At 49.2% G+C, this 72,089-nt stretch overlaps 1 pseudogene; it reads left to right on the plus strand.

The window, feature by feature from the left end:
* The first annotated feature begins 9,544 nt into the window (after positions 1–9,544).
* On the plus strand, positions 9,545–36,864 carry LOC149357220 (uncharacterized; annotated as a pseudogene).
* Positions 36,865–72,089: the final 35,225 nt, after the last annotated feature.

A 72,089-nucleotide genomic window follows, 5' to 3' on the forward strand; every position in this document is an offset into this window, starting at 1 on the left:
CGGAAAGACTGATCACGGACAATGCGTCCTATTTCACCGCTCGGGTGTTCGGTAACACGTGCCGTTCCCTCGGAATCGAGCACTACACCACTTCACCCTACCACCCCCAGTCCAATTTGACCGAGCGAATCAACCGAACGCTCAAGCCAATGCTGGCGGCCTTTGCCGAGTGTCAAAAGGATTGGGCAGACCATTTGAGCGAGTTTGCGTTCGCCATCCGAACAGCTGAGAATCGCTCAACTGGTTTCTCTCCCGCCTTCCTCAATTTCGGGAGGGAGCTGGCGAATCCGATGTCAAACGTCGTGCAGAGCCAGCTCGGGGATGAGCAGACGCGGGCAGACTGCTCTGCTTATGCGTCGACGCTTCGGGACCGGCTTGGTCGGGCTCTCAACAGAGCAAGGCAGAGTTTGGCGGCAGCCAGAGCCCAACAGAAGGCTCAATATGACCGCAAGCACCGCCGCCTGACTTTTCAGGTGGGTGATCTTGTCCTGAAGCGCAACCACGTTCTTAGCGATGCCAGCAAGGGGTTCTCAGCCTCGCTCGCTCCTAAGTGGCTTGGTCCGTACCGAGTGGTCAGAGTCTGGTCGCCACTCGCGTACCTGCTGGAGGATCCCCTTACGGGGAAAACCAGCCGTGCCCACATCGCAGACCTGAAGGCCTACGCGTCACGGTCTGACGAGCTTGCGCCGATACCCATTGGTATCAAAGGCAAGCGCAAAGGCACAACTGGTGCTGCGGAACGCAAGCGTACGGAGCACCGGTACAATCTGAGGCGACGGTCACCGGTGTGATTAATGCCGGACGGCGGACTTTTTCCGCAACCGAAGGCACGCAGCCTCAGCTAGCTGGCGAGCTTTCTCGTCAGGCCCTACCTAGGCGAAGCACGGTGTGTTATTTTTTTTTGTTTTTGCAGCATGCTCAGTTCCAGCCTTGTGTGTTTATCTATTTATTTATTTGTTTTGTTTGAGTCAGCTTCTAGCCACTTTCGTTTCCCCGCTTGTACATCTGTTTTCGTTCTAACGTACCGAGATATAGGCAAACTTCAGCCCGCTCGTGCTTGCTCTTATCTTCTAGAAGGAATAGATTGGATTAGGTGTCGTTTGTACAGCGCGCCTTTTCTCATTTCTGGCCCGACTGTGGGTGGTTGGCTCGTTAAGGAGCCGTGTGTCGCGGTGCGAGTTTTGTGCAGCCCGTATGGAGGGGAAGTTGGCGGGGCGTTTGGGGCGATGGGGGGGGGGCGGAAAGTGCACCCTTTGACCCTCGCCGCGGCGCCTCTGGACGCTTCTGATGGGGGGGTCGTTGTCGCCGACCAGCGTCCGCGCACGTGCCGGTGTATGCGTGTTTGTGGCTGTGGCTGTGTGCGCGCGTAACCATGAGCCAAGGCGACGCCTGTGAGTTGTGCCGTTGTGTCCTTCTGCGTGAGCGCGAGGATGAGAAGGACCCCTCGCTGTGGACAAGGTTACACATCTGGACGCCGCCGAACGTCCTCGCCCGTTTCAGCCGGCGTGAAAGGGGTGCACCAACTTTCTTGTGCCCGAACGTGATGTCGTGTCCAAGGGCGCGAGGTCAGTGCTCTGCCGCGGCCCCGTCGTCATCAACGCACCCTACATCAACGGGAAGAAGACCGCCATCAGTCGTCGGCCCTCCCAACCCGTTCAACTTCAAGTCTGCGAGCGGTGAGTCGCCGACAGGCCCACTGGGCCGCGCCACCGAACTTTGAGGCTGGCATCCACCTGTAACATAGCTGTACAGTTTTATTCACATCTTCTTGTGTACCGTGTATATAATCTGCAAGCTGTTTTGATTTACTGAAGCGTATGCAAGTGTTGTTTGCCTTGTTTTTCCTTTGTTTTCTTACGTTGTTCTGGCTGGAACTGAAGGGTAGCTAGTTTTGTTTTGTGTATTCATTTCTTTATTTTGGAACTGAAGTGTAGCTAGTTTTTTTTGTGTGTATTCATTTCTTTATTTTTGGAACTGAAGTGTATCTAGTTTTTTTGTGTATTCATTTCTTTATTTTGGAACTGAAGTGTAGTTTTTTTTTGTGTGTATTGATTTCTTTATTTTGGCCGCGTGCTTTGCCGATGGGTAGGAGGGCATTTAAGGAGAGGGGGATGTGGGAATCTGGCTTTCCGCCGTCGCCTTTGCGCGGCTGTGCCGGCCTACCGCGTCGTTTGTCCTCTTTCCCTTGCTCCCGCCTCAGGCGGTGGAGAGGCGGCTAGGTGACTAATCACTGTCATTTGGCCTCAGCTCCGCCCCGGCTCCCCAATGGCCTTTGCCATTGGCGCCTTTTGGCGGGAATTTGGGACCGGCTTTGGGCGGCCGCGCGCTGCGCGACCGTCCGAGCGGGGCCCAGAGAGAGAGATCCCTCCGAGACAGCGTAAGGTGCGTACGTTACTGTTTGTCCTGCCGGCCTTTGCCGCTCGGACCAGTGCATATACTCGAGCTCGCCCGCACGTGTCCTCTGACCTGCAGCGGCTCGAGCCTGTCCAGCGGGGTCCAGCGACCTCCGACAGGCGTACATTGCGTTTATTGCCCACTCTCTCTCGCAACCGGCCCAACGGTCGACACGAGAGAGAGATCACAGCACTGCCGCGGGGACATTCTCCTGCAGCGGCGTGCTAGCGGCGCTCATTGCTCGAGTCGCTTCGTGCGCGCAGCGGAGCCTTGCTCCTCGCGCGCCCCCGGGACGGGGTGACGATTGAGTGTGTGTGTACTGCTGAAGGACGACGTGAATAAACGTCTCCTTTGTGAACTTGGAGGCCTATTTCTTTGCGGCGAATCGCTCTCCTCCCAGCGGAGGTTGAGTGCACCGCATCGGTGTCCCAGTGTGTGTGTGGTGACGGCTGATCGGGGCCCTTGGCTCGCGCGAAGCTCGAACCCGCGGTGGGTGGTGGCCTGTGTCCACTTAGAAACCCACAAAGTCTAGGTGGCTTCGGCAACATCTGCTGATAATGCGAGTTGTCGCATACTTTTCATTGCTTGTCGGAAATGAGCGTCGAAATCATCGTTGGAATCAGCAAATGCGGAATAGGACTACTCCGTTTCAAGTAGCGGTTCAGGCTGCATTCCTCACTTCAATGTGACTAGAGAAAAGTGATTTCCCAAGCGCTTTGGCCGGCATCGTTCGCACTCAGCAGGAATCGGGGTGCGGAAGTATCATTTGCACACCCATGAAGATCGTCCGGTAGAGCCAGCCAGGAAAAGAAAGTTAATGAAGAACTGAGAGGATACAGACAAATTTACGAGAGAAATTTTGCCACCGCCCATTTGTGACGTCACCTGTTGAACGTCACCTGGTGAAGGCGCTTCAGGGAATGGGGTCATAGAGTTTCTTACTATTACCTAGACGGAAAGCTGGCGGCGCTGCACTTCAGCCACCATGGACGCTCAAAGCATCATGGGGCGGTTGCGAGACAGTCGTAGTTTTTCGGGAACACGAAGTGGCACTACTGAGATGTTTCATTCCGAAAACGCTGTTCGTGTGTGGGCAGACGACTTTCGCGCGAATACAGAGTGTAAAAACCATAGTAGTGAAACCGCCACGACACACAACGCGAATGAAAGGTTTCACTTTTCCAAAATGTTATTAAAAAACCTTTTGAAGTATATAAGCAACTAAATTTTTTTTAAAACATATTTCCTTTGAAAAGCGCAGCTGTTGAGCACGAAATATTAGTTTTTATAATGTTCAATACCTGGCCAATAGGAGAGCTAGCCATCCCTTATTTTGGGCGAACTTTGCACTTAAAGGCTTTTCTGCTCGTTTATTGCAATTTACAGACAGGATATTTAATGTTAGGACATTCGTATTTATCGAACAGCTTTATTTTTCCATTATTTTTTGGCCAAAAGTTGTAGTTCTGCAGTCAGTAGCTCACCGCCCCATGATGCTTTGAGCGCCCATGGTGGCTGAAGTGGTCACGAGGGGCCTCTATGCAAACTCCCATAGACGGCTCGCCAGCTTTCCCTCTAGGTATAAGAAACTCTATGAATGCGGTAGTGGTGGAGGAACTTCATCTCGCCTCTACTGTTATGAGGGCTATGAGCGCATGCGCACTGTTGTTGTAGCAGCCGATGCGCGGCTGGGGGCGTTGTCTGCTTTCCACGGCGCCATGAAATGAAAATTGCTCTTTGAAAATTGGTTTTTGGGGAAAGGGAATGACGCAGTAATTGTCTGAAATCTCGGTGGAAACCCGAACCGTGCCGAAAGGGAAGAGAGCAAAGTTGGAGTGAAAGAATAAAGAGAGAAAGAGGTGCCGTAGAGGAAGTCTCCGGAATAAATTCCGCCACCTGGGGATCTTGTGTACTGACATTGTACAGCTCACAGGAACCTTTGCGTTTCGTCTCCATCGAAGCGCAGCCGCCGCGGCCGGGTTCGAACGATTACTCTGGCTGAGTAGCCGAGCGCCGCAAAGCAGTTCGCGCTGCTAGCGAGCGCTGTAAGTCCGTCACGTTGCTGCGCATTTGCGCCAAATTTGCAGGCGGCTGTACAGAAGCGTCCGTTTTACCACCACTGCGACACGCGCCTTGCCATGGCGGGTGTCGTGTCAACGGCATCTGAAGAAGAAATGTTTAGATTACATTTGTTGCATTTAAAGAAGCAAAAATGCGCGGAGATCTCGCAACGCGTTTGTGGACCTTGGGCCTCGCCTCTGCATAACTTTCTAGACTGAGCACCCTTGAAGGAATTTGTGAGTGCGAATTATTAAAGCTGCATGCATGCCTCTTGACATTGAGCTTGCGCCGTCGAGTCAGCTTACAAGATGTACCCTGAAAGGATATGCGGCGTGCACCCCGAACGTCTTTGGCGGTATTACGAAGCAATTAAAGGACACTATCGCGATGAAAAGAAATGCCAACACGGAACGCGTAGCTTACGGCACAATCAGCGCAGCCTCGAACTGCTAGTCCGAGATTGCGCCCCACGCGGAGCACGAATGCATGCAGTATTCGTGCGCAGTGAATGCCCAGTCTGATGTATCGGCGGCAACGATGAGGTCGACGATCTCATCATCGCCGCACTTCAGCTCCCTATATAGCGACATCCCTCTTGCCCAGGAGGACGTCCGTGAGGTGTTCCAGGGTCACCTCTGTCAGCAACACCCGGATACACGCTTCGTGCAATGACAGCGCATCCCTGTCATTGGCGCGAGTTCCAAAGGATGATCATTCGAATGCGCGTCGGCTGCTCGTATCCCGGGGAAAGACGGGTAAACCATGGACTTTTGCCCAGCGACGGGGGCAATGGTCGAGGTGCAATATAGATATTAAGGCGAAAGCTTTTATGGGCTCACGGGTCGGCAAATTTGAGCTGGTTTTGTTCGTCCTCAGAAAGTATCCGCGCATTCTGTCAATGACACTAGAGTTACGATTTAATTAGCAATTCATGAAGAGATAAGTTTTGTTTATAACGAAATTCCAGATATAGAGAAGACGTAGTAGGTCGTAACGCGAAATTACCACGTGATCAGCACATGCGCATGTGACGTCACAAAAGACGTCGCAGGTGGGGTGACTGATGACGTCACGGGTGGCTCCACTGCTCCTTAGCTGCGCGCGCGCTCGTCACTCCCAGAGAGCAGATGTACTCAGTCGCTCCACTCGCGAAGTATTCGCGCCTGCAGACGTTACCGTCGAGCTCAAGCCTTCGCCGCGCCCGGCCGCACCTCCTGCCTGCCCTTTGGACGAACTCGAGGAACCCCGCGCGCGGCCACCCCATCGGCCGTCGGCCGCTTCGGCGGCCGTGTAGTCTACGCCTACCGGGACAGCTTCTCCGGGTCGTCGTGGTCAGCTGCAGCGGCGGCGGCCCCTTCTTCCTGCATACTCCCAGAAGCTGGCACAGCGGACACCGATGGGGGCGGCCTGCCCACCACATCAAAGACTGCTGTGTTGATCATGCATACGAGAGCGGCCTTCCTGCTGCCCTCTACCCATCCCACGCGCACTGGTGGACCTCATCGCGCCGCTATTCAAGGCGGTTTCCAGCGAGTTCATTCTGCTGCCCCCCTGGTGCAGCCTCCAGCGGACTACCCGTATTCTGTTCTCCTGCTACAGCCCGCTGGCCCTCGTTGTGCTAGCTTCCTAGCGCCACTGCTGTGTCCACAACCCCCTACGAGCCGGCAAAAACGCCGGTACTCAGCGCCCCCCGCCCCGCTACTACATTGGAGCAGTTTTCTGCGGTCTTCACCTGCTGTCGCGCGGACCAACCAACGTGACAGCTACATGTTGACAGCCCTGGCTGCCCTGCAATCCTTGTTGCGCCTCTGGCTAGCCTGGCGGCTGGTTGAAGGCCATGCTGCTTGCTTCCAGCAAGCCCCCGACGCGCGCGCGCCCCTCCCAGCGCGCTGCCGTTCATCTCCCCCCCCCCCCCCCTGGTGCTGATCCTACTGTGGCTGCGGTTGGCCTGGTGGCTGCGGAGAGCCAGCTGTTCGAGGAGCCCTGGATTTCAGCAAGCTCAGCGACGATGGAGACACCAATCCCCCTAACCACACCCACCTCCCAATTCCCTTCCCCCTGGTGCCAAGAGTGATGCCATTAACTGGCCAACATACGTCGGGACCAGTATCCCCCCCCCCCCCCCCCCCAGAATATCCAAAGTATCCACCATCACCGTATATTGGCTCTGGTCTCTCCTCGGTCGGCCCCCGGACTGAACGAACGCTCGATGGCGCCGAAGGAGTTCCAGTGTCTCCTGCGACCAAGCGCGCTCGTGATGCAGAACGGGAACGACTGAAACGCCAAGAACAACGTGCTTCTGGTAAGTAAACGACTACCTCAAACATTAAAGGCGGCACGAAGGTACGTGTCAGAAAGGTTTTCGCCTAAACGCACGTAAGGTTACTGAAGTGCTCCCCTGAGTTTTTTGGAGCACCTGCTCCTGTGCAGATTATCATCCTGTCTATAGTCTCAAGGCGGTCTTGACTTTCCACTTGCTCATTGCCAGGAAGTGCCCGCGTGACGTGAACACTCCGTGTGTGCTACCTGGATGATATGCGGCAGGACGCCTCAACCAGCGCAGCTTATGCAGTGTGCCGCTCGCGCGATTTAGAGACAGGACGCTACTTCCGCGCGGCTTTATATATACGCGCAACGTTTTTTCGCGTTGTGTAAATATGGGCTGTGATCGCTCGTGCACGGTTATACTTTGGACAGTACCTGGACTCTCACGCGCGGGCTGTGCGAACTTGCTCAGCTTTTGCACTTTGTAAATACTGCACATTGCTCTCCCACTTCTCCTCGCTGTCCCCTACCAGCCACTTTCATTTTCGACGGCGGCAGTTCCAGTGCACAAGATACAGAAAGCAACTGCCGCGGCCGGCAGCGCTGTTTCCTTTCCTTTTGTATTTTTCTTTCAGTAAACCCCTAGAGCGCGGTGCTGGAGGGGAGCGGTGGAGTGCTCGCGCTTCGCGAATAAATGCAAATTAGAACAAAATTCATACGAATGAAAAAAAAAGAACTGTGCGCTCTGAGGCTCCGAGAAGCGTGGAGAACTCCGCGTATAAGTCACTGCTTTTGTGATTGCAAAGCCATCCATGCGATCCGGTAACGCTCACTACCTACGTGCGTATCAGGTAACGCCGCCACAGAAGCAGACGACTCCACTCTCTCAGCCTTCTCTCCTGGCGCTGCTCAAGTAGAATGCTCAAGCACACGGCTTTAACTTGCGCAGGGCATGCTACAAGCCCCATGAACGGCTATGGGGACTCGGGAGGCAGACGACGCGCCTGGCCGTGCATCCGTTGCTATAGCAACGCGGCGCATGCGCAGAGAACAGTGGAGGAAGTGATGAAAACCTCTCCCGCACCAGGGACTCGTCTTCTGCCATGGAGGAATGTCTTCTGCGTTCTTCCGCTTGACGGGATTGCTTTTCGGGAGCAAAATCTTCAAGAGGAACTTTTTGCAGGACAGCATATCGAGCGCGATTTGAAGGTGATCACTTCATGCTTAAACTCCTTATATTATACCGCTCTAAAGTGGTTTATTTTCTCTTTAAAGCTGTGGATAATATATGAGCGTTGCTAGGCGAATGATCCTTCGATCATGCGCACCCATATTTGTTGCGGACTAAATGACCGTCAAGGCAGGAAAAAATTGTTTCATCCCGAACAGCAGCGTCGTTTTGGATCCTTGAAGATACACGACCTGTTTAGCATCGAACTCGGAAGCCTTGATCAGCCTTGGTTATGTACCAGAAGGACAAAAACCGTGCGATATTGGGAACCTAAGTATAAAATGCTGCACAGCGAATAACTGAGGTGCATCAAGTCATGCTATAACCGAAGACATTGATGAAGCGGCTTGAAGACACGCTCTTTCTCGGGGGCTTTCTTTGAGGTATTTACGTTTTATTTGAAGTCATCTGTGCTTGCCCATGGGAACCTCTTTTTGGTGCAGCGATCAAGTCTATGCATAAGGTCCAGAGTAGCAGGTGCTCTTGGCAACATTTTTAAAGCTTTGTTGACAGAACCATAGCTAAGTGCTCAAGGGACTTGTTTCTAAGGGCATTCCGATACGCGGATATTGTCGACGACTGTGAGAACTTTGTTCGTATTGTGATCGACATATTGTGAAATTATAGCGCTGTTTTTTCTCTCGGTGCTAATTTCGTGCAGCCGTTTTTTTTTGCGATAGTTTTGTTTATTTTGACCGCGTTTTTTGTTTCGTTAGTTGGTTTGGTTTATTGGGGTTTAACGTCCCAAAGCGACTGAGGCTATGAGAGACGCCGTAGTGAAGGGCTCCGGAAATTTCAACCACCTGGGGTTCTTTAACGTTTGGTTTTGCAGTTTTGAGACTTATAAATGTCTTGCATGAAATTTTCTTCTCAGTCTAAACATGTGTACGGCAACTACATCGCAAAAATTCGTACCTGAATATTTCCGCTTTCCAGGAAAAAAATGTACGCAAGTCTTGACCTGTAGCATGCCAGTAAAAACGCAAATAATGCTGAACCGACCTTCTGCCACTCGCTGACTCTGCTGACTTTTCACAAAAATCAAGGGAAAAGGTGTATCGTATAAAAAAAGTTGAGATATAACAATGGCATTTTTCAAAATAGCAATATTAATATTTCTATCAGCTGAAAAGTTATCGCACAAAATCATCAAGAAATAAAAAAAAATATGTTGAAGCAGCTGCAAAAACGCAAGTTAAACGAATAAGCTAGGCCACGGACGATCGACGACGGTCGTTGTGAAAGTGGTCTTAACCACAATGCATCCTAATTCCTCACGCCCTTGGGTATAGGAAACTCTAGTTTATTTTTCGTTTGCGTATTGCATGTTGGAGGGTGGTGCCGCAGGCTATGACACTGTGTGTGCTGCCGCATTTTTTTTAGTCTTCATCTTTTTTTGCGTTCTTCGATGTGGAAAATGGTTCGACCGATCTTCGTCGTCGTCGCCAGTGCGCCCTACGAATGGACGTTCGCCACGTCTCAGTCACCTCGAGGGCGCGCGTTCCGCTGCCTCGCGCCCACGCATTCGGGTTCTGATTTCTGATTCGTGAGCCAGCGCAGCTCGTCCGGCGTGCAGCCGTGCTCGCAGTCCTAATGCATTTCGAGAAAGCCGACGTGGAAGGTGGCCCGGGACCGTCGCGTGTTGGCGTAAGCCGCGATTCTTCTAGATTCGCCGCTAACCGTCGCCGACGCTCCTTCTGTTTTCCCCCTCTTTTTTTCCTGCAGTCTTCGCACCGCGTGGGGGACGAGGTCTGCCGCACTACGGACGAGGTCTCCCGCACTACGGACTCCGAGAACGACGAACGGGATTCAGCAGCGGGTGAGTGAAACTTAACGGCGCGCTCAAGCCAGCACTGAGTGCGGTGACCGGGCTCGCGCGTCGGGCGCAGTCAGCTGTTCGGACACTCGAACGCGGGCTCTCTGGCATCGGCGAGCTCAAACAGCCCGGAAGACCGCCGACCATACCTCAGGGACTCTCTGCAGCCAATAGGTCGCTTTGGTGGAATTTCGCGAAGCATGCCTCCGTCGTGGTATTGGCGAGCTGGTGTGTACGAGAGCGCGCGTCGACCCGACTTGGGGCGCCGCTGTGTTCTGCGTAGCCGCGCGCGCTGTGCGACGCAGCGGTGCTACAGGGGAGGCTCGGCAGAAGTGCCGATGAGAGAGGACGTTTGCGGATATTCTAACAAGCCGACGGCACGCTCCCTGGTCGTGGACCGGCGCGTGTAGACCTTGGCGCTCGCGCCTTCTCGGCCACGGCGCCGCGTCCTTACACGAGACGGGAAAGGCACGCGGCTTCACCAAAGGGCGTTCTAGAGCCGTGGGTTCCACAGTTATGAATTTGAACGGGCTGGTGCTGCGGCAAGCCAATGCGCGTTCACGCTTTGAAGCCACGATTAGGTCTGTCGCGGCGCATGTAGCGAAACCGACGCGCCCGCTCTCCTTTACAGCTAATCTTATCCACAGGCGTGACGTGTGATTACGTACGTGTAATTCGAGCCGCTCCTTGCTGCCGGACTGACTCGACTCAGCTACTCGACTCCCGGACACGACTCGATGGCGTTTACATGAACCCGGTAATTGGTTTCCTACTCGGAAGACTTAACTCGACCCTGTCGATTTCGTGTAAACGCCGCTAGCGGTCGGGGCGTATGGGGCACATTCCCTGGTACTACTGCTGGAAGTTTGTTAACAGCAACGATTAGAGGCGCCCAGTCGGAGGTTTCAGACACTCGTCTGGTGGTCGAGGTCTGGAACACTCAGACGCAGTACGACATCACAGAGAAGCTTTCCGTTAGCAGCGATTCCCCCGACGATTCCCTTCCCTTATCTGCTCCCTCTTTATAGATTGCGATTGACTTGTTCGGTACCGGCTCATCGTTCCACAGGTGTAGCCAAGCCTGAGGGCTCCCCTTTTGAAATATCGTGAGCTGTACGCGCAGGTTTTTGCGTATCCCTAATTGCCTATATTTGCGACCATTTCTAGCCAAGGCCCCGATGGAACGCCGGAGAGGAAGTGTCATCGCCGTTGTTAAGTGCTGGCGAACTTTTTCTTGCCTTTCAAAAGCGCTCTCATATTTTTAGGAATAGCTAGCGGCGCCTTTGTTTCCGCTGCTCACTGCCGCCTCATACGATCACATACCCTGTGCGCGGAACACAGGTTCCGTTTCTAGCAACGCATTGGGTAAGCGTATACGCACAAAAGGGAGACGCACAAGCGTTGCTTCCAACTAAAGTCTGGTTCGCAGTAGCACATCTTTGTCGTCTTAGTTCGTCTCGATGCCTGATGGGATTTGGCTTGCGCGAACTGCGGGGATATGTGATCCCGCCAGATTTCATTGCTCTTTGTCGCGGATCACTGAGGCCAGTGTATAACACCACTGTCCACTTCCATGCGGGGATCACGGAGTCCCTTTCGGGTTCAATCTCACGAGTTTGAATTGAATGGCGAGAAAAGACTGTTCCATTTTTAAGTCCAATTTTCTCAGCCGAATAAACATCGACATAACAAAATAAAAACCACAGAATCAATTTTTACTGAGAACACATTGGACGAGTTCTCCTGAGCATCTCCTCAAAGTTATCGTTTTCTTTGGCCTCCGAGTGTTTTTGCTTCCTCACTAGTGCTCGGAGAAAAGCACGTGCTGCCGATATTTTTATGAATTCTCGGCAGGTAGCATTTGCAGTAACAATCCCGTCCTTGCATTTATTTTCTTTTGTGATCAATTGGACTCTGGTCCTAGTCAGCGCGAGACCACGGTCTGAACTACGACAGACACTCAAGAGAGAAGCGGCCAGTGCGCCTCACAGGACTCCCCACTTAATGGCATCTACCTATTGTAATGATCATCAACCGGCTTGCACCTGACAAAGGCAACTGCCGGATGGTTGACTGCGACGTCATTGACAACAAGCAGCGCGGCCATTTGTTGGAGGGTGTATTTTGAGGACCACTTTAAGATTGAAGTTCAGAATGGCGCAAAAGACACACACACACAGGAAAAAAGGGAATGACAGAAAGAGCGCCAACTACCAACTGAGTTTATTGCGGAAACACCCTCTTTTATAAGGCAAGCCATATCAACCACGAACCGGAAGCAGAAAAAACACATATTCATGGTTTGAATTCACATTTGAAACACCATCGGCAGAAAAAAGCCACAAGAACAAAAAAGCAGAATCTAGAACTACACGTGGCCGTCTAAGAAACCCAGCTCCTGGCGGCAGAGTTTAATCGATGAAGTGCTAATGCAATTGGACCCAGCTTTCTGCATATGATATGCTTCTATAATCTCTCTTTCAAACCTTTCCCTGCCTCTGCCGATAAACGTTGCCTGTTCCAGCATCGGTCCGCAATCTCTGCATTCCCTACAGTGATCCGGCAGGTTGCCCCTGTCATTGTTTTTAATTGTTCTTCTGCGCTCGCTAGCTCTCTCGTTGAAACACCGGCCAGTCTGGCCACTGTAGGCGGATCCACATCTGAGCGGTATGCGATATACGACTTCGGACTTGCATTCAGTGAAGCGTATCTGATGTTTGATAGCGCATCTTCGGGGTCGTCTGTTCATCATGGAGCAAATGTTTGCAAGCTTGCATGGTGCTGAAAACAACACATTTACACCATATCGACCCCCTACCTTCTTGATATTGTGCGCTATCTTTTGCATCTACCGTATTACCACCATAGGCCTCTTGTCTTCCTGCTTACTTTGCGTATCACCGCTAGAAGTGACCTTGATTCTTTGTAGCAGAGATTCACATATCGCTGTTATCATCAGATACGGGTAGCCAGCGCTACCCAGTCTCACTAGCTGCTTGTCAAAGCCGGCCTGCACACAATGATCGCAGGATTTCGAGAGAGCTGCGTGTAGGCACGTGATGGCTATGCTGCGTTTAACCAGTTTGGAGTGGGCACTCCTGAACGGCATGAGGTTTTTCTTAGATCGGGGGTTGTACACCCAACGCACATGGTCTTTTTTTTGAGAAATCAAACAGAATGTTCAGGAACTGGATTTTACCCTCTTGAGGCAGTTCCCAAGTAAAGGTAAGGCCTTGAGAACTGTCTCTAAAAATGTTAAGAACATCAGCAACAGCGTCGTCAAAGATAAAAGGAGAGGTCCCGTGAAAAAGAATAAAATAATCATCAACAAAGCGGAAAACCCGTCTAACAGGTGTTCCGTTCAACTGCGCACTAATGCGCTTGTCAATAAATGATAAAAAGATGTCGGTTAAAATAGGGGCAATAGACGAGCCAATGCATATTCCATCTCTTTGCAAATAAAACTTCTGGTTAAAAACAATGACAGTAGAGTGAAGATAAAATTCTAGCAACGATATAAAGTGGTCACTGGTTATGCCACAGGCGTTTTGAAAATCTACTTCATCAGACTCGTTTAACTTCTCACGAATAGCTGTAAAGAGGCCATCGTGAGGAACAGAGTAATAAAGGTTTTCTACGATGGCCTCTTTACAGCAGAGATTGCGGACCGATGCTGGGACAGGCAACGTTTATCGGCAGAGGCAGGGAAAGGTTTGAAAGAGAGATTATAGAAGCATATCATATACAGAAAGCTGGGTCCAATTGCATTAGCACCTCATCGATTAAACTCTGCCGCCAGGAGCTGGGTTTCTTAGACGGCCACGTGTAGTTCTAGATTCTGCTTTTTTGTTCTTGTGGCTTTTTTCTGCCGATGGTGTTTCAAATGTGAATTCAAACCATGAATATGTGTTTTTTCTGCTTCCGGTTCGTGGTTGATATGGCTTGCCTTATAAAAGAGGGTGTTTCCGCAATAAACTCAGTTGGTAGTTGGCGCTCTTTCTGTCATTCCCTTTTTTTCCTGTGTGTGTGTCTTTTGCGCCATTCTGAACTTCAATCATGAACCAACTAGCCCCAAGGCAAGTTCTTTAGCACTATAAGGTGCACTAATGAGGAATCTTAATTCGTCTTTTTACCGCGGGAACTCGATCTAAACGTTCCGAGCATTATCAGAAACTTGGAATTAATGTCCTGTGCGGCCGATTTCTCTAATCCAAATCGGGTTAATCGTCCCGGCTCCCGCCTTTTTTTCAACGCACCGCTGACGGTAGGAGGAGTCAACCAACGCGTGGAGTGACTTCAGGCAGTCGCGTAGCGGCTTCGCTTTCACTTTTATTTTTTTTTAGGTTTCTGTCTGCGAACGAATGCATGAACGAGTCTGCGAACGAATGCATGATAGGGCTTTAGGCGTACGACATGGATTAGTTCGGGTCGTACGCGGCGTCGCTGGGATGCAGTCATTTGGTCAGGGACGACTTCATAGTCCAATTCACCTAGCCGACGAAGAACCTTGTACGGGCCGAAATAGCGTCGCAAAAGCTTTTCGCTCAATCCTCGGCGGCGAATGGGCGTCCAAACCCAGACTCGGTCTCCTGGCTTGTATTCCGCGTTGCGTCTTCGTAGGTTGTAGCGTGTGACGTCGGTACGCTGCTGGTCTTTTATCCTTAATCGGGCAAGTCTTCGGGCTTCTTCTGCGCGTTGTAGGTAGGCGGCGACGTCGACGTTATCTTCTTCGGTAACGTTCGGCAGCATGGCGTCCAGCGTGGTCGTGGCCTCTCTGCCATGGACGAGCCTAAAATGCGTCATCTGGGTGGTCTCCTGCACTGCGGTGTTGTAGGCGAAGACTACGTAAGGCAAGATGACGTCCCAGGTCTTGTGTTCGGCATCGACATACATCGCGAGCATATCGGCGATGGTCTTGTTGAGGCGCTCGGTCAGTCCGTTGGTCTGCGGGTGGTATGCAGTTGTTCTCCGGTGGCTGGTTTGGCTGTAATGGAGGATGGCTTGCGTCAGTTCCGCCGTGAATGCTGTTCCTCTGTCAGTGATGAGCACATCGGGGGCGCCGTGTCGCAGAAGAATGTTCTCCACGAAAAATTTGGCGACTTCTGCTGCTGTTCCGTTCGGTAGGGCTTTTGCCTCGGCGTAGCGGGTCAGGTAGTCGGTCGCTATAATGATTCACTTATTTCCAGATGTAGATTTCGGAAAAGGGCCAAGAAAGTCCATGCCGATCTGCTGAAAGGGCCTTGAGGGTGGTTCAATGGGGTTCAAAAATCCTGCTGGTCGGGTTGGAGGGGTCTTTCTTCGCTGACAATCTCGGCAGGTTCTCACATAATGCGCGACATTGGCAGACAGTCGGGGCCAGTAATACTTGTCTTGAATGCGGCGGAGGGTGCGAGAAAACCCGAGATGTCCAGCTGTCGGCTCATCGTGTGAGGCCTGAAGAATTTCTCCGCGCAGACTTACAGGTACAACAAGAAGGTAGGCTGTCTTGTTCGCTGCAAAGTTTTTCTTCACGAGGACATCGTTCTTTAAACAGAATGAAGACAATCCTCGCTTGAAAGAGGCTGGGGGGTGAAGAAACCTTGCCTTCCAAGTATTCTATGAGGCATTTGATGTCGGGGTCCGAGCGTTGCTGTTGTGGAAAAGAGCTGGCGGTGATGGGTGCCAGGAAGGTGTCCTCATCGTCGTCCGGCGGCGGTGCATCTACAGGGGCTCGTGACAGGCAGTCGGTGTCAGAGTGCTTGCGTCCGGACTTGTAAACGACGGTTACATCAAACTCCTGGAGCCGCAGGCTCCGTCGAGCGAGGCGGCCGGAGGGGTCCTTCAAACTGGCGAGCCAGCACAGTGCGTGGTGATCGCTGACCACCTTGAACGGTCGTCCGTACAGGTAGGGGCGGAATTTCGACGTAGCCCAGATGATGGCAAGGCACTCCTTCTCAGTTGTCGAATAATTAACTTCGGCTTTGGACAGGGAACGGCTGGCGTATGCGATGACCTTCTCCACTCCGTCAATTTTCTGAACGAGGACAGCGCCTAGGCCCACACTACTTGCGTCGGTATGAATTTCAGTCTCAGCGTTTTCGTCGAAGTGCGCGAGGATCGGTGGGGACTGTAAACGACGCTGAAGTTCCTTGAAGGCTTCCACTTGCGGCGCTTCCCATTTAAATGGCACGTCTGCCTTTGTCAGGTGGGTCAGTGGCTCGGCGATGCGTGAAAAGTTCTTCACAAATCGTCGGTAGTACGCGCACAGTCCGAGGAATCTGCGCAAAGCTTTCTTATCAGCCGGTGGTGGAAACATTGCGATAGCAGCGGTTTTCTGCGGGTCTGGCCGTACTCCCTCCTTCCTAACGATGTGGCCTAGAAACAGCAGCTCTTCATAGGCAAAGTGGCACTTCTCTGCTTTCAAAGTTAGGCCGGACGATTTGATTGCGTCTGGTACTTTTCGAAGCCTTTTTAGGTGTTCCTCAAAGTTCGAGGCGAAGACAACGACGTCATCTAAATATACCAGACAAATCTGCCACTTCAGGCCTGCCAGCACTGTATCCACTACTCGCTGAAATGTGGCTGGTGCGGAACAGAGACCAAATGGCATCACCTTGAACTCGAAAAGCCCATCTGGAGTGATGAATGCGGTCTTCTCACGATCTCTTTCATCGACCTCAATTTACCAGTAGCCGCTCTTGAGGTCCATCGATGAGAAATACCTGGCGTTGCAGAGCCGGTCCAGTATGTCGTCGATGCGAGGGAGGGGATAGACGTCCTTCTTTGTGATGTTGTTCAAGCGCCGGTAATCAACGCAGAATCGAAGTGCACCGTCTTTCTTTCTCACTAGAACAACAGGTGCCGCCCAGGGGCTCTTGGAAGGTTAAATAACGTCGTCGCGCAGCATTTCTTCCGCCTGGTCCCGGATGTCTTGTCGTTCTCGCGGCGACACTCGGTAGAGGCTCTGGCGGAGAGGTCGGGCGTGCTGGTCGGTTATAATGCGATGTTTGCAATCGGCGTTTGTCGGACCTTCGGTGATGACGAGAAGCACTCGCTGTAGCTTCGAAAAAGATTGCGAATCTGGTCTTGTCTGTTCCGGGGCAGGGCTGGGTTTATGTCGAAAGTGGACGAGTTCTCTTGGTCAGGCGAATCTTCTACGGATGGGTCGAAGAGCGTGAAGAAGTCTCGTACGTCGGATATTTCGTCGAGGAATGCAATCGTCGTTCCTCTGTTAACGTGCCGGTATTCTTCGCTGAAGTTAGTCGACAATACATCGGCTTGTCCTTTGCGGAAATGTGCGATGCCTCTTGCGATGCCGATTCCTCTGTCGAGAAGCAACTGTATGTTCCCCTCGATAATGGCTTCAGTGTTATTCGCTTCTGTGGCGCCTACGGTGATGATGACGCTTGAGCGGGGTGGGACACTCACTTGTTCCTCCAGGACACTGAGGGTGACGTGATGTTCCGGAGTTCTTATCGACGGGATGGCCTCGTCCGTGGAAAGTATGATCATCTTGGATCGCAGGTCGATGATCGCTTGATGCTCATTAAGGAAATCCATGCCCAAGATCACTTCGCGGGAACATTGCCGTAGCACTACAGAGGTCGCTGGATAGGTATGTCCCTTGAGAGTCACTCGCGCTGTGCACCGTCCTGATGGCGTAATGAGGTGGCCCCCTGCGGTGCGAATTTGCGGTCCGCCCCAAGTAGTCGTTACTTTTCTCAGCTGCGCAGCGAATGGTCCGCTCATCACCCAATAATCGGCTCCTGTGTCGACTATAGCGGTGACTTTCTGGCCGTCGATAACCACTTCTAAGTCGGATGTCCTGGCTCTGGAGTTACACGTCGTCCTCGGCGTCGGGTTACGGCTTCGTCGGGTATGTGAATCGTGGGTGGGGCGTGTGGTCGGAGATTTCCTTGATGGCGGCGTAGTTTTGAAGGCGGTTTGCGTCGTGGTCGAGGCTGTTGTATGCGTCGTCGGCGTAGTAGGTGCGGCGTCTTCATACGGCGTGGTCGCTGGAAGATCTTCGTCGTTCCCTAGGCAAGCAACCTGACCTCCACAAGTTGCTTTGTTCAGTTTCCGCTACGGGGGCTAGGGGACCTTCCTCGAACAGCCGCGGCGTAGCTTCGGCTCGGTGAAGGAAATCGTGCGGTGGACGGCGATGGGGAGCGGGAAAAACGGCTTGAAGACACGTACTCCCCTCTACGTAGGTAGTCGTCAATTTCCTGTGGTCGCTGGCCGGGGAGCGGTCGAGGGGCGTCGATGGCGAAACCTCGCAGCCCGATGCCTCTGTACGGGCAGTGGCGAAGTATGTGCCCAGCGTGGCCACAATGGAAACACAGTGGGCGGTTGTCAAGAGTCCGCCACTCGTCGCATTTCCTAAAGCTGTAGCGTCGGTCGTAATGTGGGCGCGCAGGAGCTTGGGGCCGTCCTTCTTGTAGAGCTGGTGCGCGTCGAAGAGGGCTTGGGGGGTCTCGTCGAGGAACAGGACTGAGTAGTGCGGCGGCGTAGTTCATGGCTACAACTTCTGTTGGTGTTGTCTGTGATGGGGAGCCAAGTGCGTGCTGTACTCCTTCGCGGATGATGTCCGTGAACGACGCCACCTGAGTCTGCTGCGTCGGCTGTGTTGGCGATGGCAGCAGTCGGCGAAGTTCTTCGCGAACAATTTCGCGTATGAGATCACGAAGGTTACCTCCACTTGCAGGGGTATATTCTGGGGCGCTCGCCGACAGTACTTCAAGTGGTCGGTTGTAGTGCCGGGTCCGGGCGTTCAGGGTCCTTTCGATGGTTGAAGCTTCAGCTTCAAACTCGGCAACGGTTGTTGGAGGATGCCGGATCAGTCCAGCGAAGAGTTGCTCCTTCACGCCTCGCATTAGGAAGGAGAGTTTCTTTTCTTCGTTCATGTCAGGGTTGGCGCGCTTGAAAAGGCGGTTCATGTCTTCCACATACGCCGTCACGGTCTCGTTTGGGCGCTGAAATCGCGACTGCAGCAGGATCTCCGCTCTTTCCTTGCGTACGACGCTAGTGAACGTAGCCAGTAGTTGCTTCTTGAAGGTCGCCCAGGTCGTGAGGGAAGATTCGTGGTTTTCGAACCACGTTCTGGCGGAGCCGTCCAATGCAAAATAAACGTTACGAAGCTTAGCGCTGTCGTCCCAGGCGTTCACCGCTGCTACACGATCGTACTACATGTCCAGCCAGTCTTCCCCATCTTCGTGTGGTTCTCCACGAAAAGTCGGTGGCTCACGGGGCTGGCGAAGCACGACGGGCGTTGGCTGTGCACCAGGTTCCATCTTGGGGGGCATAGTACCCCGCACCTCCACCAGATGTCACGTAGTGGTGACTGCAGTACGGCAAACAGGAAAACAGCGAGAACGTCTTCGAAACGAAACGCTTTATTCGGGCTGACTTGCGCCCGCAAAGAACTGAATCACTCGGCGACGTCGGCGTAGCAACAAGCGTGCTCGGCGGTCATCGAACAGAATGCCCGCCGCTGTCAGCCGTGCTCTTTTTAAAGCCGGTAGCAAATCTTCGAGATAAAGCTTTAGAAGTTACTAGAACATTCTGGCAAAAACTAGAGTCGGCTCCGTCCGGATGCGATCCATCGAGATAATTCTAGGCGCGTCTTGCGTCACAAACGAAGCGATAAAGCGGCGTGCCGGCAGCCTTGAAGCATGAACAAATAAACACAACAAACAAACGCTACAAAGACTCGCGGCAATATGCATTGGTGGTAAGGGGCATAAGATAGCACTGACAGTTTGTACAGTCACTTGACACTGTGCTCTGGCAGAAGTGGAAGTCAGACGGACTGAAGGCGATATTCGCGGAGAGGCCAATTGAGAAATGCATATGAGTCGGGAACAGTAGTATAGTACACGAACAGAAGATATAGTACACGCACTCGCACACACCACCAAAAAAAAAAAATACCCCTCACGATGAAAAGACAAAAGCGCCAGCGCTGGACTGTTCGAACCCATTCGTTACACGATGACATTGTGGGCTACTTGGCGTTTTTATCTTCTTTGAGACCCTCGTACGGAAGCGTACAAACCTCTGTAATCGCACATTTACTTCCTCAGTGCGTGTGTGTAGCAAAGGAAAAGCTCTCCTGCTTGGAGAGGGCCAACTTTTTTTCAATTTTAAGCTTTTTGAGCGGGTTGAATTTAGTTCGAGGCGTAATGTAGCACTCATTATAGGTGTCTGATGCGTTTTAACTTTATGGTCGCTGAAGCACAGCGCATATACCATGAAACGTTAATTTCTCCAGTCAGCTGCGGCGGCAGGGGGAAGATCGGCAGAGGCACAAGGCTAGGTCGATATCTCCCCCCCCCCCCCCCCCCCCCCCGCCCTCGTCGGCTTCGGCATGCCGTTCCCGGGCCTCAGCGGCGCGCTTTTCGCATCGTCACTTTCCATTGTGCGTCGGTGACTTTAGCAGTGTTCATGCCTGGCACTACCCAGGGGGAAGCGACGGGGCCCAGTCGGGATTCATCTCCTCGATCTGTAGCTACGTGGTCTACATTTCAGCGCACACACTCAGGTTACACAGCGAGGCTCAGCAGAGCGGAATGGTTGGCTTTGTTGGTGCATCATTGTTTAAACACTGTAGCGCAACAAAGGAAACCGGACACATCGACAGAAACGAACAGCGCCAACTTCCAGTAAGGTTTACACTCCAGAGGCATCATAAGGCATCATGCAGGCTAGAGAGGTTTCGCCTGCTCACGTGTGTCCCATAATCTGTGAATTTTACGAGGGAAACATTTTCCCTGAGAGGGAAGGGAAGACTCCTGACCCCCAGAGTTTTCAGAACATACTGAGGAGCCTTAACTTGCTTGAAATCTGCATCTTCTTTCTGCAGGCCGACACACAGCACTTCCCTGCCCCCCCCCCCCCCCCCCCCCCCCCTCCCATTCCTCCTCTTTCTATTGAGGTGCCCAGATTTAATTCATAATGTCTGGCTGTGTACTAAACCGTCAACTGTAAGCACTTGCAGTATGATTAGCCCCAAAATAAAGTGGGCAGAAATTGAGCTGCGCGTGAATTTTAGCGCTCTGGGAGCCGAAAAACACCCCAAGCAGCCCAAATAGCCCACATAACCCGCTACGAGAACCTCTGCTTTAGTCGAACGTCTTATGCGGCATTTGTAGCTTCTGTGTCGGGTTCTTGGATGCTTTCGTTCTTTCGAACCCTTTACCTCCATGGTTGGACAGTAGCAAAAATTCTAAAACAATTCGTTCAAAACCCCCTATTGGCACGCAACACGGTCGGCGCAGCGCCCGGTTCGTTGACACACAGTTAAAGAACCCCAGATGGTCGAAATTTCCGGAGCCCTTCACTACGGCATCCTCCATAGCCTGAGTCGCTTTGTGACGTTAACCGCGAATAAGCCAAACCAACAGTGGCGTCATAGCAGGCCTCACATTGGCTCTCTGCACTTTTCTCATGTTGGCTGGCACAGCCCTAGTACTTTGCTGTTTCTATTCGAAACGCGTTCTTTCCAGCGGTGTGGGGTAGCCTTAGTGGCTGATGTTAGTTGGGAAGCGGCGTTGGGCATTGACTCCTGAAAAAAAAAAAATCTACCATAGTTTAGGTGTCTGCAATTTGCTCATTTTGAAAAAAAAAAAACGATCTGATTTGCTCTCAGAGTTGCGCAGCACGAGCGTGCACAAGGCAGGTAGTGTGGTTTGGAAGTTGTGAGCACTATCCCACTTTCGTCGCCTTACTGAGAGGCGCCGAATGTTTCGGTCTTCGTGTCGTCTCGACTTCTCTTTTTTATGTTCACACACAACGTCGTGTGTTGAAGACGGCGGGGCCCATTCCGATCGCTAGTACGATAATGCATTCGCTTTCCGCGGAAAAAAACGAAGGTGTGCTGCGCTATGTCAGTGCACGTCAAAGAACCACAGGTGGCTGAAGGTAATTCAGAGCCCTCCACTATAGTCTGTGATAGCCCGTGTTGCAGCTTTGTGACGTCAGACCCCACGTACCACACACCTCTGCGCGCAGGTGGTGCAGCAAAAGCCAGGTCAAGGGAAAGTCCTTTTGTCCGAAGCAAGTGTCGCCAGTGCCCAGTTATCTGTCCCCCCGAATAAAGGCACCTTTTGGCATTGTGAATGCGCGAACTCTTTGTAAATTCGAGGCACATTTTTGCTAAACGCATCACGTGGTCCGGGCTGTGACGAACAGCGCCTCTCGCTACGCCGATGAACATTGAGCAACACAGAGTCCGTGTCGCGTCTAACGATTCAGTGTTTGGGTGCGCAGGCTGCAAGAAGTCCGGCAAGGGACGCGGCAAGCACAAGGGCGGTAAGCGCGGGAGCCGCGCCAAAAACTTCAACGAGCTGCGCCTGGAAGGTAAGCACGCGCACCGACATTATTTTTGGTATCGCGACACTGTGGACATGAGCGTTGGATACTGAGGCAGTGCAATTACTGGGCTTCATCATAGTCATCACCCTATGTCCAGTGCCCCCCCATATCCCTTGTGCCAGCTGCGGCCACCTTATACCAGCGAACTTCCTATTCTCACATCTGATTTTTGTGCTGCCCCCTGCTGCACTTGCGTTGAATCCAGTCCGCTACCCTTACCGACCATCGGTTACCTTGTCTCCGTATTACATGCCCATTTCTTCTTCTTGATTTCAACTAGGATGTCACTAATTAGCCTACATTTCCTGGTCTACACTGCTCCTTTTACATGTCTTTTAACAGTCGCTCCAAGTGGCGCAACAATTCCGCTGCTCTGTAGCCAGCAGCCTCCAAATGGACGCCTATATCGCCTCATATGAGCCAAGGAATCGCACTGCAAACGCGGTAAGCGTTTTCTAATCGTGTGTGTGCGTTTTTTTTCCAGACTATGTGCCGGAGGAGTGTATCGAAAGCCTCGGTAGGTGTCTTTCGCTTTCTTGTATACCTCACTTTCACCTCGCAGGATTTTTAGACTTGTTTTTAATACACAGCGTATCATGATTACATTCCATTTTACTTAGTATAACACAGAGTTAAATAAACATTGCTTCGGTGCTGTTTTAGCCTTGTCCTCCTTGTGCCATTAAACTACCAACTAGCTAATTCGTTTAAACTCCCATAGCTAATTCGCAAGACGTGAACTTAAAGGGACCATGCAAAGAATTAAAAGCCGCTTGTAAATGTTAGAACTGATGCTCAGAAGCATTGACACCAAGTGTAAGTCTTCTGAACTGAGCCGGCAATTTATTATGAATTTTTAAAAATCGTGTTTTTTTTTAATTCGCGGGCCGTTTGGTGTCCTCGTAGGGAGCCATTTTGGAACCAAAATCGGGAAAACAGACGTCACTAGACCCATGACGTCGGCAGGCCACCACACGCTGTCATTCGCTCGAGCCGCGGCAGCTACGACGTCACGGGCACACTTCCGGTAGCGGTGAAAATCGTCTGCTCATGCCGCCGCGCGACCCCCTCGGGCAAGCGCGAGTCAGCTAGGCATTGCCTTCGCGCGTATGGTTTCAATTCACCTCTGCCGCCTCTTTCTGTCGCGAGTTCGGGAGCCAAGAAAGCGCAGAGACCGGAGAGACGCTGCCGACGTACGCTGCTCCTCGGGAGTGCAACCGGAAGTCGTAAACCGAACGTCAGCGAATGACGTATTCATGGGCGGAGCCCAGTCCCGGAGCTGTTTTCTTTATTTTTTTTTATGGTGCCCCGCGCGTACGAGTTGACGGGGGAGAGGAGGAGCGTGATTTTTAATCGTCTATAACTTCGTTGTTATTGATGCTAGCTCAAATTCTTGCGCTGCGGTGACGAGTGATGGATTGCCTATCTTTACGTAATCTCAATAAATTTATTTCATAGTCCCTTTAACGGCGTGAATCTTGCACCTTTTTTTCTAGCCTATGTAACGGTGGAGAATAACGGCAGCCGTGTTCTCTCCATGGGTGTGAGGTCAAATGGCACACACGCGAAGAAAATTAGCGTGGCAGTTGCGCGCAATCTGCTTTCATTGGGTTGTAGAACCGTACAACTCATCAGCAATACCTTGCTGCGCTCTTGAGTGTTGAGAGTCTCAAACAGCAGTTATATTTTACTGTTCGTGCATACGCTTGGCCTCTGCTCTTTCTGACGCCCCATTTCACTACTTTTTGGCGGCCTAGATCGTTTCTCAGGTTTGAAATACTTTTCAGAGAACCCACAGGTACGCCTCTCGCGTGTCGCGCCTTGTATCCGTTTATTTTGCGGTGAAGTATCTGCGGGGCATGCCGCGTGAAGGTGTACTCCGCCCCTCGTAGATTTTGCTGCGCCAGGCGGCGAGTCCTAGTAGTTTACGTGCTGGTTAAAATTACACGGCAACAGTGCCCACGCTGTGGCGGGGAGGGGCTTAGAAGCAATTCATTGCGACGAAAAATACAATGTTCAAAAGACGGAGGGAGGTGGAGGGCGAGTGGCAACGGTGAAATGGGATGCACGACGCACCACGGGCGCCATTCTCACGGAAAACTGTTTCCATTTTGCAGAGAAGGGAGACAGCTGCAGTCTGGCAATCACCATGAGATACAACGTGCGCTCCGTTGACCTTACGGAGCTTTCTGGTGACATCGTCAAGTTGATTTTCAAGGGGAAGTGAGTGGACCAGACTCCTTCGTATTTCAGTAACTCGCTTCCAGTGTATGCGCTCGTCCGCACGTTGTCTTCAGACGCGAAAGCTTTTTACAGAATTTACAGAAAGCCTTTTATAGAATAACAGAAGGAACTGCCCGCGTACTTCTTACACGCTCCGAACATTCTTAGAAACTTGGCATTATTGTCCTGCGCGGCTTATTTCCCTATTAAATTTTTTAACTGACCTCCGAGAGTAGGAGGAATCAACCAACGCGTGGAGTGCCTTTCAGTCAGTCGTGGAGCGGCTTCGCTTTCGCTTTTATTTTTTATTTTTTTTTTGGGGGGGGGGAGGGGGTTTATGAATAAAGTTTCATTCGCTGAGAACCTAGCCGCAAATTAGGCCCACAGAAATAAAAAAAAAACGCGTGGACTCTGCTTTCGCAGATCACTCCGAGTATTATTACTCCTCCGCGGTGGCACAGCGGCAAGCCGCCACGCGACTGGCTGAAAGGCACTCAACGCGTTCGTTGACTCCTGCTACCTGCGGGAGCCGGGACGCCTAATTCGATTTAATCGGGAAATTGGCTGCACAGGACAATAATTCCAAGTTTCTAAGAATGCTTGGAGCGTGTAGACTGAGTTCCCGCGGTAAAAAAAATGAGCTCAGTGTTCTCTTTAGTGTCTCTTTAAGAGTAGAAGGCGACAGCGTTATCGGGCCGCTGCCGGCGCTTATCGGCAGCTGCTCGCGGGTAGGGGGCGCCGGTTTCACGCGTTGACGGAGCAGCTGCGGAAGGCTTCCGCGCTGGTGCTCGGGGCAGTTGCTGACTGATCGATTTCTTGCGACGCGAAATGTCGCAGAACTCCTCAACCAATCCGTGGCGTGGCGTGGTATGGCGTCACGTGACTTGACATTGATATCCGGGTTCTTGCTCCGCCACGAAATTCAAGCCATGGCGGGCGGCAGCCGCCCCGTTTTAGGCGTCCGTGTTCAAACATACACGCTTCGGTGGCAGCATTGCGCCTTCTGCTGCATGCGCTTTTTTCTACTTTTGGCGAGACGTTCGTGTCTCTCCTGTGAAATTTTCCTCAAAGGCAATCTGTGACGTCGTAAAATATTTTTCTCATTCTTATGATAAGCAGCACCTCAATTTCATGTGCGGATAAAAACGGAAACGTGGAAAGAGATGTCGGAGTTGTCTTGAATATTTACGCAGTCAAAGGTTATGCGTGCTTATACATGCATGCTGCCTTTCGTGATATCAGGACGATTACTGCGAGTAATTTTTCCTGATTGACAGTTAAAGATATGGTTATTCGCGATTAAGTTGCTCTCACTATGCGTTGTTAGGTAACGCATGTGTCCTTGGCCTTTCGTCCACATGCGAGAGTAGAGGTACAGTGTGTTATACATGGTGAGACGAACACAGGAAATCGGCTCTCGGTGGCGGCATTCGTTGCGTGCACCCCGCTGGGTCCGGCGACGCTTGCGTGGCTGGCTATACCTGCCGCCACCGCAAGCACATGCGCACACAAAGGCACCTCTGGTTTCGTCGTTAGTGCAGTACAGCTTTCGGGGTTTTCAAACCCGCTCACACCCTCATGTGCGAGCTGAAGGCGGAGAGGGCACTCCACCGCCATTTCTCGTTCGGAGAGACTCGCCTGTGAAAACGCTCGGCGCCCGTCGAGAGTCGGCCAGAGCAGTCGCGTCGCCTTCGCCAGTGTGAACGCGCCTCAACTCCAATTTCGCCGGTCATGTACGATATATCGAACTGTGCGCCGCGCTCCTACAAGTGGCGCTTCTCCCAACAGCCCTCATCGATGACTTTTTTCGCGCGGAGTTCTGCGCGACCTTGTTCACCTGCTGCAAGCGCTATAGCGCTGTGAAACCATGTTACGAGGTGAACGTGAGGTGTGGTTGAGAGTGGTCCCCGATCTCTTGTATTTGTTTTCCACGCCACAAAGTTGCCATGTGGTATAGCGGCGGCCCTCGCTGTAGTGCTACGCTCGCTACGCCGCCGAAGGAGTTGCGCAAACCAGCTTTACCCTAATTTTATGAGCGAGTATTCTATTTACAGTGTGCTGGCAACAAGAATAGGCATCTTATGATAGGAAGTGCCTAGTTCCAGAGAACCTTCCGCCACGGATTAAGGTCAGGCATATCAACGCCCAGTGACCGGCGCGTTGCCAGCACGCCGGCGGGCGGCACGCCACTGCAAGAACCGTCTCACTAGCGTGGTTGACGAGTATTCTTGCTTGTAGCTTACAGATAGGCTTATCTGCTGCCATTTTTTATACATCAAATTATCGGTACATCGAACTATTTCCAGATCCCCTTCGAGTTCGATATATCCGGATTCGACTGCGCTTTATATTATAATGTTAGGACGTGCCGCTGTTGCGATCGCGTATGAATCCAAGGAACCAATTTTTCCATACGAAACGCATGAAAAAATTTCATACGCCAAAGTGTGCTCAGTCATACTTTAAAGCGATAGCTGTAAGGCTCCCGTTCCGCGGGAAATACGGCGTCCGACGTTCTTGTGTCGCGAAACTCCGAATTGATCGAAAATGTTTGACGTCACATGTGGAGTGATTTAAACAACACATAAATCGTGATTACTTTCCGGCCGCGGCGGCCGAATTTCGATGGAGGCGAAATTGCAGAGGCCCGTGTGCTGTGCGATGTCAGTGCACGTTATAAAACCCCAGGTGGTCGAAATTTCCGGAGCCCTCCACCGCGCGTCCCTCACAACCTGAGTCGCTTTGGGACGGTAAAATAAATCAAACCAAACCAAATCGTGATTACAAGTTCGCAACATGACCCAGCGTCATTACGACATATAAGCATATAAAGCAAGTTAACTGCGCAGAAAACGAAACGGTTAATAATGGTGGAGAACTGTACGTTTGCCCCTTGGATTTCTAGTCAGACACGCTATCCCTAGGCCACGGAAGCACGTTCTTAGGCTTGGCTAAAGCGAGCTTTTATATGTATGTTGTGTGGTTTTTCACATAACTGTGGTAGTTTATGACTGTGCGCTATTGAGTCTGTGTGCGATTATAGAGGCACTAATTAAGTAAGTTGTGATTAAGTGAGTAACAAAGTGCATGTCGGTGAGGGGTGAGTGTACACGAACGACCTTATGCTTGTGTCACGTGACATTGGTGTTCTAGTGATCTGGCACGTGATCAGGTAATATGCTAATGAGACAAGTGTCCGCAGTCGCTGACGCGACCCATTAACGCTATTGCCTCATACCCTTAAAGGCGGAGCTTAAGTGTCCCCCATATTTTGGCCACACCTCTACATGACCCCCCCCCCCCCCCTCCGCAGAAAGCTTGGCGTGCAGTTCTCAATCTGCTGGTGCCCCTCGAGTCTTATGAGCTCGCATGTGGTCGCGCGGGCTGACAGTAATTTTAGGGCGGATAATGTATTTGCTGTAATCGCTCTGCGGCCCTCAGACCGACTGGAAGAGCGACCACTCGCGTTCTTACATGATGTGCCTTAGGCATCAAGGAAGAGCGTCTCAGTACGGCTCTCTTTACTGCTCAGTGACGAGGACCGAGCCCATTGTGCTTACTTGCAACATGAGTAATGTCACGGGGATTTTACATTTGTCATGGGACCGTCAGACTGCGAGCTGTCGAGCTGCGACAATACAAAATATGTGCAGTCGGGCCTCGTTATAACGAAATAATGTATGTAACGAAGGAATAACCACTCCCCTTGGAAGCCCATTTGACATCTCGTTTTTACGAAGTGAAATTTTCTTTCAGCGGGAGAGAACGAACTTCGAGTGAACCCCACAAGCCATTTAGCGCTGAGCCTGTAAATTCGTAACGGTGCTTAACACGTGCATGCCTGTTCAGAGTAAAAAACTGCAGTTGCTCCGTGCGCAAACCTCCTCGCTACGTACGGCCTACTGCGAGCGCGCACTGCTTCTCTGGTTCCGTGTGCACATCAGTTGCCATTTTCACCCCGCCGTGGTGGCTCAGTGGTTACGGCGCTCGCCTGCTGTCCCGAAAGACACGGTTTCGATCCCGACCGCGGCGGTCGAATTTCGATGGAGGCGAAATTCTAGGGGCCCGTGTACTGTACGATATGTCAGTGGACGTTAAAGAATCCCAGGTGGTCGAAATTTAAAGGAGCCCTTCACTACGGCGTCCCTCATAGCCTGAGTCGCTTCGGGACGTTAAGTCCCAATAAACGAATAAGCCATTTTCGCATTATGGTCTCAATGTTAAACCTGTTCAGTAGTGCGCTAGATGAGCATAGCGGTATCGAGAAGCAGCGGAAAATGAAAGCGTAAAACAATTTCCGTTGACCAGAAGGCGGCTATCATCAAAGCTTTCGGTCTGGCATGTATGCATATCCCTGTCGTGCGAATAAGTGTTGTCGCCCGCGTGCTCGTGAGCTATGCTGCGAAGCCAACCAAAGCAGGCACTCGCGAAGAAATCGGTGCTGCGCGCCCTCTTTTATAGCGGCACCAAGAACGAACGCAGCTGAACATTCCGAATAGGTCGGTCCTCGAAGACCTATCCACCTTGGCTCTGAAGCTCATGCGGCCTGCGGAAGGCATGAGCGCGCGTTGGCAAGGCTGACTTCCTCGGTTGGTGTACGCATATTCGGCCACGTGGTGGGCGCTCGGTTCAGTAATGAGCCCACAAAGCACATCGGCGGCACGCCAAACGTCGTCTTTGTTGTTCTCGTTATGTACGTAAGCCCGCTGGCATGCGACAGTTGCAACCGAGGTCGCGTTTGCTATGTCGAGGCAGTAGCTATAACGAAGAAATCCCGGAGATTCTCCAACTTCGTTGTAACGAGGTTCAGCTCATTATTGATAAATAATACTAGTACCAGCACCCTTTCGCCGGCCGCTGCGGTGGCTCAGTGGTTATGGTGTTGGGCTGCTGACCGGAAAGACGCCGGCTCGATCCCGGCCGCGGCGGTTGAATTTCGATGGAGTTGAAATTCTAGAGGCCCGTGTACTGCGTGATGTCAGTGCACGTTAAAGAGCCCCAGATGGTCGAAATTTCCGGAGGCCTTCACTACGGCGTCCCTCATAGCCTGAGTCGCTTTGGGACGTTAAACCCCATCAACCAACCACTACTCCTCTACGATTGAGTTTTTTTTTACTATACCGTAACTACGAGCCATGCATAAAATGCGAATATCAATCTACCTTGAGGAAAAACACAGCGCACTCCTAAGACACGGACAAAGAAAGGCAAGAAGATACAGCGCTGACTTCAACTGGTTATTTTATTGTGGAGCAACATAAATATACGTTCGAAAAGTGAGCGGGAAGACATGAGTAACATCTGCTGTGTTTGCACGCGACCGAAAGATAACAAACTGCAATTGAAAATAACATGAGGGCAAGGGCGACCCTTGGAGGCAACAAAAAATGAAAACTAGACAAGATAAAGAGACAAGTGGAGGGGCGATTAAAAGGATCACGCTTAAAAGGATGACGCTTAAAAGGATGACGCAAGCAGGCAGTACAAGAGACAAAAAACACTAGGAGATGACAAGTGAACAAAATGCACTAAAAGGCCAAAAAGACCATTAAAAATTTTTTAAAACTGATAAAAGAACCAAAAGGGACGTTAAAAGCAGAAGACAGAAAACAACCTTGTCCAAAAGGTAAAAAAGGCTAAAAGACGAATTTCGAATCCTACACATTAAAATTGCTCTATGTCTGGTCTTAGGAGTGCGCTGTGTTTTTCTTCAAGATGAACTACCAACTAGCCCGCTCTTCCACCCTTTCAATCTACCTGCTGGTTATGTGCACGCATGGAATGCTTAGTTCATTACTCCGGTGCATAATTTTGGAATTGCCTATTAACTTGAAACTTGCACCTGACTTCAGTATGAACTGCAAGTTTATATCAGCAGCTAGGTAGCGCCCTGAACCCCCCCCCCCCCCCCCCCCGCTTTTCCTTCTTTTGGTGGTGCTTTTGTTTTTCTTTTGTGAACATTTACTCTGTGCTTTTCCTTATCATTGTTTCTTTTTTTGTATTCCTATGTGTTTTTATTGCGAGAGCTTTCGATTACTGGTTTGTGCTCATTACGGATGCCTGATGAAATACATTTTGGATTGGACAGCTTACAATCATGTCTATTGGTGGAAACATTTTGCATGAATTTCTTGTACTTTCAAAATAGAGATGCTTTTGATTAGTATTTTTTAGTGCTAAAACAGTGAGAAGGAAAAGCTGATGCAGACCTTAGTTCGAGGCTGGCCAACTCGCGAAGATGCTAAGCGTCAGTGTTAGCATCTTCGCGTGTTGGCCAATTTAAATCGTCTGAGTGCCGCCATGAGAGCGGTATCAAAGGGGATAGGAGGCACACCAGCGTGTGAGTGGCGTTAAGGCAGCACCATGACCACCGGTCGACCGTCAACCAGACAGCACGGCGGCACGTAAGGACTTGCGAACAAGCTGTGGTTGCCTGAGACGATATCACTGCGTCCGTGTTCTCGGAAGGTGGAATTCTAGGGTCAACCTCCTCTTAAGGCAGACGCGCCTCGGAAGCCCTCTTCGTTTGCATGAACCCGACCGCAGCGGTTCGAGTCAGGCGTCGAGATGAGCAATTCCCCCCCCCTCCCCCCCTCCAACTCGACGACTGGGCATTTACACGAAGTCGATACCACTTGCGGCGCGCCCTCGGAGTAGAAAATCGGCTCCTGGTGCACTTCTGCCCAGCACATTATCCTATTCCCAGGCCTGGAAGCGATTATAAGGGGGAAGGGCCCAGCGAGTCAGCCCAGTCCTTGCTGTCGAGCTGACTCGGGCCGACCCGACAGACCGACTCGACCCGAGACTATCGAGTTCATGTAAGCGCCTTGGTTGGATCAGGTTTGCACAGCTACAGCAGAGTGCAAGCTCCTGCCTTCGAAATCTGCGTCGTTTCATACTGAATGTGCGCACTAAAAGTACGCGCTGATTTGTGCGAGCTTATGGGAAGCTGTTTAGGTGGAAGCATTATAGCGGCCATATTGCACAAATGGACGCTATGCATTTAGGGATAAATTTGACCTCTTTAGTTTGTTTTAATAGGCAGTAGCTATAGCTCTTCTGAGACTTGCGCCTTAAAAGTTTTCATTTGGTTTATGGCGAGTTTAAAGTCCCAAAGCGACTCAGGCTGTGAGGGACGCCGTAGTGGAGGGCTCCGAATAATTTCGTCCACCTGGGGTTCTTTAGCGCGCACCGACATCGCACAGTACACAGACCCCTAGCATTTCGCCTCCATTGAAATGCGACCGCGGGATCGAACCCGCGTCTTTCGGGCCAGCAGCCGAGTGCCATAACCGCTGAGCCACTGCGGCGGCTGCCATAAAAGCGATCGCAAATTCCAAGTTCCCTCTTGCACATCTTTTTACTCGTGCGTAGAAAGCTTACGCGGGACTCCATCGCGTTAAGTGCAAATATATTCTATAAAGTTTTTTAGAAGGGGTTGAGAAAAATCTCTTGAAACAAAATTTGAGAACTACGCGCAGCCTGGGTCTTCAGTGCACTGATAGTGCACACATTGGTGACGCTTTAACTGCCTCGACTGACGAGTGTCACTGTGCCAGCGGAGAAAAAAAGTCGAGCTAAGAGTTCACTCCTTGCTTCAGCGTACCTGCGCCGGAATCGCAGCCCGTCATCGCGCAACTATAGCTCACTGCGAGTGAGATTGGTGGTGTCTCAAGGCACAGTGGCATATCAGAGCTCTCGTGAAATTCCGCAAGCAGGGCTACTGTAGCCAACCTCGCCGTTGCTAGAGAACCCGGAACACGGCCTTACTCGCTGGGTCTATATACAGAGTTACTACAGACACACTGTGCTTTCCACCTGCCTCGTATTCGCTGGCCGCAGGAAGGCCTTCGCCCGTTACCTGAGCCCGGCGATAGCCGCGGCCAACTTGAAGCGCCTCCAGAAGCACGTCGGAGGGAAGCTGCTGCAAGTGGAGAAGTGCGTGACGCGCAAGACCGCCACCATTGGGAACATTCTGGACGTCTTCCGGCTGCCGTGTGACTGTCCCGTGCGCCGCCTCAAGGAGCACTTTCCGGGGGCCTGAGTTCTCATCATCAAGAATGGGTGAGCACCTTGCGCATGACTGACAAACAGCCTCCATTTGTGGATGCCAGTTGGCACAGAGGCTGGACAGGATGCATTGCAAGAATGGCAGATGACTATTAATGTTAAAAAATCAGTTGCTTTATCCGTAACCAGAAAGATACACAAATCAAATTTTCAGTACACATTAAACAATATTCCTCTTGATTCGGTGTCCGAATATAAATATTTGGGCATAACACTAACCTCTGACCTCAGATGGGATTCTCATGTTAACAATGTCACATCAACCGCCTTAAAACAGTTATTTTTCATTAATAGACGCCTCAAACTAGCACCATCAGAAACAAAGCTTCTTGCATATAACACATATGTCAGACCAATTCTAGAGTATGCTAATGTTGTTTGGTTTCCTTTCACTAACAAGCTCACTAAACAAATAGAAGCAGTGCAGAGGAAGGCGGTCAGATGTATATTTAATAGACACAGGTTGACAGACTCACCAACAGAACTAATCAAACACGCAGGACTACTAACCCTTCAAAACAGAGCAAAACTAGCGCGCCTTAAAACCATGTACCAAATCGTACACAATCAATTAAAAGTCGCCACTTCAAGATACATATCACAATCACAAACGCGACAAACACGTAATAAACACATACACACTCTAAACGAGTTTTCATTCCGTACTGACACTTTCAAATATTCATACTTCCCTCGTGCTATACGCGAATGGAACACCTTGAACACATCCATTGTTAGTAGTCCATCATTGAATTCCTTTAGCACACGTGTGGAAAATCAACTACTTATATCTTAGTATTTATTGCGTTCATATATGTCATTACCAAGTTATTCCTTCCGTTTGTGTTTTCACTTGTGGTATTATTGTCCGCCAAAATCATGTCACATGCTCCTCACTCTGGTTTATTTGTTATTCGTATCTTCCAATGTATAATCTCGTGTTATATTTTTTATGTACTTTGATTAATTACAATTGCTATTTTTTTTGTGTGTGCCTCTGTACTTTGAATGCCCTCCCTGTTACGATCCCTGATGGGATTGACAGTATCGAATAAATAAATAATAAATAAATAACCTGTAGGTGAAGAAAGGCCAAATCGCTGAGAAATTTATGTGGCGGTGATGGAAGGCGCATGTCAGCAGCGTGGCCAATCGCGCGCCCTGCGCCATCCGCCGATTAAGTCGTGTCCAGAACCGTGCTATTGCGCACGTTTCCTTGCTTGCCACTTGCAGAATTGAAATGCAGGCATATATTTTGGTGCAGTGACGATATGATGTTTGTTGCAATTGAGCGCTTTTTCGTCGCGGCTGTGCGCGCATGCTGTACTCACCTCATGGTTTCGTGCACGGCATGCTAGCAGGTGTCGAGGGAGTTCCGAACGAATACATGGCACGCTGCCGCTAACATGCCGAGCGACCATTTTGTTGTCTGCACACGCTGAGATCGCGGAAGCGACCACGGTGTTATTGTCGGATAAATTCCGGGCAGTGTGGTCGAAATTACTGGCTGGCTGTAGATGTCGTTGTGCAGCTCGGGTTGTTTGCCTCTTCTAGATTCGCTTGTCTCGAGTTTGGCAGCGTGGACGAAGTTCGACGAGCCCTGAGAATACCCGGGTGTACTTCCATTGATGGGCACACCGTACACTTCGGTCTCGTAAAGGAGCTCCCGGAAAAGGACGGTAGGTCTCATTTTTGGCAGCTCTGCTCGATGCTATAGAGTACTCCATGCAGGGCTTGTTGGTTCATGCTACAAAGGAGGAGGAGGAGGGAAGGTGCGGGGATCTGTAGGAAGGACGAAAACGAGAAAAAAAACAGGAGATCAATGGGCTTCACAAAGCAGTAGGTGTATATAAAAAAAAATGGCGAAGAGAGGAAAGTGAACCAGGATAAATGTGGAAAGAGGTAGGGACAGAAGAAGAGATAAAGAACGAGTGAAATCAAAATTTAAATAAGGTAAAAAACGGAAAGCAATCATGGCAGGAACCAAAACACGAAAGAGAAAAACAGAACCCGTAACTGCCCGTGGCCGCTTCCCGTCTGAGTGGACCTAGGTCTACGCGCTGGACCAATGACCGTGGCTCGCCTTTCTTTTACCCCCGCATCCATCACATTTTTGAAGGCGTACCTTTTTGTTGCGAAAGAAACACTACGATAGTCGCTGAGTCATTTCGCGGAACTCTGGAAAGGCCAAGCTGCGCATGCGCGAGGAGCGGGTGACGTCACACGGGGCACAGCTGGTGCGCCGGGGCCGCCGCCGCAGCAGCCGCCGCCGCGCCCTCTCCATCGCCTCGCCGACAGTCTCTCTCTCTCTCTCCCTCTTCCTTTCCTGAAGAAAATGAAAATTGTATTTAATTTTCATTTTCTTTATTACTTCTCTTTCTTCTTTCACTCCCACTTGCTCCCTTCCTCTACGGTGCGGTTCGGGTGTCCACTGAGGTGACAGAGAATTACTGCGCCATTTCCTTTCCTCAAAAAGCGTTGCGTTCAAAGGGCAAGGCATCGCGCCGAACGGGTGGTGGCGTTCCGCGGACTCTCTGGCAGCGCTACAACACGCTGTCGCGTTCCACTCCTAGAGGCGAAGCTTAAGCATCATTAATTAGCAGTTAATTAGTGTTTAGTCATTAATCAGTAATTAGCCATTAATTAGTAATTTGTCATTATGTATGACGTTATCCAGTGGTGACGTCACCATTGCCACAGAGGCAGTCAAAGTGGTGCGGAAAACGCTTTCGCCTCTACGCACTTAAGACAGTCAAACTGCCCCCTCAATTTTTTGAGGTCGAATTGAGCTGTCCTCTCAAGTGCTTCAGTGAAGCGCCTTGTGTCGCCCTTGTAGTACATCGTGTAACCTTGCACCAAGTTTGAGTTGTTTTGGTTCAGTGCGACCGCTGTCTTAACGGGACACTGAGGACAGCTCCATAAAGTTTATGTTCTCATAGAATTGATTCCAACTTGTGACATAAAGGCCAAAAGGACTTCCTGATTGCCGTTTTGAAGTGAATAGCGAGTAGCCTAGCCTCAGATACGCGCTTTTAAAATTGTGTTCACGTCATTGCGGTTAGGATATGGAGTCAGTTGGCGATGGTGATACCTGTAATTTTTAGTAGTACGCGGTAATCTATCGATGCAGGTCAATTAAATTTGTCCCCAGTGTACCCTCAAGTCAGGGAAAGAGGAACACCGACAAAAAGGTGGTTGTTAAAAAAGTGGTCTTTCTGGCTTCTGCAGAGTGATTTTTTTCAACATTTAGAGAGTTTTATTTTAAAAACTGAGAGATAGTTCGGTGCTGTCTGTTGACCTGGATTGCACAGCAAGTTGGACATTACGTACCTCATATACATCAATATTTAAACGATTAACTTAAATTAACTAATAAACTTTTTTACTTCAGGTTTTAAGGGTCAAGTTTTTATTGCGAAACTGATGGCCGTCAACATAGTAGGTGAGCCCTGATTTTTAAATTTTCTTAATCGGCAATGTGGTTCCAAATATCGAACGCCAAAAATGCGCATTTGAACACTTGTTTGAACACTTGTTTTGAACACTCTCATTACCCAATTATAAAAGGAAGTCGCTGCGCGTGGTATCATCGCCGAAATCAAGTTAGCTTCTTCTGCATCATCAGATACACCAGCTGAGCCTGCATCTGATGCGTAAAAAGTGCGAAGGAAGTCTTTTTATAAATGTGCAATGCAGGGTAGCCTACTCAACGAGCTTGAAAATGCTTTATTTTTGACGTTCGTTATTTCGAAACACATTGTCGATTAAATAAACATAAAAACACAGCTCGCCTTCGATGTTGACGGTCATCAATTTCGCAGTATAACTTTGTCCCCTTAATTAAAAATAAAAGTTAGTTAAATTTCGAAAATATTCTAATTTTGATCCATACGGGGTACATAATGACCGCCTTGCCGTACAATCCAGCTCAGCTTACCGCACCGACGTATCCCACACAATATTTAAAATAACAATCTGTAAATGTTAAAAAAAATGACCCTGTATACGGAAGCCTTGTTTACTCTTTAGCGAAGAAAGGCTGGCATGCATACGACCGTCGTGGCTGGATTAAATCTAAGGTTTGACATCTTGTCTGGTCGGGTAGTAAATTCGCGTCACAAAGCAAAACAGGGACGCTCACCAGAGGCGCCTTCCATATACGGCGTCGAGTGTAGAGTAGAAACGCCTCTCAGCGGAGGTGTCCGCTGGCGCATTGGCGTGGACGTCTCGCTAGTGCAGCTGCGCTAGTGCCTTGCATGCCTCGATGTGTTTTTTGAACGGCGCAGATGAAGACCTCCGCCAGCAGTACCGCAGCGACGGTGGCGACGGCGGCCATTCCTCGTCTGGCCGCCGCGGGTGGCAGGGCAGCCGGGCCTACTGGCACAGACGCTGGCGTGGCAAAGGAGGAAACCAGGGCAGCCGGTGCTTCTGGAACCGCCGCGGCACATACTGAAGGCAATAAAAGAGTGCGCCGGCTGCCTGTTGTGCTTGTCTGGCGGCAACACAAGCCAGCAAAAACGAGTTGGCTTGCAAGGCCTGGGGCGTACGCAGACAGTGTCAGTCAAGGGCATGCCATATGGTTTTTGGGTTGGCTCGCGTGCCCACCCGGGCCGCTGCTCCAGAAGCGGCCACCTCACCTGACATGTGCGCCGCCGAACGTCGTCTGCCTGTGGCTGAGCGCGCTCAACTGCCGCGTGGCTAACTTATCCTGTCGCCTTTGCAAGCTACTCTTTAACCCATTCCTGGCATCCCTCGCCTGCAAAAGCCGTCTTCTTCTTATACTTTTAAATGCATTAAATATTCCTGGTGAGCTTCGCTGAAACATCCTGTGTGCCTGTAAGCAAAAACAGTAATCTGAGGGGCTTCTCGCGTTGAAAACTGACAGGAAGTCGCAAGGGAATGAATACTTTTTGTGGTGTCGTTGTGGCCGAACCTTAAAACTGTCGCCACTCTTACACCTACACTTACACTTTTGCAGGGTTAAACTCTTTATCGTAAAAGACTGCTAACGATGTCACTGGATCCAGGAATACAAACCATGGTGGACATTGCTGTCATGATTAATCGTGGTGGCCATGGTATTCCGCTCTGTTATGCGCAGCTTGACAAAGTGATTCTGTTGCTATGCTTGCTTATCGAGGTCAGTCAAGGTCAAGGATCGCATCGACACGGAGACTTATGCATCTAGTAGGGCTATCGCCCGAAAACCCGAACCCACGCTATGGGAGGCCGCTCTGCTCAATTCTGACCTGGACCGCCAAAAATGGCTGGTCGCCAGGGCCCTTGATGAAGCCTCGTCCAATGCTGTCCTGTACTAGGGACTCACCCGTTGCTCTTGTGGATAATAAAGATGTTTTCAACAACAGCGGCGTGCCCTTCAGCAGGAGAAGAGCCAGAGCCTTCCCAGAACGGACAGTACACTCCGCGGACACGAGACACATCTCTCCGTCTGATGGAGTGGAGCGCAGCTCTTGTGCGCCCGTTGCTACGTTTAGCGGCGTTCCTCGGCGCACCGAGGATAACGAGAGCAGAGCGCAGCGGAGTGCGAGAGTCTACGATACCGAAGAGCGCAAGGAGGAAAGCGGTAGCGTAAATGAAGGCCGTGCGGCGGCGACCGGCGGCAAAAAGGAAAGTATTGTTCTGGAGCACGCGTCGAAGGCTTGTATGCGCTACCGCCTTCGGTGTGTCATGGCGATCGTCTCTTCCCTCAGAACTGGCTGAATGGGCTCCTTATCGAAGTCATGTTGAAGGGCAGCTGTGCCGCCGATGCCCGCAGCATTTTGCCGCGCTGTTTTAATTAGCATGTGCGGAATCGTCCTCCTCCCGTTTGCGACCATTCAACAGTGGTGTGTGAGGTTGTGCGTTAAATGGTGCAGCGTAAGAGCAAATAGCGGGTAATATTGTGTTACGTGAGCAGCTACGAGCGCGAATGATGACCAATTCCTCAAAATTTAGGGAATCTGGAGGGGACAAGGGGAGACTGCGAATAAGGTATTGAATCGCGCTACATAACTCGCTGAATTTAATCCCTTGTCAGGCGGCGAATTTGATGTTATTTCCGACGTATGGCATTAGCCTGAGCTGACATATTTGCTTGCGTCGTTGTCACGTGACTAATTCTGTTATGTCATTTAAAAATGTTTCCAGTGGGAATTCGCCGAAAAGAGGCTCAGGTGTAAGCTCATCGGCGGCGGAACGCAGTGCGCGCTGCCGAAGTCGAAAGCCAGGACCGGCTCTATTCAGCACTGCGTGCTCCGTATGCGGTCTCCTATATTCGAGTACCGCTGCAGCTGCGCTCACAAGTCGCATTGCCGAGAATCGTAATCGTCGGCTATCTTTTTTCCCCTCTTTCAATCCGCGCAGCAGGCTGTCGTCGAGACGGGTTCGAGGGGTGGTCACGCTTTTTGTAATGTGTTGGTGAAAGGCCTGTCACACTAGCCCGACATGACGCCGACGCAGACCCGACGACGACACTGATGACCGGCCGACCGATCGGCAGACCAAGCTGTCACACTAGGCCGACAGCGACACCAACGCGAAAGACGGCCAGATGTCTTCGCAGTGGCACATGCTTCGACGCCTGCGATGCCGACAAAACTAGTCTGCCGACCATTGGCGGGTCTTCGCGAGAAGGGCGACACGGCGCCCCCTACGTACTCATAACGGACAGGTGAACAGCGTTTACAGCCGAGTTGACTCGGATCATCCTGCGCTACAGTCAAACAAGCCGCCAGAGGAGGACCGCGTACCATCCCCAGGCAAACGGCCTCACCGAGCGCTTGAACAAGGCCCTCGCAGACATGTATGTTGACGCGAAAAACAAGACATGGGATGTCGTCCTCACGTACACCGTCTTCGCTTACAACCCCGCAGTGCAGGAGACCGCCCAGATGGCTCCTTTTCGGCTTCTCCGCGGCACGTAAGCAACAACCACGCTCGACGCCATCCTCCCAAAAGTCACCGAAGAAGAGAACCTCCACGTCGCCTATACCTTCAGCGCGCAGAAGCAGCCCGACGGCTTGCCCGGCTATGGTTCAAAGACGAGCAGCCCAGCGAGGCTGACGCTACAACCTGTACGACAACATTACGCAGAGTACAATCCAGGTAAGAGTCTTGGTGTGGACACCAATCCGCCGTCGAGGCTTTAGCAAAAACTGTTATTTCGGACCTTACAAAATCCTTATACGAATAGATGAACTCGACTACGAAGTCGTTGCCGATGGAGCGACGTCATCGCAGCGGCGCCGCGCACGCCCAGAAGTGGCGCGTGTTGTGCGTTTGAAACGCTATCACACGCTTAATGGACACTACAGTTTTCATTTTCAGCGTGTATTTTAGTTGGCTTATTACGCTCGCTGATACGCTAATGTTAGCATTCGCGGGTTTATTTTCGCTACCTTTCGTTTCATTTTTAAGCATTGGGTCAATGCTTATTTGAGGGGGGTGATGTCACGAAGCTATGTAATGGTTGTTTGTTTGTTTGTGCTCAAAGCCACCTGCACGCTGCTCTATCGCTTTGTGACGATAGATACGACCAGATTTATCTGGAAAGTTTGTAGCGCTGCGCAGCTATACTTTTATATTCCAAACTGTTGTAGGTTCTTTCAGCGCCTCATCTCGGAAGCCCTTCCGAAGGTTTAAATAGAGGGCGGGCGGCCGAGAGCGGCGGTGATTCTGTTTTACGACGACCGCTATCGCCGCCGCCACCGAGTTTAACTCTTTTTTTGGCACAAGCGAGCCCAATAAAGAGTTCATTAACGCACTCTGCTTCTCTCTGTCTATGACGTTGTCATCAACCACGTGACGCTATTAGTAGGCAATACACTAACATAGATACACCGTTTTACTGCGCAGGGCCGTCCACCCTATAGCTTGAGCACGCGAGAGGTGTGGCTGCGCTCTTCGGACGGACACGGCCACGCATGGAGGCAAAGTGGCGCAGGCGTAGAGGGACCCGGGGCTGCTAGTGCTCCTCGTCGCCCGCCACTCCTCGCTTCCTTTGACGCGCACATGGGACGGATACACTGGCGCCGTGAAGAGCGCAGCCATGCCGCTCTCGCGTTCAAGCTAAAAGCGGGTGACCCTGTACATCTTAGCGGAATCCAGACCTTCCAGATGATAAGCAGTCATCACCGCTTAAAGAATATATTCGTTCCGCACTGAGTAGCATTCATTTTTTTCCCCGCTTTTAGTAAGGGGATGAATTCGCTTGGACTCCTGTACCACTATTAATATATCACTGCCGAAATTTGTAATCCTGGTGGAAAAATCGTTACGTAAAAATTAAATTATGTTTAGCCGGATGTAACGTCACTCACTTCGCTGCATAAAACAGCATCTCCATAATATTCACTATGTTTAGCTATACCCTTTTCTGGCAAAAGCATTGTGTCTGTCATGCGTTTGTTACTTCCTGTCATCTACATTTCTCTTCCTCACTCATATAATTAAATAACTGCATCCTTCATAGCTTACTGAGTCGCTTTGGAAAGCTAAAGGCTAACTATGACGGGTTTTTAAACATTTTAGTGGATAATCACATCATATTTCTCATAGAGTCCCCTCGCTCCAGTAGAAAAAAAGCGTTTTTCAGGATACCAAGTAGAAGATTTAAATATAGCAGAAACCAGGAAACTGAAACTGGGTTTTGACCAAACAATGACGTCACGACAGGCAGTCCTAAGACGTCACGAGTACTGTCACAAAGCTTATCGTGTGCGCGTTGACTGGCCAAACTAGCGACTGTAAGTGAGAGCTTGAGTCATTATTTGACTGAAATGACCAAACGCAAGCTCGAAATTTTCTCCTTCAGCAAACGCAGGGCGAATATCGACGGCCGTGCGTCCAGTGATGTCACACACGCAAGGATGTAAGCAGGAATGTACCTGATTGAGGCCACGAAATGGGAAATTTTAAAATTCGTTTTCGCAGCAACCAAATACCGCCCCGCTGCGAAATATGGCACAAAGAACAAAAAAAAAAAACAGGAGAACGTACATAGAATCTTCAATAAAATCTGAATAGGTAGACAAGACGCCCCAGTTGCCCTTTAAAGGGACACTAGAGGGAAATATCAAAATAGACAAGACTTAGTCGCTTTGGGACGTTAGACCCCATAAACCAAACCAAAATAGACTAGACATATAGATTTCTCCTCGGGAACACTACCGATGTTTTGTGTGTGTGTGTGTGGAAAGGTGGCTGCGTTGCTGATAAAATCGCAAATGAATGAAAGTCCCGAAGCCCTTCCACATTCAAACCGCCTGCGAAAAATGAGTACGGTTACGTCGTTTCTGTGACGCATTTGCAATGGAGCTCTCTGACCAGAGGCGCCACAAAGCTCCAAACTCAGATAAGCCCATATAGGAGTTAAAAGGGAGTGAGCTGTCTTCTAGAACATCCCTTTTAGGGGCAAGGTATGCTTCCCCAAGTCCCCGGGTAGATTTCGGTCACTATAAATGTACGGAGTGCTTGGAAACGAGGCATATTCCCACTGAAAATCATGGTAACTGGATGCGGGTATGGCAATAGAAGGAAGCTTTTAAACACGGCACCAACGATTTTGGAGCTAGCAAATAAAGGAGGCCGAAACATGGGTTAAAACCTTTGTAACTGCTAGACATGTTTTGAAGATGGAATCTGTCTCCGTTGCCAACTGTGAGTGTTCCGTAGTTTTAGTGATGAAAACCTAACCCTGGACTTGGGCAACATATCCTGCGTGCCCCTAAAAGAGAGTGCACCAGAGGACAGCTTACTGCTTTTTTTTTTTGCCGCAATACAGGCTTATTCGTGTTTAGAGTGCACACCATCATTAGGTGCACATAGCTCGAAAATCAAGCCTGTAGACATGCCTATACACATCAAGCCATGTTGGTTCCTTCTTCGTGCAAGCAAGGAAGAAAGGAGCAACTTTCCGGTCACTTGAGAATGGAACCCCATCCAACCAGACTCTGTGCCACTGAAATTTAAAAGGAAGAAACAGCGCGAAGGAACATACGAAGGAACGACAGACACACGATGCCACTGACCTTTGAGGATAACACTGCATATTTATTTATTTATTTGGGAATACTGCAGAGTCGCCTGACTCCAAGCAGGAGTGGACACAAAAAAAAACAAATACAAGAATCAAGAATACACGAATACAAGAAACAATACAAGGATACAAGTACAACTTCGCCCCAACATTTTCAGGTTTGTAACGAACTCTTGCGCACTGGGACTGTCGACAGTAATCCTAGGCAATTTATTTCAAGCGCGTATGGTTCTCGGAAAAAATGAGTACTTAAAGGTATCGTTCAGGGGGCTATATTCCCGAATCATTTTCCCGTTATCAAAACGCGAGCTTGTGCGTAGTGTGTGAGGGGTAATGAAATTATGATTGTTGATTTCTATTATATTGTTATATATTAAATACAAGTATTTTAATCTGCATTCGGAACGCCTCGCTGGTAGTGTGTCGAGACCAAGATAATCAATCATGTCTGTCACGCTGTCAGTGCGTTTACATTTATTGCAAATGAATCTGGCCGCGGTTCTTTGTACCTTTTCTAATTTGGAAATATTTTTCTTTGTATATGGGTCCCATAGACACGAGGCATACTCCAGACATGGCCGGACCAATGCTTTATAGGCTGCTAGTTTCACGTGCATGGGGGCTTTTGAAAGCTTGCGTCTAATAAACCAGAGAGATTTAAAGGCTTTGGTGCAGACTGTATAAATATGAAAACCCCAAATCAGATTGTGTGTAATAGTAACTCCGAGGTATTTAACAGACGGTGATTCCTTAAGTGCAGTGCCATTTACTGAATAAGAATGTTGTAAAACGGTTTTGTTCCTGGATGGGCGGATGACTAAGCACTTATCAGCATTTAAAAACATGTTCCACTTTGCGCACCAACCTGAAACGTCAGCAAGGGCTTTGTTAAGTTTAGTTTGGTCAGTTTCACATTTATCCGAGGTGTAAAGTACGCAGTCATATGCGAAAAGCTTTATCTTAACATCACTGTGTATGACTTTCGCGATATCATTAACATAAATAAGGAATAAAATCGGTCCCAGAACCGAGCCTTGTGGTACCCCTGATGTCACCTGCAGTGCCTCCGAGCAGTACTTGTCAACTTGGATGTACTGATACCTGTTTTCTAGGTAACCCCTAATGAACTCGATAAGTCTGCTATTTATTCCCATATCGTAAAGTTTCTGTAACAATTTATTATGTGGCACTTTATCAAATGCTACGCGGGCATATCTGCCCGCGTAGCGTCCTGTATCTCATATCGGTACGATTAAAGTTCTTGAGTTGAAGAACCTGCATGTAGAGCCGGTTATCCGTGCAATTCAATAATATGCCTTTATATCTCTGTCTCTCTCATTATCAGGCTCCTCGACTGTTTACCACTGTGTATTGCTCCATGCGGTGCGAACGGCTCGAAGCGTCAATGCATTGTCCATTGTGCTATTGTTGATAACCGGCTTCCTCACACTGCACACTGTGACATGCGAGGTGAACGGCACCAGGTTTCATTGCATTGATAGTTATTGCAGTCGCCGTAATCACGGAAAAGAAAAAAAAGAAATGCGGTGAATAATGTCCGACATGAATGACCTTGGCTGCCTTGTATATAAATGCTCTGTCCGAAGGCGGCCAAGAACGTGCGCAGACTACCTTGCGAGAGGTGCGGCACGACGGAAACGGTTTAATCTTCAGGGTCTAAAGCCCAGTATTTGCAGCATGCTTTTCCAGACGGCATCGTGGGTTCACTTCCTCTTCCTGACGTCACTGGCGTGGCAGGTGCTGGCAGCTCCCTCCACTCATCAGACGCATGAAGGCGAGTTGTTTCCCTGCCTAATACACAGCTAGGGTGTTCCAGCTGAGCGTACAGAAGAAAAGGTTGCATGCTTGACGGTGAAGAATTAAACTTATCTCGACAACTCCCTGTAGTCATTGCTATATAGTAAAAACCCACAGATTTCAATGCACGTCTGTGTATTGCGGCGTTTTCAAGAAACGTGGAAACTTTGCTGCTCAAGTGCGATTGGAAGTCGCAGATTATATAGTCACTGTGCTCCCACGTAGCCGTCTTTTCAAGAGTGGTGCAACAATGGGGCCCAGTATGAGCAGCCCTCCAAGTTGGTTCCTTCGTCTCAAACAGCTTGCAGCATCCAGTGGCTAAATAGCTTTTCTTGTTAACTTTTTTTCGCACTTCACTGCGAGATAATGTGTAATTTTGATTTATATATTGTCGCGTGCGCATATTTTGAGATATGCGTCATAAGACTTCGTTGCAAGTTTCTGAAGGCACAGAGAGCCGTAGCACAGACCGCGGAGGAAGGTTGTAGAGAAGAAACAGATCAACCTCTAGCTGCAAAATATTTTGTGTTCGTTCATGGGAACATGCTGGGAACACAGAGACTTGGGAAGTATGTTTGGACTAACGCTAGAAAACCGGACTTTTCCCTCGTGTCCGACGAGGATACGTGACTGTTGTGACTGTGGAACAAAAGCACGATTCGGAGAACCTGTCGAGCAGGCTGTAAAATGGTATAACGCTGTTGTAAAGGAATAACTCATGCGAAGAAATTCAGTGCCGGTGTTCCTGCGGTTCAAGAGGGCCGTCGAACTGCCTACTGCTGAGACGCACGCCTCGGAAGGGAAGAAACTGAGGACGTCCCTTTGCTGACGGTTGTTTCTTCTGACGCAGGCAGCCGCATCTTGGAAGCGCAGGGGCTTTTCGAAGGCGACATTGTGCTGCCTCAAGTGGCCTCGGAAGACGTGAGCCGCCTCTCTATCTTTTTACTTGCCGGGGGTTCAGTGTTGCTGGAATAAATAGGTGAACACGTGACCCAGGTGTGTGTGCCACTAACTCGCACGTTTAGGGTCGGAAATACTCGAGATGACGCGAAATTGGAAAACGTGATCAACTCCACGAATGAACGGACCCCGCAACCTAGAAGGCTTGCCATCGCTTTTAATTTCTGTTGATGTTTCGAGCTCTTCACGCAATACCTTAGGCCCCTGTAAGGACAGCAAAGCAGAAAACAACCATTTCAAAAACCATTTTCAAAATTCACAAGCCGCACTTCCATTCATGATGGCCGAGCAATTTTTCAGTTGCCTCTCCGTGACTGCATCATGATGTTTGCACTACTGATTTTTCTGCCAAAGATATAGATGTTTCCATGATTTTTCTGTAACAGGGTTAATGCAGTGCGCGAACACCCTGTTTAGAGTGTGTGATGCTTTGCCTTTATTGATGTGATGCTGTGAATGCTATTTTCTTGTGACACATATTTCTGCTGTTCTTTTGTTATTTCGTGAATGAGAATTTTCACATTTAGCCTCTGTTGCCGTGACGAGTTGGGGCAGTCGCCTCGTCAAGCTGCTGGTAACAGAAGCATTTTGCGTCAGCTCCATTCTTGTGCCTTGCAGACAGAAAAATAAATGTTCATTTCATTAGACTAATTAAAAACCCATATCTTCGTTTTTCCGAGGTTTACACACACAAGCATATATATCTATATATATATATATATATATATATATATATATATATATATATATATAATGTGCCATTAAACCGAACACACACACACACACACACACACACACCTATATATTTATTTATTTATTTATTGTACCCTCAGGGCCATAGGCATTACAGGGGGGAGTGGGTTAATTAGGATAAAGAACAATGAATACAATACAGTGAAAACAGGTAGTACAGAATAAATTTTCTCCAAATTAAAACAAACAACATTCACAAAGCGTAAATAACATAAAATCAATGTACATAACACAGTGGAAACAGATATAACACATGAATCAACTTCTTTCTGAATAAACAATGTTAGCTATTGCGTCGTGAAAGGTTTTGTTATCTGCAATGGCTGCAATATCGGGGGGAAGGCGGTTCCATTCCACAGATGTGCGAGGAAGATATGACTGAAAAGAAGATTTGGTGTGGCATGTTGGGATGCCAACCTTGTGGCGGTGATCGATGCGACGTGAAATGTATTCTGGGGGTGATATGAAATAGTCGTGAAGCGTAACGTGATGATATAGCTTGTGAAATAGTGTTAGGCGACCAACTTTACGGCGAGATTGTAACGATGGGAGTGACACGTTAGATTTCGTGGCTGTGATGCTTGCCGTACGGTTGTAATTTGAAAGAATGAAGCGAACGGAATTATTTTGGACTAGTTCCAAGGAATATACAAGGTTATCATGTGTAGGGTCCCATATTGATGCTGCGTATTCTAGTTTAGGACGTATAAGTGTTTTATAGAGTATAAGCTTAAGAGATGAGGGAGCGGCTGAGAAATTGCGACGTAAGTACCCTAACATGCGGTTAGCGTTATTAATAACGTAGTCAATATGAATAGACCATGTTAAATTTTGAGTGATATGAATACCTAGGTACTTGTATGTTTTTACCCAATCAAGAGGAGTGCCGTTAAGATAATATGAAGGAAGAGCGTTAGGTGCACGGGAAACACGCAAAGCTTTACATTTATTAATGTTTAATTCCATATTCCATGTAGTGCACCAGTGTGACACCAAATTGAGGTCTGACTGGAGAGTGTCAGTATCGTTAACGTTATTTATTTCCCGAAATATTGCACAATCGTCAGCAAAAAGGTGAATGTTGGAAGATATGACAGATGGAAGGTCATTAATATAGATTAAGAATAGGAGTGGTCCAAGGACCGATCCCTGTGGAACACCAGATAGCACGTTAGCAATCGGTGAATTAGTGTTATTAGCATGCACAAATTGCCAACGGTTAAGAAGGAAAGATTTAATCCAGTCGAAGACGTTAGGATTGAGATTAAGATGGCTCAATTTATGTAGCAGGAATTTATGACATACTTTATCAAAGGCTTTGGAAAAATCCAAGAAAATGCAGTCAGCACAAGATGAGTTGTCAAGTATGCGATATAGCTTATCAGTAAAGGCAAGTAATTGAGTTTCACACGAGTATGTTTGACGAAAACCATGTTGCGCAGGTGTGAAAAATGAATTCTCATCCAGAAAGGTAACGACATGCTTGAAAATGATATGTTCTAGTAATTTGCAGCATGTGCTAGTGAGCGAAATGGGACGAAAGTTCTGAGGGGAGTGCTTACCACCGGACTTGTGAAGTGGAACCACCTTCCCAATTTTCCAGTCGTTAGGAAGGCTTGCTGTGTCGAGTGACTGTTGAAAAAGTTTGGTTAGTATAACTGAACTATAAGCACAAGTATTTTTTAGAAATTTAGCGCTAATCGCATCAGAACCAGGTGAAGAATCATTTTTCAGGGATTCAATTAATTTGGCTATGCCAGGTGGATCGATAGTTATAGGTGACATTGTCGGGAACCTGTGGTGCTGTATGTGAGGCAGATTAACGCTTGAAATGGAGGAAAAGCTTTCAACGAATGTGTTATTCAGCACGGAAGCACAAAGATCACTGGGGATAAGGTTACCGGAGGCATCTTGTAGTCTAATTAATGGGTCGTTCTCAGGGTGTATAACGCGCCAGAATTTCTTAACACTCGTTTTCAAAATAGTTGGTAATGTGGCAGACAAAAAGGTATTCTTTGTTCGTTTAATCGCGTTGACGTAAGCGTCGGAAGCAGACTTGTACTTCGCCCATCGCGCGTTAGATGGTGAAAGCTTCGCGCGGCGGTATAAACGTTTCTTTTTGTTAGATAATTGTTTGATGTGAGAGTTGTGCCAAGGTGCTTGTGGATTAGAGGTGACGATGCGCTTAGGGATATACTTATCAGTTAATTCGTGAACCTTCGTTTTGAATGATATCCAGTTTTCTTCGACAGAGTAGTAGTCGGAGTTAGCAATAAAGTAATCAACAAATATGCCCAGTTCATTGTTAATAGCGGCAAAGTTGGCGCGTTTGTAATCTAGAATGACCTTTTTTATTTTGCTCGGTTTTGGACGTGGTATATTAATGCAAAAATTGAGCAGAACGTGATCACTGATGCCTGGAAGATATGTTATATCAGTAGCTAACTCTGGATTAGTTGCTAGAATTAGATCAAGAGTGTTCGAAGCTTTATTTACTGTCCTTGTGGCTTTTGTTACTGAGTTAGCGAAAACATGGTGCACAGTTCTAAGAATTCTTTAGCTTGATACGAAGGGGAAGATAAAGAAGGCGGCTGAGCAGTCCATGAAATAGTTGGAAAATTAAAGTCTCCAAGAAGAAAAAGTGGTGATGAAGGAAATCGTGCGCGAACAAGATTTATAGCATCGTGAACTTCGTTAGTGAATGTATACGAATAAGAAGGAGAACGGTAAAAGACGCCAATAATCAGTTTAAGATGACCTATCACTATTGACGCAAATATTAGTTCTAATTCGCTGAAGACTTGGATACATGAAGATGGAATGTCTTTAGAAATAGCAAGTAAAGCACCGCCGCCACGTTTGGCTATTCTATCGCAACGATATACCGAGTACCGATGAGCGTTTTGGAAGATTTCGGAATCCGATACATGCGTTGGGAGCCAGGTTTCGGTTAGCGCTATAATGTCAGCTGAGCATGTGTCTATGGCAGAAGATAAAGAAGTATATATATATATATATATATATATATATATATATATATATATATATATATATATATATATATATATATAGAAGAAGGGGTCACAATATTGCAATTATCTTCATTTAATACCGACAGTTTCGGACGGAGGACCGTCCTTCCTCAGGGTATACACACGAAAGACCACAATTTCTAATTTTCTAGGCACCGTACGCAAAAGGGAGAGGTGAGACCACTCTCTCTCCCGTTAGAGGAAAGGGACGCAAAGTCGGTATAAGACGCAAGTGCTCCAGTCCATTTAGGGGGAAGAGGGTGAGAGTTGCGAAGGGCAGGGAAGGGGAAAAACATTTATACGTAAAAATATAAAAAATAAAGGAAGCAAAAGTAACATTGAAAAATAAAAAATAAAAATAAATATAGGAAGGCAACGGCAGAGGCTTGGGTAACAAAGCTATAGAAATAGATAGGGAGGGAACTAGTTGCTTCTCAGAAGGCGCCAGCAAGAATGTTTGGAGAGGAGCTCCCTTCGGTGTGGGTGGTGAACCCAGCAGCATGAACAAAAACAATATTCTAACAAGGAAAGTACAAAGCAAAACCACAAAGAAAACAAAAAACAAAACACAAAAAGAAAAAAGAAGAAAGAAACAAGCGCACGCACGCATATGTACCCCTCGTTGAAGGTGTGCCTGAGTCTTCCTGTTCCACGCGCTCTGAACCGCCGACGGCGAGGAGCCAACAGAAGGTTCGTCCACTGGTTCAACGCTCAGGCGAAAGTCTTTGTGGAACAGGTGCGGAGGCTGTGTCACCAACGGCGGCTTGGCAAGGACGTGGTATATCTCAATCACGCACTTGAAGAGTTGCCACCATGGAGAGTGCTCGCGGCCGATGGACATCATCTGAGCTTCGAGGGCGTGGCTATCGTGTGCGAGCACCTGAAACGCGCCCTCGGTGCCAGACCCCCCGCTACGGGATGGAGCGTTCGTGGACAATCGATGGCGACGACCCAGGGAGGCAGCGGCGCAAGAATAGCGCCATCAATGGCTCGTCCGAGAACCCAAGAGGCCGAGACACCCCCCGTACCGCCACGCCGCCGCTACATGACGAGACAGGCCTGCACCGAGGCGGCACACCACAACCCTACGCAGCGCAGCGACTGACTCGCTGCCGCCACAGGTACGGCCCGCTCCCCAGAAACTCACTCACCGTCATTTCTAAAAATCTGGAAAACTAACGAAAAACGAATTAGATATGAATCCCACGCGACCACTCTAACTAGCTATTCAGAATCGGAAGCCATACCAAAAGGTTTCCGACTGCAGCTTACCCAGGCGATGACAACCCTTAACGCAGATGAGGACGCGGAATGGAAACAGATTCTACATGACAGTTCATTACGTCTTGTGGACCTAATTATACGGCAATGGGCGTCCGGAAGGGGGGGCAAGGGGGGGCGGTTGCCCCCCCTTGGAATTACGGATATTATTTATGCACTAGTAGAAAACAACTACATAGCTGCCGCCTCCCCCATAACCGGCCATCGGGTGCACCCCCCTGGAAAAAGTTCTGCGGACGCCCTTGGGCACAGCCAACGAAAAGCTTTCGAATTCGAGCATGCCGAACAATCCTTACGTCGTGAACCGGACCTTACGCCGAGAGAAATAACTCAGCTAAAAGAATTCGAAGAACGAAAGAAAAAAGACACAAATATGCAGAAACTTAGCAAACTCCGGCGAGACGGTGTGACCCCGGCGCCACGTTCACCAATTCCGCCTTCTACTAAAAGCACGCTAGGCCCTGAGCAACCTAATACTAGCCAGTCTTCCATCGAGGCTGACAACGTTGTGAACGTATCGAGCCATCCACTCTCTCCTTCGGAACGAAAGTTGCTCTCCAAGGGTTTAACTTTCTGCCCCACAACCGGAAAATTCAACGAATTCCAATTATATCAGGATCTGGATAACTTTGCAAGGAATCTACGTCTGCGCGAGTACTTCCGAAACCGCGAAAGCAACCGTGAAATCAACATACCCGGGACATCAAACCAATCATGGACTCCAAACGAACACAGAGATAAACATCTAGATATGTACATCGCCGCCGTTCAAAAGGATATCGTCGCCTCATATTCAAAATCAAAATCAAAAAAAGTCCCGAACAACCTCTCATCCGAGGAACGGCGGGCCCTCGACTCTTTAAATCAGCGATCTGACATTGCCATCAAACCGGCGGACAAAGGCGGTGCTGTTGTTGTTATGGACAAGTCCGAATACATAACAGAAGGTTTCCGGCAATTGGAAAACGAACATTTTTACACGCAGCTAACCAGTGATCCCACAGGTCAGTTCGAAATCGAAATTAACAATAAGTTAAAATCACTTCATCAAGATCAAAAGATATCCGGGGAATTTCTTAAAGCAATGACTCCAGTCAGACCAGTCCCTGGACGGTTCTACCTACTCCCGAAAATACACAAACCCAACCGTCCGGGCCGTCCCATTGTGTCAAGCAACGGCACACTCACCGAAAAAATATCTAGCGTCCTCGACTTCCTTTTGAAGGACATTATACCAACTATCCCGGCCTACATTCAGGACACAAATCACTTTCTCAGAGTGGTATCTAACCTCAAAATTCCCAACCAAGGCTTCTTGGTTACAATGGATGTGACATCTTTATATACAAATATCCCCCACCCAGACGGCATACGCGCGACAGTGGATGCATACTTGAGGACAGATCCCCCCGTTCATCTTGATGAGGAAACTCTCTCTGCAATCCTAGGCTTAGTACTGAACTACAACAACTTTGAATTTGAGGGAAGACACTATCTTCAGGTCAACGGCACGGCGATGGGAACAAAGATGGCTCCGGCCTACGCAAACTTATTCATGGCACCACTGGAAACAGAATTCCTTGACACTCAGTCCTTGAAACCACTCCTTTATAAACGTTTCCTGGACGATATTTTTTTCATATGGCCGCACGACGAAGCCAGCCTCTTGGCATTCATAGCTAAGTATAACGCATTTCATCCTTCCATATCGTTCACCCACAGCATCTCTACAAAATTTATAAACTTTTTGGACGTTCAAATAGAGAAAAAAGGCAGCGTGCTTAGGACAACCCTCTACAAAAAACCCACTGACCGCCAGCAGTACCTACATTTTAAGAGCAGCCACCCACGGCACTGCAAGACTGGCATACCCTACTCACAGGCTCACAGATACCGACGGATTTGCTCTGAGCTCAAAGACTTTGACCGCCATGCTGAGCAGCTAAAAACAAATCTTTTACTTAAGGAATATCCAGCGTCCATCGTCGATGACGCTATCCTGAAAGCTCGTGGTTTAGACAGGAATAAAATACTAAATTCCCCAAAATCACGCGATAGTGAAAGGCCAAGCAACCTTATTCTCACGCATTCATCTAACATTCCACGGGTTAATAGTATCCTATCAAAACATTTTAATATTATCCAGCAAAGCAGTCACTTGTCTCTCATTTTTAAACAACCACCAAGAGCAGTATACCGGCGCAGCAGGAACCTGAGGGACATTCTAGTTAAGTCCAAAACAACGCCCAACTCCAACCCGAGTCCTGGATGTCAACCGTGCCGTAAGCCACGCTGCAAGGTTTGCAGTCATATGCAGACTACAACCATCGCTAAAGGCACATTCTCCGATTTCACCATTAGGATTAGGGAAACCCTAAACTGCGACAGCGCGAACGTAGTATATATGCTACACTGCAGCGTGTGTGGCATGGAATACATCGGTCAAACGGAAACACCGTTCAGGTTGCGTTTTAACAACCACAAGGCCCATACTCACGCGCTGCCAAATCTTCCTTTTTCCAAGCATCTGTGCCTACCCCAGCATGCAATGGAAAAAATTCACGCCATCCTTCTCCAATCGGGTTTCCAAACAAGTCGCCAAAGAGAGCAAAGAGAGTCGTATTTCATACATAAATTTCGGACACTAACACATGGAATTAATGAAAACTTGGGCAGTTTCACCTTCCTCAAAAGCCTAACTAGCTAGAACAATTTGCACGTCTGGAATCCCTTCTCTTCCATGAAGCCTGCACTCTCCGGGGTCCCACGTCCCCATTCTTATTTTTCTTATTTTTCTTATTTTTATTTTCTAAACATATGTACTCTTTAGGTTCCTTCTCACCCGTCCTTTCGGCCCCTTCTTTTGAAAAACCAGTCCGTACTCGAATGCCTTCGCGACGAAAAGAACGAAGGGAATGGCCTACTGTGGGACGGACGCCGCGGCACTCGGCTGCGGGATCGGGTTCCCGCACGGCGTCTGGCCGGCCGCCCTGCCTCCCTCGACCGCGGCGCCGCGCTTCCGCCGTGCCGATCACGGGCTTGTCTTAAACAGTTCTAAATGTTGTGGCTGACTCGTAACTCACGTTACAACGGTCCGAAACACCTGCACCGCTGGGGAGCGGTCCGTTCTGTGATGTAATGTACTGTACATATGCATGCGTGCGCTTGTTTCTTTCTTCTTTTTTCTTTTTGTGTTTTGTTTTTTGTTTTCTTTGTGGTTTTGCTTTGTACTTTCCTTGTTAGAATATTGTTTTTGTTCATGCTGCTGGGTTCACCACCCACATCGAAGGGAGCTCCTCTCCAAACATTCTTGCTGGCGCCTTCTGAGAAGCAACTAGTTCCCTCCCTATCTATTTCTATAGCTTTGTTACCCAAGCCTCTGCCGTTGCCTTCCTATATTTATTTTTATTTTTTATTTTTCAATATTACTTTTGCTTCCTTTATTTTTTATATTTTTACGTATAAATGTTTTTCCCCTTCCCTGCCCTTCGCAACTCTCACCCTCTTCCCCCTAAATGGACTGGAGCACTTGCGTCTTATACCGACTTTGCGTCCCTTTCCTCTAACGGGAGAGAGAGTGGTCTCACCTCTCCCTTTTGCGTACGGTGCCTAGAAAATTAGAAATTGTGGTCTTTCGTGTGTATACCCTGAGGAAGGACGGTCCTCCGTCCGAAACTGTCGGTATTAAATGAAGATAATTGCAATGTTGTGACCCCTTCTTCTACAAGTATTCCTGGCCCAGTGAACGACAATACCTGCTGCAACTATATATATATATATATATATATATATATATATATATATATATATATATATATATATATATATATATATATATATATATATATATATATATATATATATATATATATATATATAGTTGCAGCAGGTATTGTCGTTCACTGGGCCAGGAATACTTGTAGAAGAAGGGGTCACACATATATATATATATATATATATATATATATATATATATATATATATATATATATATATATATATATATATATATATATATATATATATACGGGGTGTCCCAGCTAAATTGGACCAAGATTTATAAAAAAAAAACTAAGCGTTCATCACAACTGAAATTGCGTGGATGTTGTTAGGGTTTATCTAAAGTTACAGTAATATTTTTGCGGTCCTCCTATTTGAATAATTAGTCGAGATAAAAAACTTAACTTCGTAAATATAGCTTGAAACATTCAGGTGGCAATAGGAAAGTTGTGGAGCTCCACAAATATTATCCAACCCAGGCACTTCCAACGAGATAGAATTAGCGTGGGCCGTTTTTATTAGGGAAAAACGGAAGCCCGCGGAGTTTAAAAAATACCACGTGACAGCGCGCTCCGTGCGCCCGAATGTGCCGCAATTACAGCGCTCTCATCCGTGCTTTGTGAAAACATCACTCCCTTCGCGCCTTTCGTGCTGCCAAAGACATGTAGGGTTTAACGTTGCGCTTGGTTCTAAGATAGGCGCCAGTGGGTTCGGGCGGCAGTTGAAAGAAAGCGCGGCTCCTGTCCTTCAGCGCAATTCACACGACGTTATCAGGTTTGTTATAGCGTCTTTTCTTGTTGGGATGGTGGTCCCAAATTCGAACTCATGTGACTGCCATCGTTGACCCGCATGCATTCTGCCAACGTGACAGCGCAATTATCGCCGCAGAAACGGGAGCCGTGCTTTCTTTCAACTGCCCCCGTACCCACTGACGCTTATCTTGGAACCAAGCACAACGCGAAGCTCTGCCTTGGGCAGCACGAAAGGCGCGAAGCGAGTGCTTTTTACAAAGCACGGATGAGAGCGCTGTAATCGCGGCGCATTCGGGCGCACGGAGCGCGCTGTCATCTTTTAAACTCCGCGGGCTTTCGTTTTTCCCGAATAGAAACGGCCACGCTAAGTCTATCTCGTTGGAAGCGCCTGGGTTGGACAATGTTTGTGGAGCTCCACAACTTTCCTATTTGCGCCTGAACGTTTCAAGCTATATTTAAGAAGTTAATTTATTTATCTCGACTAATTATTCAAATAGAAAGAGCGAAAAAATGGTACTGTAACTTTAGATAAACCTTAGCAACATCCACGCAATTTCAGTTCAGAAGAACGCTTAGTTTTTTTTTAAATCTTGGTCCAAGTTAGCTGGGACACCCTATATATATATATATATATATATATATATATATATATATGAGAGAAGCTAACAGCCACAGAAACCAAGGGGCACAGGGGATTTTTTTTTTTTTTAAATTTATTTGTTTATTTCGTGGTGTTGATCAATTTAGAATATTACTGAACATGTGATCGCTTAAAGCTAATTGATTAGAGAAGCAGAAGAAAAAACAACCACTGCCGCCGGTGGGATCCGAACCCACGACCTCCGAATTACGCGTCCGGTGCTCTACCTCTGAGCTACGGCGACGGCTGTAAGATCTTCTGCTTTCGGGGGTATTTATGTTTACCAGTAACCGAACCTTGAGAGTGTTCATCAGCGCCACCCACGTTCATAAGCGGCGGACGTAGAACGTCCTGAGTTACCGCAGGTGTGACGTAGAACGTCATCGAACGGAGAGGGTGGAAGCTGCGTGAGAACCCTCTTATGCTTCCTATGGCGTCAAGGCTGCCAGAACCGAGGCCCTCGCTAAGCAATTAAGCAAACAAGGGAAGGGAAATGAGGGGCTCGTTATAAATATGAGAGAAGCTAACAGCCACAGAAACCAAGGGGCACAGGGGATTTTTTTTTTAAATTTATTTGTTTATTTCGTGGTGTTGATCAATTTAGAATATTACTGAACATGTGATCGCTTAAAGCTAATTGATTAGAAAAGCAGAAGAAAAAACAACCACTGCCGCCGGTGGGATCCGAACCCACGACCTCCGAATTACGCGTCCGGTGCTCTACCTCTGAGCTACGGCGACGGCTGTAAGATCTGCTTTCGGGGGTATTTATGTTTACCAGTAACCGAACCTTGAGAGTGTTCATCAGCGCCACCCACGTTCATAAGCGGCGGATCCCACCGGCGGCAGTGGTTGTTTTTTCTTCTGCTTTTCTAATCAATTAGCTTTAAGCGATCACATGTTCAGTAATATTCTAAATTGATCAACACCACGAAATAAACAAATAAATTTAAAAAAAAAAAATCCCCTGTGCCCCTTGGTTTCTGTGGCTGTTAGCTTCTCTCATATTTATAACGAGCCCCTCATTTCCCTTCCCTTGTTTGCTTAATTGCTTAGCGAGGGCCTCGGTTCTGGCAGCCTTGACGCCATAGGAAGCATAAGAGGGTTCTCACGCAGCTTCCACCCTCTCCGTTCGATGACGTTCTACGTCACACCTGCGGTAACTCAGGACGTTCTACGTCCGCCGCTTATGAACGTGGGTGGCGCTGATGAACACTCTCAAGGTTCGGTTACTGGTAAACATAAATACCCCCGAAAGCAGAAGATCTTACAGCCGTCGCCGTAGCTCAGAGGTAGAGCACCGGACGCGTAATTCGGAGGTCGTGGGTTCGGATCCCACCGGCGGCAGTGGTTGTTTTTTCTTCTGCTTTTCTAATCAATTAGCTTTAAGCGATCACATGTTCAGTAATATTCTAAATTGATCAACACCACGAAATAAACAAATAAATTTAAAAAAAAAAAATCCCCTGTGCCCCTTGGTTTCTGTGGCTGTTAGCTTCTCTCATATTTATAACGAGCCCCTCATTTCCCTTCCCTTGTTTGCTTAATATATATATATATATATATATATATATATATATATATATATATATATATATATATATATATATATTACGATGAAAAAACTTGCTCGACTGCTAACAACATAAGTAAAGAGTTGAAGTACACTTCTTAAAGAAACATTTATTTACCGACGGTTTCGGACGGTGGACCGTCCTTCATCAGGGTAAGGTTGTTTGTGAACAAAAACGATCCACTTGCTCACGGCACCGCACACAGATGGAGAGGGGAAGACGCTCTCCTTTGAGGAAACAAAACAAAACACGAAAAGCAAGACAGTGGCGGACAAGGGTGTTCCTGCCGAATAAGGGGAAAGTGAGGGCTGCAATGCGAGCACACAAAAAAGAAAAGAACGAATTCAAGAAAGGGGAAAAGAGGGGGTGGGGGAAGGGAAGGAGGCAAAAGGTTGTAGCGGAAGTGGAGAGGGGTGAGCTGTCTGCGAGGAAAACCGTTGAGAAGAAATATTGTGGGCGGAGGCTTCCTTCGGCGGGAGCGGGACGTTCGAACACGCGGGAAGAAAACATTATCGCGCCCGTTGCATCACAGTGCCAACCGCCCGACAGAAGTGTGGTTACTGACTGTTTGAATGTGAGTTACGGCGGCGGCGCGATCACATCGGCGGAGAGTTAACCGACCAGACGCCGGACGGAAACCTGATCCCGTGGCTGGGCCCCGCGGAGACCCAGCGCCAGCCCCCGGCCGCTACTCGTCAGCCGCGCGCCCCCTCGCAAAGACACTGCGCCGCCGACAAGGTGCCCTTTCCAAAAAGCGAAGTGGGGGGCAGAGCAACGAAAAAACGAGAGAAAGAGAGTTCGGACGCAGAGCAGGAAAAAATAGAAAGAAAAAAGAAGGAAACAAAAGAAGAAAAGAGAAAGAAAAAAGGAAAGAAAAGGAGGCACGAGAACTTGCAAAAAAAGTGTGAAAAGGGGGGGGGGGGGGGGTGGCTTGCTAAGTACCTCCCTCATCTACCTCACCTTTTTGAAAAACACGAGATAGCCCAAATTCACTTACGGCCCCTTGTTAGCGCCCTGCGCCTTCGTAAGGCAGGCAAGTAGAAAATTGGGCTATCTAGCTGGACGACCGACGAACGGGATTCACAGTGATCCACAACCATATTAGTGTATAGCAACACTCCTAATCCTCGTTCGCAAACCAATGTAATGTATTGAGTATCATTCTTGTCGTTCTGTTTGAAATGGCATTTAAAAAAGGGGGGGGGGGGGGTGGAAGGCCGCCTTATGGTTTACTGCAGAAGTCGTTTCAGCAGCAATGTTTGGGCATAAGGAAGAAAAGAAAGGCTGGGGTAGGAGACAGGCGGCATGTAGACGCAAACACTCAAAATGGTATGACCTCAGGCGATTCAGTCGAAGAGGCTGTGAATCTTACTGGGCCTCTGATTTCTGAAGTGCGGAGAGAGCTCCGGGGTTCTCATTTATACCGGCCTGCACCGTATTAAATTTGAAAATAAAGTATGACTCCCGTTGTTCCCGCTCACGGGTATTTTTGAAACCGCTCTGTAGCAGAGTGACTTTAATTTTGTCGAAATCATGATTTTCTTGACGGACGTGTTTCGACAGGGGGAGGAGAGGAAGTGATTTGGCATGCGCGCGGTGATTATTGAATCGAATTCGGAAGGGATTCTCGGTCTGGCCAATGTATTGCATTTGACAGTTGCCGCACTCGAGCATGTACAGTACGTTACTACTGTCACAATTCAAGTTCTCTCGAATGGAGTGTTTGAAATTAGAGTGTGTGCTCTGAGCCGACGTCGTTTTCTGCATGTGCTTGCAAACTTCGACCCCGAAATCGAGGTATGACCTCAGGCGACGCTGCGGCTCCGCCCAGCGAGTGAGACAGGATTGACGGTGTGATCGCGCTCAGCCGCCCACTCCCCCCTCAGCTGCTGCTACACACTCTCGAAAATTTTTAAAATTAAGAAAAATAATAGACAAAAGGATCAGGCACGAGCTCCACATAAAGTCCCTTAAAATATACCTAAAATCAAATACGGTGCCCAAGGGCCTTTCCGTGTCTTTAACGCCGTCGATGAACAATCTCTCGAAAACCAATCACCTAGCTTGGAGCCAAGTTCTGCTTAACGCATCCCTAAACCTTCTGAAAATAACTATAGACCATTGCAAAGAGATGTTGGCATCACTGAGCCGTGAGGAGAGGCGAGCTCGTCAAAACGTGGTACTTTCGGATATGGAGACTCGAGAGCTTGAGTTCTTTCAGTCGAGCAAGGCTAAGCAAATCTGGAATAACAAATGCAAAAAATTCTCGCGAGATAACATCCAGCTTGAGGAAGGAAGAGAGACCGCCGTGGCTTCACAACAAAGAGAGGACAAATTACAACCTATATACACCCTCATGCCTGCAAGCAATCATGCAACCCCATTTAATCAAACATTGGAGGGTTCGGATGTACAGGAGAACATTATTAATCTCTCAAACGCACCCCTTAGCAAAGAGGAAAAATCGGTATTGTCACGTGGACTGAAATTCTGTCCAAATACTGGCCGATATGACGAATACAAATTACTAAAGGATCTCGACAATTTTTCTCGAAATTTGAGACTCCAGGAGTACTTTTCTGATAAGCAGAACCAAAATTATAACTCATTCCCTCCCTCTCAGGAACAGTGGACACCGAGATCCGGTAGGGATAAACATCTGGACATGTATTTAAAAGCGATTCAACGAGACATCATTCAGGCCTTCGAGGCACACAAACCGGGACCACCGAATCTTTCCAGGGAAGAGCGTGACGCCTTGGAATCACTCAGCAAGCGAACAGACATTGTTATTAAACCCGCTGACAAAGGAGGCGGCATAGTAATTTTAGATAAAGAAAAGTATATCCAGGAGGGATACCGCCAACTCAATAACTCCAATTCCTATCGCTTGCTTTCATCAGACCCCACCACTGAGCACAGTAAAATTATAGAAAAAACCTTGAAACAACTCACCGATGAAGGTGAATTACCGCCACGAGTAAGTAAGGCGCTGACGCCATTAAATGCGTCTCCAGGGCGCTTTTACATGCTCCCAAAAATACATAAAGAAAATCATCCGGGTCGACCGATCGTTTCCGGCATTGGCACACTCACGGAACCGATCTCCAGCTACATTGATTCTCTGATCAGGCATATCCCTCCTAAACACACATCTTACATTCGTGACACTACTCATTTTCTAAAAGAATTAAGTCAATTTACTGCTCCAGAAGGAGCTTTTCTGGTAACCCTGGACGTGGTATCCCTGTACACTAATATACCGCATGATGACGGCATCCGGGCTCTGATCACATCGTATGAGAAATACAAAAGCATAGATTCTCCCAGCAAAAGTACCCTCGCAGAACTGACTAATCTGGTTCTCAAACTCAACTCCTTCGAATTCAACAACTCTTTCTACCTACAAACGAGTGGCACCGCTATGGGCACAAAGATGGCGCCAAACTATGCCAACATATTCATGAACAGCATTGAATCGGACTTTCTTCGGTCATATCCAACAAAACCGGCTTTCTACAGACGCTTCCTAGACGATATATTCATGGTATGGACCGGCACTGAGGACCAACTCATCCAGTTTATCTCATCATTTAACAACATACATCCAAACCTCTCTTTTACGCACACTTATTCGACCAATCAGATTAACTTTTTGGACGTCTTGATTCGAATAGAACAGGGCATCTTAATCACCAGTGTCTACAGGAAGCCCACTGATAGACAACAGTACCTCCATTTCAAGAGCTGCCACCCACGCCACTGCAAAACCTCTATTCCATACTCTCAGGCCATCAGATTCAAACGAGTGTGCTCACGCTCAGAAGATTTTAAGGATAATTCTAATCGTATGCGGGAGGTTTTGAATCATCAGCGCTATCCGCTCTCTATTGTCGACGATGCAATTAGAAAAGCGGAAGAGAGAAACCGTAACGAACTGTTTGGGGATCCCGCGTCAGCGGCTCCCAATGAACACCGCTCTAATCTAGTCTTAACCTTTGCGAACAACCTTCCGAATGTAAACAAAATTCTAAGAAAACATTTTAACATCATCGAACAAAGCGACCGACTCTCAAAGGTTTTCCCAACGGCTCCACGGGTCACCTACCGACGACCAAAAAATTTGCAAAATTATGTGGTTCACTCTACTATAGGTAAACAAGAGCCTGTAGGTTGCGTGCCTTGCGGGAAGAATCGGTGTCAAGTTTGCAAGCACATGCAGAAAACGACGTCGGCTCAGAGCACACACTCTAATTTCAAACACTCCATTCGAGAGAACTTGAATTGTGACAGTAGTAACGTACTGTACATGCTCGAGTGCGGCAACTGTCAAATGCAATACATTGGCCAGACCGAGAATCCCTTCCGAATTCGATTCAATAATCACCGCGCGCATGCCAAATCACTTCCTCTCCTCCCCCTGTCGAAACACGTCCGTCAAGAAAATCATGATTTCGACAAAATTAAAGTCACTCTGCTACAGAGCGGTTTCAAAAATACCCGTGAGCGGGAACAACGGGAGTCATACTTTATTTTCAAATTTAATACGGTGCAGGCCGGTATAAATGAGAACCCCGGAGCTCTCTCCGCACTTCAGAAATCAGAGGCCCAGTAAGATTCACAGCCTCTTCGACTGAATCGCCTGAGGTCATACCATTTTGAGTGTTTGCGTCTACATGCCGCCTGTCTCCTACCCCAGCCTTTCTTTTCTTCCTTATGCCCAAACATTGCTGCTGAAACGACTTCTGCAGTAAACCATAAGGCGGCCTTCCACCCCCCCCCCCCCCCTTTTTTAAATGCCATTTCAAACAGAACGACAAGAATGATACTCAATACATTACATTGGTTTGCGAACGAGGATTAGGAGTGTTGCTATACACTAATATGGTTGTGGATCACTGTGAATCCCGTTCGTCGGTCGTCCAGCTAGATAGCCCAATTTTCTACTTGCCTGCCTTACGAAGGCGCAGGGCGCTAACAAGGGGCCGTAAGTGAATTTGGGCTATCTCGTGTTTTTCAAAAAGGTGAGGTAGATGAGGGAGGTACTTAGCAAGCCACCCCCCCCCCCCCTTTTCACACTTTTTTTGCAAGTTCTCGTGCCTCCTTTTCTTTCCTTTTTTCCCTTTTTTCTTTCTCTTTTCTTCTTTTGTTTCCTTCTTTTTTCTTTCTATTTTTTCCTGCTCTGCGTCCGAACTCTCTTTCTCTCGTTTTTTCGTTGCTCTGCCCCCCACTTCGCTTTTTGGAAAGGGCACCTTGTCGGCGGCGCAGTGTCTTTGCGAGGGGGCGCGCGGCTGACGAGTAGCGGCCGGGGGCTGGCGCTGGGTCTCCGCGGGGCCCAGCCACGGGATCAGGTTTCCGTCCGGCGTCTGGTCGGTTAACTCTCCGCCGATGTGATCGCGCCGCCGCCGTAACTCACATTCAAACAGTCAGTAACCACACTTCTGTCGGGCGGTTGGCACTGTGATGCAACGGGCGCGATAATGTTTTCTTCCCGCGTGTTCGAACGTCCCGCTCCCGCCGAAGGAAGCCTCCGCCCACAATATTTCTTCTCAACGGTTTTCCTCGCAGACAGCTCACCCCTCTCCACTTCCGCTACAACCTTTTGCCTCCTTCCCTTCCCCCACCCCCTCTTTTCCCCTTTCTTGAATTCGTTCTTTTCTTTTTTGTGTGCTCGCATTGCAGCCCTCACTTTCCCCTTATTCGGCAGGAACACCCTTGTCCGCCACTGTCTTGCTTTTCGTGTTTTGTTTGTTTCCTCAAAGGAGAGCGTCTTCCCCTCTCCATCTGTGTGCGGTGCCGTGAGCAAGTGGATCGTTTTTGTTCACAAACAACCTTACCCTGATGAAGGACGGTCCACCGTCCGAAACCGTCGGTAAATAAATGTTTCTTTAAGAAGTGTACTTCAACTCTTTACTTATATATATATATATATATATATATATATATATATATATATATATATATATATATATATAACATGCGAAATTGAGAAACGCTTCGTTTATTGGGAGTCGACGTTTCGGACAGAGCCTGTCCTTTTTCAAGACTGAGGTTACATGGTTCTTGCTTCTCTTCTTAAAGGGTCTCCATCTGTACACGTGTTCGACACCTGAGCCAAAACAAGCCGACGCCGCAGAAGGAAGAACGGCTCAGGGAAGAGAAGAAAAAATTAACAAAAAATACACAAACGGGACAGGGGGTGGGGAGGGTAAATGTCGTCGCCCGCCACCCACGTATGCGGTCGCGGGGAGAAAAGAAAAAAGGAAAAAAGGGGAGGAAAAAGAAAGGAAGAGCGGGAGGGGAATATGGACAGAGAACTGAGTCCTAACACAGCGGACAGCTAGCAAAGTGTATAGAGACAAACAGTGGCCGACGCACAGCATAGATTTGAGATGCACTTCTTGAAAAAGACCCAACTCCACAATACCAACAATATATAGCAGAGACTCTGGATCAGCTTGCGCAAAAAGGGGACATAACCCTAAGGTTATCTAAAGCCCTCCTCGCACCACACCCGTCGCCAGGTCGATTTTACTTACTACCGAAAATCCACAAAAAGGATAATCCTGGCCGCCCTATAGTATCTGGCATTGGCACGATTACAGAACCAATCTCCAGTTACATTGACACACTAATCAGGCATATTCCAACAACACACCCATCCTACATACGAGACACAAACCATTTCCTTCGCGAAATAGAGGGCCTTAAACTTCCGGAAGGTGCCTTTCTGGTAACATTAGATGTAATCTCACTCTACACTAATATTCCTCATTCCGATGGCATCAGATCTCTGACCGAAGCGTACAGACAAGATAGAAAAGAGGAGTCTCCTGCCACACGTGTTCTAGAAATACTTGCGAAAATCGTACTCGAATACAACAACTTTGAATTCAACGATCAACACTACTTACAAATTAATGGCACAGCCATGGGTACAAGGATGGCCCCCGCCTACGCCAACATCTTCATGCATAGTATTGAATCTAAATTCTTGCAAGATTCTCTCATCAAGCCCATCCTATACAAACGCTATTTGGATGACATTTTTCTAATTTGGACTGACACAGAGCAAGAACTCCTACATTTTATTGAACAATTCAACCTTGTCCACCCCAACATATCATTCACTCACGCGTACTCCCACACCTCAATTAACTTCCTAGATGTCGAGATTTCGGTAACGGAAGGCTCACTTAACACCAGCGTATATAGAAAACCGACGGACCGTCAACAATATTTACACTTTCAAAGTTGTCATCCTCGCCACTCCAAAACAAGTATTCCATACTCTCAGGCACACCGATTTAAAAGAATCTGTTCACAAGATCAAGACTTCGAGAGAAATTCCAATCGCATGCGAGAGGTCCTCACCAAGCAAAGATATCCCCCCGCCATTGTCGACGATGCAATTGAAAGGGCATCTAAACTCAACCGAGATGAAATACTAGATGGACGTCGACGCAGCGAAGAAACAGATCACCGGGCAAACTTGGTACTCACCTACACAGGTAATCCCCCCAACGTAAACAAAATCCTTAAAAAACATTTCAACATTCTCGAACAAAGCGAGCGCCTCGCAAAAATTTTCACTACTCCCCCTCACGTAGTCTACAGACGACCGAAAAACATTCAAAACATTCTCGTACACTCAAAAACACATAACCACCTTGGATTGGGTTGCCGACCCTGCGCCAAAAGTAGATGCCACGTCTGCAAACATATGCAAACAACCAGCTGTGCGATAAGCACAGCCTCAGGCTTTAAATGGAAAATCAATGGCGACTTTAATTGTGACTCCTCCAACGTTATCTACCTCCTAGAATGTGGTGTGTGCAGTATGCAGTACATTGGGCAGACGGTTAACCCTCTACGATTTCGCTTTAATAACCACCGCGCTCATGCCCTATCTCTACCTAACCTCCCCTTGTCAAAACACATTAATGACAAAAAACACCCATTTGAAGCACTTAAATTAACAGTCTTACAGGGTGGGTTCAACAACACCCGGGAGCGGGAGCAACGCGAGTCGTACTTTATTTATAAGTTTGGAACAATTGCCCAAGGCATTAATGAGAACCTGGGCGCTTTGTCTTCAATACGCCCCCTCAAATCCAGTACTGACCTTGGAGTTCCGGCCTGACAGGCCTCGCAAGCTTTCTCCCATACGCTTACACCGATGGCCTCATCGCCCACAGCGTTCTTACCTTCCCCCGTTCGACCATCTTGACGAGAGCGGCGCCGTCAAAGAACTTAAGCACCCCCGCCATTCATAGTGGCCCCACGCGACGATTCTTCCCCAAAGTCGCCTCTGTTTCCGGCCTTTTCTTTTCCTTTTTTTGTTGCCTGTGTGGGTGTGTGCAGGTACACTCCACGTGTGTCTCGTTAAATTCCACTCTGCCCGCCTTGACTCATCCTGCCAAAGAAGTTGCACATGGCGGAAGTCTTTCTTTTCTTTTTTTTTCCCCCCGCCCTTTTGCTCCATTGTATCTTGTTTACTCGTTTAAGTGGACAACATTTGAGTGCATCTCAAATCTATGCTGTGCGTCGGCCACTGTTTGTCTCTATACACTTTGCTAGCTGTCCGCTGTGTTAGGACTCAGTTCTCTGTCCATATTCCCCTCCCGCTCTTCCTTTTTTTTTCCTCCCCTTTTTTCCTTTTTTCTTTTCTCCCCGCGACCGCATACGTGGGTGGCGGGCGACGACATTTACCCTCCCCACGCCCTGTCCCGTTTGTGTATTTTTTGTTAATTTTTTTTTCTCTTCCCTGAGCCGTTCTTCCTTCTGCGGCGTCGGCTTGTTTTGGCTCAGGTGTCGAACACGTGTACAGATGGAGACCCTTTAAGAAGAGAAGCAAGAACCATGTAACCTCAGTCTTGAAAAAGGACAGGCTCTGTCCGAAACGTCGACTCCCAATAAACGAAGCGTTTCTCAATTTCGCATCTTATTTTAAACTAGCAACCAAGTACGTTTACCTTATTGTGCTATATATATATATATATATATATATATATATATATATATATATATATATAGTAGTAGAAGACGTTTATTCGGCCAAAATTTACAGGCCGAGCATGTCGACCGCCTGGGCGACCAGAAGTCGCTGTTCTTCCTCCCCTTCAGCGCCAAGCCAGTCGAGCCAGGTGGTGATGGATAAAGAAGGTGGGGGGTAGGAACCCGACTGCTGAGCAGCCGGGCAATAGAAGAGGCAATGGGCAAGGTCCGCATAGATACAGGGGCAGTTGGGACAGGAAGGGTCCGATCGATAGCGATAGAGAAAGAGGCGAGACGGGGTGATGATTGCATTCATTTGAACGTGCCGAAGAAGGCGAGCCTCCGGCACTGTGAGTGATGGATGAGGGGGAGGGTAAAGGCGTTTGTCGAGGCGGAGCTCGAGGTAGACCTCTTTTATGGTGCGGCGAAGGGTGAGTCTCCCACCGTCCTCCGAGGGCTTGGGCCAGGGGATCAACAGTGCCCGGAAAAGTGTGTCACGGGCGAGCTGATGAGCCAGCTCATTGCCGTCAATCCCTGAATGCCCAGGGACCCAGCGGAGGAAAACGATGGAAGGCTGCAATGCGGAGACCGCTCGTTCGACCTCCTGTTGAAGAGAAGGGGTTAGGGTGCGTTTCTGTATGTGGTGTATAGCGGCTTGTGAGTCTGAATAGACTGTGTACTCTTGAAGAGAGGGAAGGAGGGCAAATGACTGGAGTGCATGCGCAATGGCGAGGACCTCGAGGGACAATGCATCTGGAGGGCGTAGAAACGGCCCGCTGGTGTGAGTTTCAGGAGCGGGGAGGTGGGGGTGGTACAGGGCGTAGCCGCAGGAACCTCGAGGAGCCACGAAGGAGGCATCCGTGTAAGCTACACCCTGGGTATCAAAGAGAGGGGAATGGTGCTGTGCGGCCGCATGACGACGGCCGGCGTGGAGAACGGGGGACATGTTGGACGGAAGGGGGAGGATGCGAAGATTGGGAGCCGGGGTGGGAATAGGAGAGGTAATCGGGGCGCAGGGAAGGGGCGAGATACCCGCTTGAGTCAGTAACCACTGACCCTGACGGGTAAGGGAAAGCCGGGCAATCTGCGAGTCATGATGGAGAGAGAGCAGAGAACGGAGAGGATGAAAGAGGCCTGTTGCAAAGATCTTTGCAGTAGAGGTAGTGATAGGGAGGTTGAGAGCTGCCTTGTAGAGGCCCACAAGGGCAGTCTCAAGAGCGTTAAGTTGAGTCTGATTGAAGGAAACGTAGGGTGCAAAGTATAAGACCTTGTTGAGGGCCAGCGCGTGGGCAACTCGGCACGCATGAGCCTCGTGGAGACCTGAGCGCCGAGTGACCACGCGCCGCAGGAGGTGAGTTACGGAGTGGCAGGTGGTGACAGCACGGTGGAGGGCTTGCACGTTCTTGGCTGCATGCAAAGGAAAGCCAAGAACTTTGCACTGCTTGACGACAGGAATGGGAGAGCCAGAAAGGTAGAGAGAGACGAATTGGTTGTGTGAGCGCTGGTATGAGGAATGGTTGAGGAGAAGGAGCTCGGATTTTTCAGGAGCAGGAGAGAGGCCAGCAGTGGTGAGAAAGGAGTCGATGAGATCTAGGCCACGTTGCAGGGTGTCCTGCACGTGACCGGGAGAGCCAGACGAACACCAGAGAGTGATGTCATCGGCGTAAAATATATGATGCAGGTCGGGAATTTCAGCTAGCTGGGAGGCGAGAGGGGCCATAACAAGATTGAAAAGGGTAGGAGAGAGAACAGCACCTTGAGGAGTGCCTCGGGTGAGGTTATGGGGGTCGGACAGATAGGTGTCGACTCGAAAGCGAGCGACACGTTTAGAGAGGAATGAGCGGATATAACAGTACATGCGGGAGCCACAGTCTAGGGAGGCGAGTTGGGAAAGGATGTGGTCATGGCAAACACCGTCGAAGGCCTTGCGAACATCGACGGTCACAAGTGCGTGAATTTGAGGGGGGGTAGGTGAGAGAAACGTGTGCTGGAGAACCAGAAACATGTCCTGTGCACAGACGTGGCGTCGGAAGCCGATGAGAGAATGAGGAAAGAACTCCCTCGTCTCGAGAAAATTAGAGAGGCGAGACAGGGCCATTCGCTCAAGGGTCTTACCAACACATGATGTCAGGGAGATTGGGCGGAGGTTAGAGAGAGAGGGAGGCTTGCCCGGCTTTGGAATCATAGAAATGAGGGAGGAGGTCCAGGAGCTGGGCAGGCAGCCGCTGTCCCATGCATCATTGTAGGTTTTAAGGAGGAATTCTTTGGCGCAGTCAGGAAGGTTGCGAAGTGTGGTGTATGTAATGGCATCCTCACCGGGAGCCGAGCGTGTAGCATTAGCAGCCAGAGCCGATTCGAGCTCCCGGAGAGTGAAGGATTGGTCCAGATCGGGGTTAGGTCCACCGCAGTACACCGGGTAGGAGGGTGCCAGAGGGGGCGGGAGATAGAGAGAGGCGAGCTGATCGAAAACATCGGAGGGAGTTCCTTGAGTGAGGGCTTTAGCTAGAGTGGGAGCAAGGGCAGGTTTAGTGCCAAGGAGGGATTTGAAGAGAGACCATGTGGATCGCGAGTGCAATGCAGAGTAAAGACGGTCACAAAGAGCACTCCAACGAGAGTGCTCGAGTGAGGCGCAGTGGGCGACGATCTCGGCCCGCAGAGCAGTGATACGGGAAGAAAGTTGGGCATTGTGGGGTTGGCAGCGGAAGGAGCGTTGAAGACGTTTACGGCGACGCCATAAACGGAGTAGGTGAGGATCTGGGTCTGGGACTGGGTGACAAGAGCGAACACGACGGCTACTGGACGTGAGCGCTGCAGTGATGCGCGACGTCCAGTCGTCGTAGGATTGAAAGGAGTCAGAGGCGAGATTAGCGCGGAAGGCATTCCAGTCAGTATGAGTGACCGGATGACATCGAGGGATGTGGGAAAGAGAGGTGGAAATGTGGACAAGATAGTGGTCACTGAGAAGAGTTTCGGCTGTCACTTGCCAGTGAAATGAAAGTGAACCCCGAGAGAAAGTGAGATCGGGTGTCGTGGGGCGCTGTGAGGCAGTGCCCGCTCGAGTAGGGGAGCCAGGAGTATTGAGAAGGGTGAGGTGGTGTTCCTGGGCCAGACAGTGGAGGAGGCGGCCGGGTTTGAGGGTTTGAGGGTAGCCCCAGAGTGTGTGAGGGGCATTAAAGTCGCCACCAAAGAGGAGATGGGAGTTAGAAGGAAGAGAGTGAAGGAACTTGCCCAGGGCGGAAAATAAAGAAGAGGTAACAGGGGGGTTGTAGAAAGACAAAAGGGCGAGTGAGACCCGGGAAGAAGGGTGGTAATAGACCACACCAACTAAATATTTAAGAAGGACGGAGGGGATATCAAGTGGCTCCACGAGCACGTCGCTACGTACATAAATAGACGCAAGTGGTGTGGCCGTAGCGGCATGGTAGGCGCGGTAGCCTGGGACAGTGCGGGCCGTCCGCGTCTCCTGGAGAAGGAGAAAATGGGGCAGGGAGGGGCGGGCGAGTAGATACTGGTGGAGGGGGGTCTTATTATGGCACAGATTTCGGCAGTTCCACTGCACAATCTCGAGGTCCTCGCCAAAAGCCATTATGATAGTGTAGAGGTAGAACTTCGTGAGGGTACGCGTTCCTTCTTTTTGGCTGGGGGCAGTGACTCATGCAGGGATTGGAGCGTAGAAGTGAAGGATTCTAATTGTTTGGATTGTGCTTGGAGGGTGGTAAGAATCTGCAGAACCGATGTCTCTAGTTGAACCAAGCGAGTGTGGTGTGCCTGTGTGGTGGTTTCGAGAAGATCAGCCAAAGGGGCGACCTGGGCGGTGGAGGAGGGAGTGGTGAGTGTGGCAAGGTGCTCATTTAGCTTGGTAAGCTGGGAGGTAAGAGAGGAGGTGGTTGACTGGAGGGTTTGGGTCAAGGCGTGTATCTGTTGTTGTAGGTCGTGGGAAATGCGCTGTTGCTCTCGCTGCTGGCGTTCCAGCATAGCGAGCCGGAGGTCAAAGGAGCGGCTCTCGTCAGTCAGGGATGCAGAGGGTGGTGCAGTGGAAGAGACGCTGGAAAGGGACGCTGGAACCGAGGAGCCTTTAACTTTGGCGGCGTAGGAGCCTGGTGGTGACGTGACCGGAGCTGACGGAGGTTCATGATTAGAGGAGGAGGAGGGGGTGGGTTGCGTGGCCCGGCGCAAAGCTAGGCGTCGTAGGTACGCAGCTTTGGCACACTCGCGTTGTTTACCGAGGAGAAAGGGGCAAGTGGGGTCGAGGGAGGGGCGGGTGTTTACCTGGCAATGAACGCACCAGGGCTGGGCACATACATGAGCGGAAGGGTCGGCGGGTAGAGGAGCAGCACAGCGACGGCACTTTGCCGGAACGCTGTGCTGTGGACACTGGTGGGCGCGGTGTCCAAGAGCGAGACAACGGGTGCAGGTGGGAGGCTTAGGCTTATGGGGACGGCACCGGAAGGCAACGCGTTTGAAATACACAAAGTGGGGGATTACGGTTCCAGCGAAAGTTATGAGCACCGACTGAGTGGTGCCCATCATACGAGCAGCAAGAATATCGGTTTTGAATGATTCGATATCATGCATGAGGTCATCAGGGGTGAAGTGGCCACCGACGTTATGGATGACGCCGAGGCATGAGATGGGAGGATTAGGGGCATATGTCTTAATGGTGATAGGCTTACCGTGAAGCTGAAGATGCGTGATAGAAAGCAGGAGGTGGGCGGTGAGAGGGGAATGAGTTTTTAAAAAGACGAGGCTTTGGGCTGGCTTGGCCTGAAGGGTAATCTCCGCACTGCTCTCGGAGGACAGTTGTGCAGCGGAGACGATTGCGGCGAGGACGTCGTAGAGCGGTATCTTGGGGTTGAGGGTGCCAGGGGGAAGCTGGATGCCAACTGTGATGAGCTCGGTGCGGGGCCGGGTGGCGGAGGCAGGCTTACGGCAGGCACCGATGGTGGTCCAGCCGACCTCAGGGGACGGAATGAGATGGCCGTCGACCGGGGACGCCGTAAGGTCCATGTCTGCTGTGTCGTCAGCCTGAGCCGCAATCTGCGACGCAGGTACCAAGGTGCTGGACTTGCTGTCAGCGGGAAGTGTGGTCCGAGTAGGTGCGGCGGCACTGGCGGCGGCGACGAACGCAGTCGACTGCGATGCGTCTGTGGGCCCGAAGCTCTTGGCTTCCCTTAATGCGGGGAGTTGGCCAGCAGTGGACGCCGCGGCGGTGACGAACGCTGCCGGCTGCGTTGCGGCTGTTGATTCGGAGCTGCCAGCGTCGGTGAACGCGACGGGAATGGGCGCGGTGGTGTGGCCGGTGTTGAACGCAGCCGGTTGAGACATGGCTGTAAGCGTGGTTGGAGTAGGCCCCGCGGCGGCCGCGTCGGAAGAAGTTGACACCGGCGAGGTATGGGTGGGTCTCGGCTTCAGGGGCTTGCTGAGACGCTGCATGCCAGAGGTGCAGGCGCGGCGCGTTAGGGTTAGTGAGGCGCCGCGCCGCAGCAGATTTTTGGAGGCGCTTGGAGCGCCAGCTCGACAGCGGGCCGTGATGCGAATGGTGTCCTCGTGGTGCGGATGTTTTCCTGACGCGATGGAGTGTAAATCCAGGGGCGGGCAAGGCCCTGGACCAGGCCAGGGGCAGGAGAAAAACGGAGCACGATAGTCAGCCAGCTAACCAGGGCGGCGCCACCTAGCGGATCCATATATGTATATATATATATATATATATATATGACAGAAGCCAACAGCCACAGAAACCAAGGGGCACAGGGGATTTTTTTTAATTAATTTATTTATTTTGTGGTGTTGATCAATTTAGAATATTACTGAATATGTCATCGCTTAAAGGTAATTGATTAGAAAAGCAGAAGAAAAAAAAGCAGAAATATATATATATATATATATATATATATATATATATATATATATATATATATATATATATATATATATATATATATATATATATATACACATATATAGGTTTGGTTTATGGGGTTTAACGTCCCAAAGCAACTAAGGCTATGAGAGACGCCGTAGTGGACGGAAATTTCGACCACCTGGGGTTCTTTAA

The sequence above is a fragment of the Amblyomma mixtum genome, chromosome 3, assembly GCF_055824585.1.
Source record: "Amblyomma mixtum isolate Tamu chromosome 3, ASM5582458v1, whole genome shotgun sequence".
NCBI lineage: Eukaryota > Metazoa > Arthropoda > Arachnida > Ixodida > Ixodidae > Amblyomma > Amblyomma mixtum.